The sequence below is a fragment of the Gigantopelta aegis genome, chromosome 8 (assembly GCF_016097555.1).
Source record: "Gigantopelta aegis isolate Gae_Host chromosome 8, Gae_host_genome, whole genome shotgun sequence".
Taxonomy (NCBI): domain Eukaryota; kingdom Metazoa; phylum Mollusca; class Gastropoda; order Neomphalida; family Peltospiridae; genus Gigantopelta; species Gigantopelta aegis.
The window spans coordinates 78,862,148-78,934,236 of record NC_054706.1 but is presented as its reverse complement, the minus strand read 5'-3'; the positions used below and the strand labels follow the sequence as shown (position 1 = coordinate 78,934,236).

General features: G+C 36.9%; 4 protein-coding genes across 7 annotated transcripts in view; 3 read left to right on the top strand and 1 right to left on the bottom strand.

Moving 5' to 3' along the window:
• The window catches only part of LOC121378653 (annexin A7-like), a 9,781-nt gene extending 8,261 nt beyond the window's left edge, over nt 1-1,520 (top strand). For both annotated transcript variants that reach the window (XM_041506927.1, XM_041506925.1), the window contains exon 6: nt 1,310-1,520. In XM_041506927.1, coding sequence (XP_041362861.1) covers nt 1,310-1,344 — 35 coding nt within the window. In that variant the 3' untranslated portion in view covers nt 1,345-1,520. The remainder of the gene's footprint in view (nt 1-1,309) is intronic.
• Nucleotides 1,521-13,460: 11,940 nt separating this feature from the next.
• LOC121380043 (folliculin-interacting protein 1-like) lies at nt 13,461-51,294 on the top strand. Of its 2 annotated transcripts, none has more exons than XM_041508773.1 (20): nt 13,461-13,895; nt 25,686-25,809; nt 27,538-27,651; nt 28,317-28,417; nt 30,147-30,209; nt 31,846-31,949; nt 32,380-32,460; nt 32,698-32,852; nt 33,760-33,845; nt 35,209-35,329; nt 36,660-36,832; nt 37,567-37,684; nt 38,065-38,117; nt 39,031-40,038; nt 40,387-40,497; nt 42,143-42,317; nt 43,590-43,651; nt 44,425-44,560; nt 45,379-45,494; nt 46,393-51,294. In XM_041508773.1, exons 1-20 carry the CDS (start codon nt 13,810-13,812, stop codon nt 46,460-46,462), a joined length of 3,057 nt encoding a protein of 1,018 aa, XP_041364707.1. In that variant the 5' UTR covers nt 13,461-13,809; the 3' UTR covers nt 46,463-51,294. The 2 variants fall into 2 exon arrangements, with proteins under 2 accessions (XP_041364707.1, XP_041364705.1); XM_041508771.1 differs by lacking the exon at nt 13,461-13,895 and adding an exon at nt 14,023-14,597.
• Nucleotides 51,295-53,126: 1,832 nt separating this feature from the next.
• Nucleotides 53,127-64,502, bottom strand: LOC121380044 (evolutionarily conserved signaling intermediate in Toll pathway, mitochondrial-like). Of its 2 annotated transcripts, XM_041508774.1 has the most exons (5): nt 64,351-64,502; nt 58,876-59,438; nt 56,207-56,430; nt 54,595-54,811; nt 53,127-53,645 (listed from the first exon to the last, which is right to left on the bottom strand). In XM_041508774.1, exons 2-5 carry the CDS (start codon nt 59,426-59,428, stop codon nt 53,380-53,382), a joined length of 1,260 nt encoding a protein of 419 aa, XP_041364708.1. In that variant the 5' UTR covers nt 59,429-59,438; nt 64,351-64,502; the 3' UTR covers nt 53,127-53,379. The 2 variants fall into 2 exon arrangements, with proteins under 2 accessions (XP_041364708.1, XP_041364709.1); XM_041508775.1 differs by lacking the exons at nt 58,876-59,438; nt 64,351-64,502 and adding an exon at nt 58,824-58,847.
• Nucleotides 64,503-68,269: 3,767 nt separating this feature from the next.
• The window catches only part of LOC121379853, a 96,603-nt gene continuing 92,783 nt past the window's right edge, over nt 68,270-72,089 (top strand). Inside the window, exon 1 of the mRNA XM_041508505.1 lies at nt 68,270-68,347. The gene's annotated coding sequence lies outside the window, so the exon portion shown is untranslated. The remainder of the gene's footprint in view (nt 68,348-72,089) is intronic.

Below are 72,089 nucleotides of genomic sequence, written 5' to 3'. Positions count from 1 at the left end.
TAATAGATTAATACTCTGCATGGAATAGTTATTAAATGAAATGAGAAGACAAACTTGTGAGAGAATGAATTCTAAATGGTTAAATTAGTGCTATTCAGTTACATTTAATTATTTCTAAAGAAGGTGACATGTGGAACGGTGATTTAATTTTTAAAAAACAACAACTATAGAGCACATATCCATCAATTAGCAGTACAGATGGTAAAAAAAAATATAAAAAAATAATAATAAATAAATAAAAATTAAAATAAAATAAAATAAAATACAGATTGTAAAAGTTGCACCTGTATTAAGATAACTTATTTTTGCCTATTTTATTTTTTGGATTAAAAATTCAAGTCTCCCTGCTGTTAAAAACTTCACCCTCTCTAAAGCTTCAAAGAGAAGTGACTTCGATCTATGATTTTGACCTCACGTGAGCCCTGAAGGCAAATAACCATTTTGGGCCATGCATGGGCCAAATGTAGCCAAAAAGTGGCTACATTGATGAGAGCTCTAGACAACAAAATATAACTATAAAATATTCAGAGGCTTATTAGACATGTGGTAACGTCAGACCAATCATATAATATATATATATATATATATATATATTTGGCCAAAAAATTGTCAAAATGGCAATTGTATCTTAAGTAGGGTGAATAAGACTGCTATTTTTGGAATCCGCACCACTTTTTACATAAAGTAGGCTTATCAAAACTTCCTTACTGATTACTGATTAAAGCCATTTACCTCTTGGAGTCAATGTATTTGGTGTGTGAGGACCAGTCACTCAATCTGTTATGACCAGGGCCCCGTTCCACGAAGCGATCTTAACGTTAATATTACCTTAAGTACATAAAATAGCTATGCAGTCAACGTGATCTTAGTGCTAATATTACTTCATGGAATGGGGCTCATGGAATTCTTTCAAGATGGTTTATGAGTTGGTTGGGTTATAACAAACAGTGTGTTGATCATTCACTTGTTCGTTAGTTTTTGTTACGTATTTCCGTGCTTATATCCAATTAAGGTTCAAGCATGCTGTCCTGGGCACATTCTTCAGCTTTCTAGGGCTGTCTGTTCAGGACAGTGGGTTAGTTGTTAGTGGTTAGTGTGAGAGAAGTCGGTGCCGTACCCAATGAGTCATTAAACTTGCTCTGGGTGGGAGCCGGTACCAGGCTGCGAACCCAGTACCTACCAGCCTTATGTCTGATGGCTTAACTACGACACCACCGAGGCCGGTAGTGTGTTGCTGGTGATGAGTTGTTTAAAAAGTTGGCTTGCTCTTTACTCTGGTAACTAATTTCTGATGCTGTTTGTGTTTCAGATTACCCTGGCGCCCCTCCGCCCCATCCCTACTGAAGAGGAATTATACGTGTAGTTCAGTTACTGGAATTCATCGGCAAGCTGTGATTCCTAGCAATCTTCCTATCTGTATTATATATCACATAATTATTAACATGATGCAATTACACATAATTTTTATGATTTTGATGATATTACTTTTCAGTGCCTGTTTTTAGGGTACCGGGTATACTTCTTGTTGGTTACTTTTGCTATTTTGTTTCTTTCATTTGTCTCGTGATGTAATGCCTCAGAGTTCATTGACACGGTCGTAATCAAAATTATACCCAACTGTGTGTTGACCATTGCTTGTTGTCTATATATTGTAATAGGTCATCATACTGTTATTACACTTTTCAGGCTTTTATTCCAGGAATTGTGCTTGAATTGAATGTACCGATAATGAGCAAAATGAGTGGTTGAGTACAGTGTTGATTAGGAGCTTAGTGTTAAATGAATTTACATAGGCAACAGCTTAAAATTTCAATTTTCAAATTTCAATGTATGCTAAGAGAAGTCCTAAAGTTTGCAATCAGGGGCCTATTTCAGAAAACATTGTAAGTTTATGTCTGAGACTAGTGGTTATACCGGTCATACATTTATATGTGTTTGCCATCTATTTCACAAAACATTGTTAGTTTACGTCTGCGACTAGTGGTTATACCGGTCATACATTTATATGTGTTTGCCATCTATTTCACACAGAAAATTACATCATTACAGAAGATGGAGCATTTTAAGGACAAAAGAAAATGAAATACTTGTATTTTAAACTATACTTGTTCTATAATAGTAATAAAAATTGTGCATTAGTCATAAATTTACATTTACATGCAAAACTAGGCTTACAATGTTTTGTGAAATTGGGCCCTGATGTTTATTGATACAGACCACTGTCTATACACAGTTGTCTGGTCTTTATTGTAATCTTGACAGTAATTCGCATAATGAATGGTTATGTTGCCATGCCTTAAATATTTGTGGGTGCTATCACGGTAAAACCAGCTTAGCTTACTTTTAACTTAAGTGGATGTACGTGGCATGACAATACTAGAATTCATTTTATAAAAATGTTTTGTTATTGGTGAAACAGTTAATATATACATGTATGGACTTATTTAAAAAGTGTTACTAGTATAAATAAACCTAAAAATATTTTATTTCAAAATTTTATATTCTGCATCATATTGCTGGGTTTTGGGTTTTTTTTTTATGAATCAGTCAAACTTCATTACCTCAATGTTGAAGGGATCGAACAAAATAGCTCAAGATGTAATAGGTTCAAGATAAACATAGTATGGTAGGTGTTAGTGAAATTTGTTCCTGAAATAACGACTGTTGACTGTAATTGCCTATAATTATTTTGCTATTATATTTTATATATTGCACACAAAGATAGATAGATATATTTCTATATATATTTCTATATTCTTATTTATATGCACATATTTATCATTTTCTTTTGGTATTGTACATAAAAATTATCTTTGCGCAGTATTTCTTTTGTTTATACAATATTGTTTGTGATTATTCGGTTACTGAGTTAATTATATAATACATTAAAATCTAATTCTGCTCATGCAAATGACAATTTGTGGTATTGTATTTATGCCAGTAATAAAGGTCTGTAATAAATGTCGGCAACAATCAACATTTGTGGCACAAATCACTCTATATTTGTCTAATTCCTAATTTCAAACAATGTGCCATGAACAAAGCAAAGGTTTCTGCTTTGATATCGCTAGCATTATCTCTGTGAAAGTTAAGACCGTACAATTCTTCAGGGTTCACCCTGTCCATTGCTAAATTAGCCAATTGCTAATTTTTATACAAAGTGCCATTTAGTGAAATAAACAACAGCTGGTGGGACACTATAATGGAAGAAGTAGTTTTTCATTTGATTATTTAACGATACCACTAGAGCAGATTGATTTATTAATCATGAGCTATTGGATATCAAACATTTGGTAATTCTGACATGTAGTTTAAGAGGAAACCTGCTTCATTTTTATGTTGGCTGCAAAGGATCTTTTATATTCACTTTCCTATATAAACAGAACAGCACATACCATGGCCTTTGATATATTCAGTCATGATGAGACAACATGTACTGCATTAAACAAATTTTAAACATGGTTGTGAAGTTGTCTTGTACATCTTATTGCCAAATTCATTGCCTTTGTTCAGTAATAATAATAATATATATACATGTATATGAATCTTCTACAGCAGTAAATTGTGTTTTTACCTATTTTGTGTTCAAAATGTACCAAGTGGATAGGACGTTGGACTTTCAAATGTCACACGAATCTGTGCATTAGGTTTGAAACCTGCCAATTGACACTTGGTGTTTTGAAATATTAGGCTAAAAATCAACACTATTTCACAAATACATTCTGCTTGCTATAAATTATAACTTCCCAGCTTTGAAAAACCACAGCCAGGGGACTGTTCTTTGTTGGATCCTTTTGGATATATTGTTCAATTGAAAATTTATTATAGTCAATAAATTTGTGAGATAATTTTTGTCTATCAGTTTGTTGATTTGTTCGATTGTGTTCTCTTATACACTTGTATTTTATACATATTAAAGGGACATACCCTAGTTTTTAAACACTCAGACATATTTTGCACTATTAGAGCTGTTTATGATCACTGAAATCAAACATTACTTGTATTTTATTGTTTAGATTATCCATTTGCATACAACCGATGTGTTTCTGGTTATCCTGGTGTTCCTAATACCACAAAATACATTTAAAACCCCCCAAAACAAACGCACGTGCCTCTGAGAAGTAACTGTTATGAGAGTCCATTTTAGTCTATTTTTAAGGGTATTTCAACATCACAGACTCTTTGTTTCACTCTGTTGTATCCAAATTTGTTACATGTTTGTAAATTAACCAAACTTAGTGTCCATTTTTACGAGTCTAGGTGAAAATTATGCCTTAGTGTTTAAAAACTTGTTTATGTCCCTTTAATTTGTGCAATGATTTTTAAAATTTTAAATTGTTCCTGCTTTATTGGGCTTTCAATGCTATTATATCAGTTGTGTAAAGATAAAAAAAATCTTGCGTATTCTCCCCCACCCCCTCCACTGGAGATTGTGCCTCCCTCCAGATATCATTCCTGTGGGCCTGATCACGGGATACGTAACGGTGTGTTAGGGAAATGGAGGCAGGTCTTTATCAAGAGTTATCAGGCGCCTGTACAGGAATTTATCGTGTCATTCTCTCCCGGAAAATATATTAAGATTTATTTTCACTTGAGCATGGAGGGTTTTCGATCCCCAAAACTCTTCTCCCTACACACGCGCCTGGTTATGTATCGTTGTCAAAACATTTGTATTATTTTTATGTATAAAGTAAAATGTAGCCAGTCATGATTATTGCTGGGGAGGGGGGGGTTGTTGTTTTTAAAAATTTAATCTTTGACGGAAGATATGCTATCTACATGTATACTGGTGGAAAAAAATAAGGGATGACAGAAAGACTGACAGCAGAGTGTGACCTGCCATGTGTTCCCCTGATCACAGAAAGACTGACAGCAGAGCGTGACTTGGTCTACAGTAGGCCTATCAGGTGTTCTGATCACAGAAAGACTGACAGCAGAGCGTGACTTGGTCTACAGTAGGCCTGCCAGGTGTTCCCCTGATCACAGAAAGACTTGACAGCAAAGCGTAACTTGGTCTACAGTAGACCTGTCAGGTGTTCCCCTGATCACAGAAAGACTGACAGCAGAGCGTGACTTGGTCTACAGTAGGCCTATCAGGTGTTCTGATCACAGAAAGACTGACAGCAGAGCGTGACTTGGTCTACAGTAGGCCTATCAGGTGTTCTGATCACAGAAAGACTGACAGCAGAGCGTGACTTGGTCTACAGTAGGCCTGCCAGGTGTTCCCCTGATCACAGAAAGACTTGACAGCAAAGCGTAACTTGGTCTACAGTAGACCTGTCAGGTGTTCCCCTGATCACAGAAAGACTGACAGCAGAGCGTGACTTGGTCTACAGTAGGCCTGCCAGGTGTTCCCCTGATCACAGAAAGACTTGACAGCAAAGCGTAACTTGGTCTACAGTAGACCTGTCAGGTGTTCCCCTGATCACAGAAAGACTGACAGCAGAGCGTGACTTGGTCTACAGTAGGCCTGCCAGGTGTTCTCCTGATCACAGAAAGACTGTCAGGTGTTCTCCTGATCACAGAAAGACTGACAGCAGAGCGTGACTTGGTCTACAGTAGACCTGTCAGTTTCCCTCGGTTATCAAACCAAACTGAAACAAATGTAAATACAAATGAAAAAAAGAATCAACATCACACATTTGGTCAAATAATGTGATAACGATGACGATAATGACAGCGGGTGGTGGGTTTTTGTATGTATATTTGCAACCCTACATAGTTGTTTCGCAGTAAATATACAGTAAATACAATATGAATAAATGTCGGGCATTTTCGTTTAAATCGGGCAAAAATCAGCCTCTCCTCCCCCCCCCCTCCCTTACAATATTGGGAGTATGTACGTCTATGAACGGACGATAATGGGGGAAGGACCAAATGACCGGTTTGTTTTGAAGCAGATCATTGAATTCGGGCACAAACGATAAAATCACATATATTAGTCACTAATACACTCACTACAGGAAGAAACCCGACAGCACCCACTTTCAATAATGTTCCGGTTAAATACGTATACATATATACTGACGGATTTCTTCCTATAGTGTTAATTTGTATCAGTAATTAATATGATTTTATTTTTTTATCAGGGAGCTCGAAAATGATCGATGTAAAGGTATTTAACGTCAAACATTTTTTTTGGGGGGGGGGGGGGGAGGGGGTAGGGGTGGTGTCATTTTCAAAACACTTTTACATTTCTTTTTATGGCAAATTAAACTGAAATTATTTACAAAAAACCCCCAAACAAAACAAACAATGTTCATGGAGAATGGTTAGGACTATAAATAGTTATTATTTAGGTAAAATCAGTCATTTATAGAGCCTAGATCCCAGTGAACACGACAATAGTTGCATCGTCCTTATAATTCAAATCCTTCTATGTTCACATAATTCTAACCGAATGAGTAATCGAAAGTTGATGGGTTGGTGCCAGCCGATTATAATAGATGATCGATGATGAAATTCCAACCGATTCGCAACACTAATTATAAAATTACTTAAGATAGACACAGGAAGTTATTTAAAATAGTTCTCTTAATGCGACTTTGTTTTCTTACACACCCATTGGTAAGAACATAATTATTTATGATAATACACACTAATAAAACATATGTGCGTGTGACGGTACATGTTCTTAATTTCTTTTCGCCTGTGGCGATATTAATTGTTTTAGAGGCCGTGTGCAGTTCCAAATGCACTTAGCCCTGGTGGGCAACTTTGTTATGTAATACCTTCGCGCGACCGTGCATTCCAATATGCACTTAGTCCAGCTGTGGAGGCCATGTGGCCAGTAGTTACGTAATAACTCCGATAGTGCTGTTTATGACCAGGGGATTGCTCGCGGAATGGCGACAGCCAGTCTGACGATCAGAGAAAAATATGCCAGCGTGGTGGCTGTGGAGAATCCACATTATACGTGAGGTACGCCTTGTACCCCCAGGCGATATTCGCTGTCTCTGAGAGTTTTGAATAAATAGCTAGGGTTTTAGACATCGGGGAGAAACATAGGAAGGCTTCCAGGGAACGTTCGTCCGTTTGGACTTGGTAAATATCATTTCTGCTCTGTTGTATAACCTTGATGTGATTGATGTGACTTTAAATATTTTAATACTGTATTATACCAATATATATAAAGCTTAACCAGTCATCCTAGAGGACCTAGGTAAACTGTAGGTTATTATCTTTATTGTGATAGGTACCAGTATTAATTCTGTATTACAAGGTTATTGAATTAGTAGTTAGGGTTAATTAAAAATTAACCAGTTAGGAATAGAGTTGTAATTCCTTTATTAATTAAGTTCTCCTGGAAGCGTTTCTGAATTATCACACGTTGTGTCACGGTGAAGTGATTAGCATATTGTGTAAACTAGACACCTAGAGATTAACTAATTAAGTGATCAGTTCTGGGTTGTATTATTTGTTGTTGTTAATTAACTACTGCGGCAGTACATTTGTCAGCGTAGGTTAATACAGATTCCAAAATGTATTGTGTTTTTGTTGTGTTTTCTAGTGAACTAAACGTGCTATAATAATATATACTTTATATAAGATCTTATCTCTGATCATACCTAGACGAGCCACAAGCGGGTATAACCGCCCGTTACAGAGAGATCTAATAAATATACAGTTAGGAGAGATATTTGGACAATCGTGTTTCATTCAGTTACGGGTATTATAGAATCCCCGTGACAGGAGTAGAAAATTGGGGCGCTCGTCCCGGATCTGAAACGGGACATGCATATTTAAAAAAGTATTGTTTGTAAATGGGGGCTTTATAAATTAATTTTACAAATACTAGAAGTAGCAACGTTGTTCACTAGAAAATTAATTAATAATAAGTGCGTCATATCTAAACATGGATAAGAATTTGCTGGATAGGCCTACGCTCAGTGTAGTGGAGATTAAGCGAGCGCGTAAGGCCGAGTTAGTTGAAATCGCGGGTGAGCGAGAAATTGATTTAACATCAGCTAAAACCTTAGGTGATATAAGGACAATTATTATCCAGGAAGTTTTTGGTGATAGTCCTGTTGTGGAAGACAGTGAGATTGTTCCAGAGATAGAGATAAATGAGTTAAGTGTGGAACAACAATTAGCTTTTAAAAAGCTTGAGTACGAAAGAGAAGAACGTGCATTAGATAGAGAGAGAGAGAAAAAAAAGAAGAAGAAAGGGATAGAGAAGATAGAGCTAGAGATAGAGAAAATAGAGATAGGGAAGAGAGAGAGAGAGAGAAGAGAGGGATAGAGAGAGAGAAAGAGAAGATAGGGATAGAGAGAAAGAAGAGAGGGATAGAGAATTCCAGTTAGCAAAATTAAAAGTGGAACATGAGTTAAAGTTGAATACTGAAGAAGTTAGACGGGAAGCCAGAAATGGTTTTAACATGTCGGAGGCTTATAGATCAGTGCCTGTATTTGATGACCAGGAGGTAGATATGTTCTTCCAACTATTTGAACGGGCCGCTAAGCAGCTAAATTGGCCGCAGTCTAAGTGGACATTGTTAGCCGTGTCTAAGTTTAAGGGGAAGGCTAGTGTAGCTTATAATTCAATGAGTGATGAGCGAGCAAGTCAGTACGACCTAGTGAAGGCTGCAGTGTTGAGGGCTTATGAATTACGACCTGAGGATTATCGTTTACGGTATAGCGAGTTGAGAAAAACGCAGGGTCAGTCTTATAGTGAGTTTGTGGCTAAGAAGGCAGGGATGTTTGATAAATGGGTGGTGTCTCATCAGGTAGAGTCATATACCGAGTTACGGGAGTTGTTGATCTTACAGGACATTAAAAATGGATTACCAGTTAGCTTACGTATTCATTTAGAGGATCGTGATGTCAAAAAGATAGAGGAGGCAGGCATAGTGGCAGATGACTACGTGTTAATACACAAGGCTCAGGCAGTACAGGGTAGCTCTATACAACAGGGTGATAAGAAGAAATTTGAGCCAGGTTTTTCCCGGGAAAGTAACTATCGGGGAGAGTCATCAGTTGGTCAGCTAGTCAGGCAAGGAATGCACCTGGTGGGCAAAGTAAGGATAAGCCTGCATTATCAGCCAATGCAAGAACTTTTCGTCCACATTGCAGTTACTGTAAAAAGGATAACCATCTTGTCGTGGACTGTTTTAAAAGGAAACGCGATAATGCGCAAGTGGTCGGTTTAGTGAGGTCAGCTCGGTTAGCGAGAGAGTTAATGGTTAGTCCCATGGCAGAGAAAGTAAACCCGTATGTGTCCACTGGTATGGTTTGTGATGTGAAACAAGAATTGAGTCCGAAGGCAATATCAATCTATCGAGATACCGGGTGTAGTCAGTCGCTGATCACGTCGGAGTGTTTAGCTGGTATTGAAAATTCAGATACAGGACGTAGTTTGGCCTTAACCTCGGTTACTGGAGAAAAAATGGTTGTCCGGTTACATAACGTTTTCTTGTGTTCGAAGTTTGTGATGGGACCAGTCATTATGGGTGTTGTAAAGGACTTGCCTGTTGAAAACATAGGAGTTTTGTTGGGTAATGATTTGACTAGTCAGTGTTGTCAGCCGAAATGCGACCAGTTGTTAATTAAAGACAGCCCTTTACCAATACAAGAGAGTGAGGTTGATGAGATTAGATATCCTGCGTGTGTAAAGACTAGGGCTATGGCCAGTAGGGTAACACGATACCCAGAGGATATTTGTGATTTGTCTGATACGTGTGTGAGCCATGAAATTGGAGTGGAAGAGGTTATCAGTAAAATGGTAGATAAGTCAACTGAGGAATTAAATGTGGTGGAACCTGTTGATCTCCCGCAAAGGGTAAATGAACCAGTTGTGTTTGATAGAGGGGACTTACCTTGTAATAGACAAGAGTTAATTCTAGAGCAGGGGGCTGATCCAAAATTGTTGGCAGCTCGCACTACGTTGTTAACTGAGGGTGAGATGGAGGATCAGAAGTCAGGTTATTGTATGGACAAGGGAGTATTGATGAATAAGAGAGTTAGAGATAGGAGATGGCAGGCGACCGACCTAGATAGGAAGCAACCGAGCCATGCCCAGAGCAAAATAAAATCAGTGTTTGATAGGAAGGCTAAGAGTCGGGAATTTAAACCAGGGGATAAAGTGCTGCTGTACCTTCCCATTAAACGGGGTTCATTACAGAACAGGTATTTCGGTCCCTATGTTGTGCACAAACGGGTTAATGAGACAGGGTATGTGATAAACACTCCTGATAGGGTTAGGAAAAGTAGGTATTGTCACATCAATTTGCTAAAAGGTTATTTTGACAGACTGCCGATAGTTCCAGTACTACCGTTCCAAATTGAGAGTCACTCAATTTCCTGTGATGACGTCAAGACTGCAGAGATCAAATTAACCAACAGCCAGATTCTAGCAGACTTGAACCCCCAGCGAGAAAAGTTGACTACGCTGATACAAGACAATGCTTCCATTTGTCAGGACCTTTCAACGGTTACCAATACCTTAAGCCAGGATGTGCGCTTGGAACCCAACGCTACACCGATTCGACAGTATGCCTATCGGAGAAAACCTGGAAAACGTACGACACTGAAAAAGAAAGAAACGAAGTGCCAGTGGTCAGATGAATGCGAGAAGTCATTCAACCGTCTCAAGCAGATGCGCTACTCGTCTCCCGTGATGGCAGCACCAGCCTACCGAATGCCGTTCAAGCTAGCTGTGGATGCCAGTTACGTGGGAGCTGGAGCTGTGCTGTTCCAGGAAGACAAAAATGGACTAGACCATCCTGTAAGTTTCTTCTCCAAAACGTTTGACAAACACCAGGTGAACTATTCCACTATAGAGAAGGAAGCTTTGGCCATGGTACAAGCTCTGAAGCATTTTCAGATCTACGTGAAATCGGCAGTGCATCAAGTGGTGGTCTTTACTGATCATAATCCGCTTACCTTCGTTCACAGAATGAAAGCCACCAACCAGAGAGTTTTGAGATGGAGTCTTCTTCTGCAGGAATACCCAATTACCATTGAACATATCAAGGGCACATCTAATGTAATCGCTGATGCCCTGTCCCGAAGTTGAACGTTATGATAATGTGTTGACATTCTTGATTTATGTTTTGTTTTTATATATATTATATTTGTATACCAGGGACTCAGAGACTCAGTGTGATTACTGGTAGTCACCTTATTATTACATGTGTTATAAATGCCCGTATGCGTCGGTTAACGCACCTTTTTGTTTTAATGTAGTATATTTCCCTATTCCTAGAGTAGAGGAAATATCCTTTTTGAGGTGGGGGTGTGTGACGGTACATGCTCTTAATTTCTTTTCGCCTGTGGCGATATTAATTGTTTTAGAGGCCGTGTGCAGTTCCAAATGCACTTAGCCCAGGTGGGCAACTTTGTTACGTAATACCTTCGCGCGACCGTGCATTCCAATATGCACTTAGTCCGGTTGTGGAGGCCATGTGGCCAGTAGTTACTTAATAACTCCGCTAGTGCTGTTTATGACCAGGGGATTGCTCGCGGAATGGCGACAGCCAGTCTGACGATCAGAGAAAAATATGCCGGCGTGGTGGCTGTGGAGAATCCACATGATACGTGAGGTACCGCCTTGTACCTCCAGGCGATATTCGCTGTCTCTGAGAGTTTTGAATAAATAGCTAGGGTTTTAGAGATATCGGGGAGAAACATAGGAAGGCTTCCAGGGAACGTTCGTCCGTTTGGGCTTGGTAAATATCATTTCTGCTCTGTTGTATAACCTTGATGTGATTGATGTGACTTTAAATATTTTAATACTATATTATACCAATATATATAAAGCTTAGCCAGTCATCCTAGAGGACCTAGGTAAACTGTAGGTTATTATTTTTATTGTGATAGGTACCAGTATTAATTCTGTATTACAAGGTTATTGAATGAGTAGTTAGGGTTAATTAAAAATTAACCAGTTAGGAATAGAGTTGTAATTCCTTTATTAATTAAGTTCTCCTGGAAGCGTTTCTCAATTATCACACGTGTGAGTGTTGTGTCACGGTGAAGTGATTAGCATATTGTGTAAACTAGACACCTAGAGATTAACTAATTAAGTGATCAGTTCTGGGTTGTATTATTTGTTGTTAATTAACTACTGCGGCAGTACATTTGTCAGCGTAGGTTAATACAGATTCCAAAATGTATTGTGTTTTTGTTGTGTTTTCTAGTGAACTAAACGTGCTATAATAATATATACTTTATATAAGATCTTATCTCTGATCATACCTAGACGAGCCACAAGCGGGTATAACCGCCCGTTACAGAGAGATCTAATATATATACAGTTAGGGGAGATATTTGGACAATCGTGTTTCATTCAGTTACGGGTATTATAGAATCCCTGTGACAGTGCGATAGCGATTTAAATTTAGACATACAATTGGGTGTTCCTAGGTGATGACCCGGTCACCACACCATATACCATCCAATGAAAAACGCACTCATGGTCAAAACTGATTACTCTTTGACGTAAATACTAGTAGCCTAATAACCTGAAATTACCTGATTACCCAAGGACGCACGAGTTAATTGGAAACGCAAAGGCCGTAAATAGTTTTTGTAACTGGCCTCGGTGGTGTCGTGGTTAAGCCATCGGACATAAGGCTGGTAGGTACAGGGTTCGCAGCCCGGTACCGGCTCCCAACCAGAGCGAGTTTTAACAACTCAATGGGTAGGTGTCAGACCACTACACTCTCTTCTTTCTCACTAACCACTAACCCACTGTCCTGGACAGATAGCTCAGGTGTGTGCCCAGGACAGCGTGCTTGCATCTTAATTGGATATAAACACGAAAATCAAATAAGAAAGAAAGAAAGAAAAAAAATCAGTTTTTTGAGGATGTGAAAAAAAGAAAGAATATGTGGTACTACACAAGGAGTGTTACAGTCGTGTCCGTTATATATACATACCATTTTATCTTGCAGTTCGTTGTTTAAAAACGTATCCAACTCGCTTTCGCTCATTAAATACATTTTGAAACAACTCGTTGAAAGATAAATGGTATTAAATTTATATAACGATTTGCGTATTTTCATTGGTTGAATAAACAATTAGCCACAATATAAAAACTATCTAGGTAACATGACAACTAGAGTATATTGATTTATTATAATTTCCCATGCTCTTTTCAAACACAGGACAGCACATACCACGGCCTTTGAGATCAGTCGTGGTGAAATTTAGTTGGTTAAGTGGAAAACCTCAATCAGAGATGAAGTCTACTGTGGTGGTTCAATCGTACAATGCATTACACATCTAAGGCAAGCGCTGAGCTATTTTTTTGTTGTTTAACGACACCACTAGAGCACATTGATTTATTAAACCCGCTAAAGAAAATAAACCCGCTACATTTTTCTATTTGTAGCAACTAAGCAAGGAATCTTTTATATGCACCATCTCATAGACGGGATAGCACATAACACGGCCTTTGATATACCAGCCGAGGCGCACTGACTGGAGCGAGAAATAGCCCAATAGGCCCACCGACGGGGATCGACCGCGCATCAAAGCGAGCGCTTTACCACTGGACTACATCCCGCCCCCGACTGAGCTAGATCCCGCGCCACTACGTTACGTCACGGAGATCAATGTGTCCCCAGACACCACCCTTTTTCCGTGGCCTAATGACAACACAGTCGATGAGTCGTTCAAGTTTAAAATAGTTGTCTTATTTTAAAAGTGTGTGGTACTAGGCCTAGTATTTCCTCATACCTGATATCGTAATACTACGTTTATAGCTGCCGAATTTGGAAAATCCGGTTTCAACAACCAATGAAATAACAGTTTGTAAAAATGTTTCATTCGACAGGCGCGTGACTATGATTCCTGCATGGAGTCGATATGGCTTTATTTCAGCGGATTTTTCAACAGAGAAAGCAGTATAAAAACACAGCTTCAAAATGGCCATCACCAGATTCAAATAGTCAGTAAGTATATAATTTTTCGACAAATATTGTTTGTAAAAGATAGTTTTATTTATTTAACCTCCCAGAAACGAAGAACGATATGTAGGTCACGAGTGTAACGCCGATTTCCAGAGAATGTTTGTAAACAAAAACAAGACTTCCGGTCAATGTTTCGTCTTGGTTTTTATTCCACTTCAGTATATTTATGAAGAACAATTTCGACAATATCCCAAATAACGTTATTAAGTATTCTATAAATGGGAATAACATAAAATAAGGTAAAAATCCATTTCATTCTTCTGCGGAAGAGCCCTTATCATAATAATAGGCTTATCTTTTTGTTCAATGGCGTCACGTGGTTATGCTAAGGATCAACTGCACGGTGACGGCGTAGTACATGTATTGACAGTGTATTCACGGCGTAATAAGTCTTCCGTGTGTGACACTAACGCCTCCACTGGCGATGGCTTCAGTTACAGCTCACGTGCCTCACTAGGCACATGACCCTACACACGGATAATGACTCACGTATTACGATACCAGTGGCGGTATCAGTGTGCAGTTTACTACATGGAAGTTCCCTCATCTTCAACATGACAGCATAACAACATTTAAGATGAAGTTAAATTTTTTTGATTATATTCAGCACCATCCGCTGTTACTTTTTAATGACTACAAAGTTGAAAATGACATTGGTTCTTTGACCATTAATACTCATCGCAGGTGAGAATTTATCATTACAATCTTTTTTTCTTCAGTGTCAGTTGATAATTGCAAAGATTATCGTTAATCATCTCATTCCTGTTTTGAAACCATTTTCCATTTGCTGACATTATTTTAAAAACACTAATTTAAAAACTGAAATCAATAATTGGTGATTAATTTTAACTATCATAATCCCAAGTTATTACTGTTGGGTAGTTTGTACAGTACAGATGCGGATTCAGGGTGGTTTTGGGGCTGAACACTCTGGCCAATTTTTGTATGGAAACCTGAGGCTTGGTTGCAATGCATTCTTGAGCACTCCAGCAGCAATGAAAAAGTTTGTTTTATTTAACGATGCTACTAGACCACATTGATTTTTTATCTTATCAGCTATTCGACGTCAAACATATGGTCATTTTGACACTGTTTTTTTTTAGAGGAAACCCACTGTCGCCACATAGATTACTCTTGTACGACAGGCAGATAGGGATCTTTTATTTGCGCTTCCCACAGGCAGGATAGCACAAACCATGGCCTTTGTTGAACCAGTTATAGATCATAGGTCGGTGCAAGTGGTGTACACCTACCCATTAAGCATTGCGGAGCACTCACTCAGTATCTGGATTAAAAATCCCATGCCTCGACTGGGATCTGAACCCAGTACCTACCAGCCTGTAGACAGATGGCCTAACCACGACGCCACTGAGGCCGGTCCAGCAGCAATGAAGCCTCTGGGTCAGCTTTTGATTGTGCACCGACCCATTGGGCTATTTCTCGCTTCAGCCAGTGCAACACGACTGTTACATCAAAGGCTGTGATATATGCTATCCTGTCTGTGGGATGGTGCATATAAAAGATCCCTTGCTGTTAATCGAAAAGAGTAGCCCATGAAGTTGCGACAGCCGTTTCCTCCCTCAATATCTGTGTGTTCCAATAACCATATGTCCGACACCATATTACCTTAAATAAAATTTGTTGAGTGTGTTGTTATTTAAACCATTTCCTTCTTCTTTCTGATTGTGTATCCAAAAATCTGTGAATAATCCACTGTTATAAAATATGTAATATTAAATGTCAAGGCTTTAAATTACACCAAAATTGAGGCAATAAATGTTGTGCCCTAAATAAAAAAGCCTAAATTTATAATAAACAACCTGACCTCAAAACATTTCACCTCAAAACCACTGAAATGTTAATCTGTAATTAGATTAAATTATTCCATAATTTTCTGATAACGTGTGGATGTTTATTACATGTAAGTTTCCTCATCTTTATACCTGTCAAGTACATCATTCTGTAACATCTATGTGACATTAAAGAATAAGAATAAAATGCAGTGAATTTTATAATAATTATACTAAAATTATAAGACTGAATTAGAAAATATTTCTGGTATTCGTCCTTTCGTAGATGTTTTTTCTGACACTTTTTAAGAAAAACCATCTACAAAAGGACTCATGCCAGAAACTATTATTCAGGCGATATTGTTAACTTGTGCAGGGTTGAAAATTAGCAGTCGTCTGGTCGCCCATGGCGACCTTTATTAGCTACGGGTGACTAAGAATTTTAGAAAGGTAGTCCGTTGGGCGACCATCGATTTTATTGTCTGGCGAGTATGATACTAGTTAAAAAAGAAACACTGATACTGAATCGAATGTGACAAAAGACACCGCGTCTAAGTTGGCGCAAACTACAGATCAGAAGACATAGAACATGTTCTATATTTTGACAGCGCCAACATAATGAATACAGATAAAATTCATATAAAAGCATATTAATTTATTAAGTTTTATAAACCCATACCATCTCAAATAACATTTTATTGGGGGTAAAAGTGCAGTGTAAATTAAAACAAATTCTTCACAAATTACAATCAAACTGCATAGGTTACCTCTTTTTTGTGATAAGAGTTTCAAGGCAATTGATGGAACATCCAAGGTAATCTGAATGACACAACTGTAATATATGATCAGGGCCGTATCTCTGCGAAATTATAGTCGAATGGTAATTTGGCAAAATAGTGGATGATCTCATGGATCTCTGTCTAGGAGAACAGCCACTCCTGAGAAAATCATTTGCTGGGAATTTCACCCCTCTTGCATCAGCACAAGATTTATTCTATCCCTCTTGCATCGCCACAAAGATGACGGCCACTCCCAGACTAGTTTACTAAAGCACGCACAGTTCTACCTTTAGTCTGTTTGTACTGCATTATCTTTTACGCTATATTAAAAATGAAATTTAATATGTTTAATTTAATGGTACTTTGTAAAGAAACATGTTTGTTTATACTGGATTTCTTTTTCATTTTTTTCATTTTTATTTGAGTTGGTATGGGCTTAATACTTAATGATATGTTTTTATATAAAGTTTTACTTTATTCATTATGAAGTTAAATGTCAATTCATCGATTTTCTTTAACGCAAACATTTATTATTCAACAAAAAACACACTAGTTTTAATTTTAGCTGTGCAGTTAAATTCCAATGTGATAATTGGAGGGCTAGTTGAATCTGAGAAGGGCCAGTAAGATTTTTCTTCAACTGGCCCTGCTGGCGACCTTGGTTTTCATGTTAATTTTGAACCCTGCTTGTGTGCATTATATATATATATATATACTTAATAGCCTAGAAAACTGCATATATATGTATTTGAACTAGCACAGACTTACACTATGTTGATATCATATATAGTGTTACACGCACCACTCAGTCATACCACACATCTGGTCATGTGATATATCAGGTATATTATGTGTGCACTACACGAGTACATCACATGTATAATACAGGTGTGTAGGTCATGTACAGTTCACAAGACTTTAAACCTCTTCATGTGATAAACAGACAGAATCTGAATAATCCATTGCTCTGCTGGCCAGGAACAAACTGACCATTCAGTGATTACGCCATGAAAAGAAATAGTTTAAATTATTGTCTTATTGCATGCATTAATTTATAATTCCCCCCACACCATACCAATAATTTTTATGATGTCAAGTCAGAATCAGTTCTATTCATTATTTAAATTTTATATATAACTCACTTTCTGAAGTTGTATACTGTCAGGTACATATGTTTGATACATGTCAGTGTTCTCGCTGGGTGAAAATTAAAGGAAGGCAGCTGCTCAGCATCACACCCTTAAAAAAACAAACAATAAATGAAAAGCAAAAAAAAAAAAAGGGGGGGGGGGGGGGAGCTTGGTTACCATATTGTTGCGTGTTGGTAGACTTTGTGAAAAGACATACTTTGCCTACAAAAAGGTTTATAAATACGAAATACAAGTAGACTCGTCTTTTAATTGAACCGAAGATGACATTAATGGGCAGTTCCAGTTTTGCTGAACCAATCAGTTTTAATATTATTTTTAATAAAGATTTCAAGATATACGAAAAACAATAAAGATGTTTGTAAAGTGATCCCCTAATGTCGGATACATTTTTTGCCCCATCTTCATCGAATGAATCGATTGCTGTGATAAAATATCGCCAATTGATAAAAAGTAGTTTCGTTTTTAAAAGCAGTGTATATATTATTTGGCACTTCCGTTGTTTTTATAAGCGTTCACATCCCCCAAAATGAAAAGTTTACAATATTTTATAAAGAACTGCTGAATAAACAGAAAGTAAAAATCATCAGTTACAACCAATTATATCTGCAACTGAGGACAAAATATGAGACAAAAGACAGAATGACTGTTCTGATCACATGCTAAATTTGACGCAAAATAAGTTGAGTTTTTTTCAATCGGAGATTGCCGAATGGGTAAAAAAATAAAAATGTTCTCATTGCTCAAATTAAACATACAAATGGATCAAAATAGAGGCTGTTAAAAATACTGTTAAATTACATTACGGTAACTGTCATAAATGTTTGTCAGTTGCTTTTTCGTACACAATGTGGCTTGTTTCCTTTGATGTCCAGTGTGCAGACTGATCGTTGTTGTTGTTTTTATGTGGAAAAAAGTGTGCATTTGGAAATAGCGGAGATATGTGCTGGAAAATATAGTATGGTACTGGAAAATAAAGAGGGGCGCAGAAAAATAAAGGAGGGCGGAGAACGTGAAAGGAGATCGGCAAAATGGAATATCGGGGCGGGCCGCCCTGCTTAAATGGAGCAGCGAGAACACTGCATATACCTTAAGCTGGATTGATTCACAAATTACATGTATCTGTAGTAGCATTGCAATGAACTTTAAAATATGACACATTGCTAATCCGATTGTGAAAATTTTATACTGGTCGGGCAGTAACAAGATTATGGTAAGAGTGGCCAAGAGAATATTTAGATGTGCTGGGGTAGGGCATGAGGTAAAATTACATATTTCACTGGTACAACAAAAGATATCTGCACTAGGGGTATAATGAATACACATGGTGACAAATATACATATCACAGGCCATCAGATTTCATGAAAACAATTGTTTCCTGTACTGTGTTGTTAAAATCATGGAACCATAATTTAATTTCCCATGATTATTATATTGAGTACGACTATTCAACGGAACCTAAAAACAGTTTCCGATGGGTTTCCATGATCACAAGGCACGGAACCCAAAATAGTGTTTATCATGAAATTTGAAATCCTATTACCTGATAACATGAATATAAGGTGACGAATATGAATATATATTCAGGTCCATGAATACAAAAGTGAAAAGGTTTCTGCAGAAAGGAATAACAGTATTTATTTATTTATTTATTTAAAGTAAAACTGATTAATCATGGGTGTCTATTGTCTAGTCAGTTTTCACGTTATTTTTTAGTAACACTATAACATGTCCACATATTCACAGGAAAGAGCAACTGTTTAAGGTCGTTTTTTGTTTTGTTTTTTTTGATATGTGTTAATCAATTTAAAACCATATATTGCCATATTTGTATTTTTCATTAAGAATTGTACAAATTCATTTTGCTTTATTCAGCTGTTTAGACGCTTGCATATTGAAGTTACATGGCATACACTAACAATGTACGCTAACTGTGACTCACGCTAGGAACGTAACTCGTAAGGTTTGTTGAATGAGACTATATCACGGCTTCTAGATTATGGTAGCCCCACTCCCATGGCTAGTGATATTCAATGGTGGGCTAGTGAATAACTACTATTGTAATGCCAGACAGGGCTTCTAGATTATGGTAGCCCCACTCCCATGGCTAGTGATATTCAATGGTGGGCTAGTGAATAACTACTATTGTAATGCCAGACAGGGCTTCTAGATTATGGTAGCCCCACTCCCATGGCTAGTGATATTCAATGGTGGGCTAGTGAATAACTACTATTGTAATGCCAGACAGGGCTTCTAGATTATGGTAGCCCCACTCCCATGGCTAGTGATATTCAATGGTGGGCTAGTGAATAACTACTATTGTAATGCCAGACAGGGCTTCTAGATTATGGTAGCCCCACTCCCATGGCTAGTGATATTCAATGGTGGGCTAGTGAATAACTACTATTGCCATGCCAGACACGGCTTCTAGATTATGGTAGCCCCACTCCCATGGCTAGTGATATTCAATGGTGGGCTAGTGAATAACTACTATTGCCATGCCAGACACGGCTTCTAGATTATGGTAGCCCCACTCCCATGGCTAGTGATATTCAATGGTGGGCTAGTGAATAACTACTATTGTAATACCAGACAGGGCTTCTAGATTATGGTAGCCCCACTCCCATGGCTAGTGATATTCAATGGTGGGCTAGTGAATAACTACTATTGTAATGCCAGACAGGGCTTCTAGATTATGGTAGCCCCACTCCCATGGCTAGTGATATTCAATGGTGGGCTAGTGAATAACTACTATTGTAATGCCAGACAGGGCTTCTAGATTATGGTAGCCCCACTCCCATGGCTAGTGATATTCAATGGTGGGCTAGTGAATAACTACTATTGCCATACCAGACAGGGCTTCTAGATTATGGTAGCCCCACTCCCATGGCTAGTGATATTCAATGGTGGGCTAGTGAATAACTACTATTGCCATGCCAGACAGGGCTTCTAGATTATGGTAGCCCCACTCCCATGGCTAGTGATATTCAATGGTGGGCTAGTGAATAACTACTATTGCAATGCCAGACACGGCTTCTAGATTATGGTAGCCCCACTCCCATGGCTAGTGATATTCAATGGTGGGCTAGTGAATAACTACTATTGCAATGCCAGACACGGCTTCTAGATTATGGTAGCCCTAGATTATGGTAGCCCCACTCCCATGGCTAGTGATATTCAATGGTGGGCTAGTGAATAACTACTATTGCAATGCCAGACACGGCTTCTAGATTATGGTAGCCCCACTCCCATGGCTAGTGATATTCAATGGTGGGCTAGTGAATAACTACTATTGTAATGTCAGACAGGGCTTCTAGATTATGGTAGCCCCACTCCCATGGCTAGTGATATTCAATGGTGGGCTAGTGAATAACTACTATTGTAATGCCAGACAGGGCTTCTAGATTATGGTAGCCCCACTCCCATGGCTAGTGATATTCAATGGTGGGCTAGTGAATAACTACTATTGTAATGCCAGACAGGGCTTCTAGATTATGGTAGCCCCACTCCCATGGCTAGTGATATTCAATGGTGGGCTACCGAATAACTAATATTGCCATGCCCGATGGCTCGTGAATGTTTTGTGTTAAATTCTGCAGTTAAGTCTGTTTTGTAAATATGAATATCCTGTCCCTACCACCACCCAATGTTAGTGTTTTTAAGGTCTATCTCCCTCTTTATATATCTGATTATTACTATTAATTAGTAAAATTGCATTAACTTAAAGTAAAGTAGGGCTAGTGAATTTTTAATCATGGCTAGAAAATTTGTAAAATCATTGATACCATGGTTAGTGGATTTTATAAAAATTCTAGAAGCCCTGCTATATGCAACGTCATACAGTATTTTGGCAGAAGTAAAATCAAGATTCATGTATTAGGACGCCAGTACAATGCGTTGAACAAAAATGGATCGGACTATGTATTTGATCTGATACAAAACAGGTCTGGATGTTATCAAAACAATCAAAACAGTATTGCGTTTTGGTTAATGTGAATTAGAAACATAAATTGTACAGTTAGCATTACATATATATATATATATGTGTATTTGGTTTGGCTAGTGACGAATACAAATGCAACTATGATACTCCGAATATTTGAGTATATCGTTAACCCCTAATCTGCAAATCAACAAAATATTATTTTTGGTAAGTTGTCACTGTATATATTAAGCAGATGTTGTCATGCTGACAGAGATTATTTTCTGACCACATTGTGTGTCCAACCACTCCACAACAGGTATGTGAAAAGTTGTGATAATGTACTATCCCATCTCTGGGGTGCACAAATGTGAAATTGTGATTGTTGCCCAGTACCAGTAGCTGAAGTTTGGTTGCCCAACATCATCTCTAGGTTGCCCACATATTTCATAACAGTTTTATGAATATAATTTTGAACTGTCATTAAAATGGAATTTAAAATGTTTTATTATCATCATTACTTACCAGTTTAGTTTTATTCCTTTTTTAACATTATTTATATGCAGCTCATCTTCGCTTGGGCTGTCAAAGTCATAATACGTTGATGAACTGGATGGTTGTTGGTGTAGTTTGTGGCCTTTCACATGTCTTGTGCCATTTATGTAATACCCGTTTCAATGGCTGCATCATCCATTCCCAGATTGTGACATACTTTAGCCAACATTATTCAGCACAAATTTTTAACGACTGCTTAACCTCTGTGTAGGAGATCGAACAAATTAAACATGAGTAATATTACAAGATATTGTTTTTAAAAGGATACATAATTCTTAACAAACAACCCCACCATTCAATAACGCACACAATTCCAATGATGCAAAATGCTGCAGGAATGGCTTAATTGTTGAAGTAGAGTTAGAGTAAGAAAGCGCAGGAATACTCTGTAAAACAGTATATACGTGATGATCACGAGTAGCAGGCCTGATCCGCATTTTTAGTGATAACAAACATTTTATCTCGTGTCATATCAACCCTACTTAGTACTACTAGTTTGATTATTTTGCCACCAAATACATATTTTATTATGACAATATTACTAAACCATTTAACAAAAATACAATTTAATTCATGAAAATACGAAGAACTTAAAACACGAAAAATATGTTTTACAAAATGCAGAACTTGTTTTGAAGTAAAGTTAATAATGACAACATTTAAGAAATACTTCATTATTAATTAAACTAAAGCTTGCCAAGATTGTGTCTAAAAAATTCACACTCGGTAAGCACAAGTCGTCAGTATTGGGATGCATCGACAAGGTTTTTAGGGTGAATAAGAAATATTTTGTAGCGAGAATTGGTAGGAACTGCCCCCCCCCCCCCCTGCATCTTGTTACTGTTAACGATTGATATTATGGAAAGCTGTGCCTTGGATGTTTCCCATTCCAACCAGTGTTTCTGTCTGTTTGGTAAAGTTTCCAGAGTACAACTCGAAAACTGTTAAAGCTATCTTGTTGAAACTTTGTACACATTATTCTAGTCGTCTAGGAAGGCTTTTTGGAGTTTTCCTTTTCTACAGTTTTTCAGGAGCGGGACGTAGCTCAGTGATAAAGCACTCACTTGATGCACAGTCCGTTTAGGATCGATCCCCATTGGTGGGCCAAAATTGGGCTATTTCTTGTTCCAGCCAGTGCACCACAATTGGTATATCACAGGCCATGGTATGTGTTATCCTGTCTGTGGGATGATGCATATAAAAAGACCCCTTGGTACTAATGGAAAAATGTAGTGGTTTTCCTTTCTAAGACTATTTGTCGAAATTACGATATGTTTGACATCCACTAGACGGTGATTAATAACTCAGTGTGCTCTAGTGGTGTCGTTAAACAAAACAAACTTTAACTATATTTTTTGTTTCTACAAATAGCCAACAATTAGTCTGAACCTTTTAAAATAACTTCATGAAACGTTTTACACACATTTATCTAGTGGCCTTTTGCTGTGATAATTTTGAGGACAAATTCAATTTGAGCAGGGCCAGTAAGATTTTTATTCAACTGGCCCTACTGGTGACCATAGTTTTCATGTTAATTTTCAACCCTGATCTAGTAATTTTAAAATACCTTTGCTATGAGGGAGTTTTCATTTAAAATATATCTTTTGTTACCAGCCAAATGAGTGGATATTGATGACTATGTCCAAGTCACTGTCTTCTTGTTATTAAACCATATAGGCCGTGCCCCCCCCCCCCCCCCCACAATGAAATTGAACTCTGGTATAGTATGTGTTGTTCTGTGTGGTAGAAATATGTTTACTCTCATAGGACCCATTAACCTAAGTGTTTGTAGGTCACTGTTTTAACTGGTGCAGTAAACCACTTGGTGTCAGATGGATTTCTTTTGTAACATACTCGGCCACGTGTCACAGATGTTTGATACCTTCTAATGGCTGATTTTGAAAGTGTTTCATTTGTAACGTAAAATGAAAGTTTTTGTTTTTCTTCAGTTTGTTGTTAAAATGAACATTTGTAATCCAGTGTTGTTTTTTTCAAGAGGTCTTTTGAGAATTGAAAGTAAATATGCAAGTGACCTGTTGTAAGCATGTAATTGATAGTCAAAATTGATTGTGTGAATAAAATATGGATTACGCAAAGAAAGAGGGACAAGCTCCTGCTTAATAGTATATCGCGTTTTTTTCATTTTTAGTGGTCTGTTTCCATTATCAATTACAGAAATTCCATTTCTAGCACAATGACATCGTAGAAAGGGGTGGTAGAAAAACCGTCTACCACATGTGTGTAGACGCTAATCCGCCCTTTTCATTGGTTAATATTAGGATGTACACGGCAGTTGCTACCGGTTGATTACGTCATTTTTTAAACAAAGTAGTATATGACGTCACATAATATGAGTAGGTCTTCTCGACACCACTGTATGCTTTCACACTCGTGACGTAACATGGGTGTCAGCTTAGAGGTGACGTCACGTTACAAAAATAAAATGAAGAGACTTACAGTATAGTTAGACTAAATTAATAATAAAATTTATAAGACAGGTTGTGCTAGAAAATATTTCTGGCACTCGTCCTTTTGTATATGGTTTTTCTGACACTCGTCTCAAGAAAATCAATCCATGGAGCTCGCTCCAAAGATTGATTTTCTTGAGACGAGTGTCAGAAAAACCATCTACAAAAGGACTCATGCCAAAAACTATTATTATAAAATTCACTGCATTCAGGACTTGACGTAAGATGGCCGTTCAGGTTACATATCTGTTACGGTGATAGAACGGAAGTATGTTTATTACCATAGTCCTAATTCTGTTAAATTATTCATTTCCACCATGGTATCCTTGTACCAGCTCCAACCGCTGCAAATAAGAAAATGTCCACAGCAAAAAAGACATGCCATTTAAAAAACCCATGATTATAGTCCTAGGCAAAAAAGTTCAGTGGAGAATTAAAAACTCCACGGCATTGCTGATTGCCGTGAGCAATTGCAGAGGTTGCAGCTCATCGGCAAAAAAACATGTTGTTGAAAAAAAAACCCATGATTATAGTCCTAGGCAAAAAAGTTCTGCGGAGAATTAAAAACTCCACGGCATTGCCGATTGTTGTGGGTAATTGCAGGAGTTGCAGCTTTTACCCAGATGACTTATAATGACTCAGTGGGAAGGTATGCACCGACCTCTCTCACTACATGTAACAATTCACCATAACCCACTGGACAGGTAGTCCAAAGAGCTGGTGTGTACCCAGGGCAGCATGCTTGAACCTTAAATCTTGGATATAAGCACAAAAATAAAGTTAAATTAAACGAATACCATGAAAATGCAATACATATTGTATTAACTATGTGGAATAGGATACCTGGGGTGAATAAAGCTAGGAACCCAATGAGTCCTGTGCACTGTTACTGGGCACCACAAGGGATTCCAGTAAATGCAGACCATAGGGATTATATACAGACACTTTTCATAGCATTAGTTCTGTACAAATACTGTTAAGTTTGGATTTAGATGGTGCTCGCAGACTGTTTCTGTGAGAATCCACATGGATTTTTGTGGAAAACTTACTCTTTTTCTTTTATATTTGCTTTCTTTTTAAAATAATTTTTCCTTTTTGTTTATTTTCAGATCACGTCCCAAACTTGATCGTAATAAAATCCGTTTGGTGATATACGCTGACCATGACAAAGGACGCACCCCCATGTTTGACTCGGATGCCATTAGGAAGGTGGATGAGGACTCTTTTGAACGGGTAAGTGATGTAGTTAAAAAGACAGATATGGTTATCAATCTGCCCTGGATCAGGCCACCGGTCACACCGGACCCAGGGTGGACATGCCTGGATCAGGCCACCGGTCACACCGGACCCAGGGTGGACATGCCTGGATCAGGCCACCGGTCACACCGGACCCAGGGTGGACATGCCTGGATCAGGCCACCGGTCACACCGGACCCATGGTGGACATGCCTGGATCAGGCCACCGGTCACACCGGACCCAGGGTGGACATGCCTGAATCAGGCCACCGGACCCAGGGTGGACATGCCTGGATTAGGCCACCGGTCACACCGGACCCAGGGTGGACATGCCTGGATCAGGCCACCGGTCACACCGGACCCAGGGTGAACATGCCTGGATCAGGCCACCGGTCACACCGGACCCAGGGTGAACATGCCTGGATCAGGCCACCGGTCACCCTGGATCAGGCCACCGGTCACACCGGACCCATGGTGGACATGCCTGGATCAGGCCACCGGTCACACCGGACCCAGGGTGGACATGCCTGGATTAGGCCACCGGTCACACCGGACCCAGGGTGGACATGCCTGGATCAGGCCACAGGTCACACCGGACCCAGGGTGAACATGCCTGGATCAGGCCACCGGTCACCCTGGATCAGGCCACCGGTCACACCAGACCCATGGTGGACATGCCTGGATCAGGCCACCGGTCACACCGGACCCAGGGTGGACATGCCTGGATTAGGCCACCGGTCACACCGGACCCAGGGTGGACATGCCTGGATCAGGCCACCGGTCACACCGGACCCAGGGTGAACATGCCTGGATCAGGCCACCGGTCACCCTGGATCAGGCCACCGGTCACACCGGACCCATGGTGGACATGCCTGGATCAGGCCACCGGTCACACCGGACCCATGGTGGACATGCCTGGATCAGGCCACCGGTCACACCAGACCCATGGTGGACATGCCTGAATCAGGCCACCGGTCACACCGGACCCAGAGTGGACATGCCTGAATCAGGCCACCGGTCACACCGGACCCAGGGTGGACATGCCTGAATCAGGCCACCGGACCCAGGGTGGACATGCCTGAATCAGGCCACCGGTCACACCGGACCCAGGGTGGACATGCCTGAATCAGGCCACCGGTCACACCGGACCCAGGGTGGACATGCCTGGATCAGGCCACCGGTCACATTGGGCCCAGGGTGGACATGCCTGAATCAGGCCACCGGTCACACCGGACCCAGGGTGGACATGCCTGGATCAGGCCACCGGTCACACCGGACCCATGGTGGACATGCCTGAACCTACTGGATGTGGGCATGGAAAAACATTTGGATTTGAATTTGGTTATCAATCACAGATTTTAATCGTAGACAAATGTAGTGTTTTACCATTGTGTTTTTAATTTTCATTTATTATTATTAATTTTTTTTATATAGTTTGTGCTTCCTTTTAGGACATTTGTGTTTGTGAGCAATAATATCTGGTATGAAATGCATTTTGTAATCATATGATAGTTAAATTGTATCATCATGTACCACAGCCTTTGGTGCACTGGCTTGAATAATAAATAGCCCAATGGGCCCACTGAGCTACATCTCACCCCAACGTTGATTGTCTTTATCTACAATTATTAATGTTTTCTCTTTTCACAAATTATAGTGCTTTAAGCATATATTTGAAAATTGAATGAAGAGTAATTACAATGAGTCTATTTGTTGTGTGTGTAGAGTCCCCAAAAGCCTGGTGGAGCAAAAAGTGCGACCAACTTGCGGCCACCGCTTGGTAAATCCAATCTGGACGGAAGCAGCTCATCATCACAGAAGACATGTCCCAAATACCAGGTTTAATATTCATTTACTTTTACATACATATTTTTATTTAGCCTGGTTCTTCATCCTCATAGAAGACATGTCCCAAATACCAGGTTTAATATTCATTTACTTTTACATACATATTTTTATTTAGCCTGGTTCTTCATCCTCATAGAAGACATGTCCCAAATACCAGGTTTAATATTCATTTACAAGTACTTAGCTCTTCTTTTGATTAGATGAAATCAGTTTTTAACCAAGCTACTGGTAAATAATTTATCATATAATTTTTACAGTGTATATATGTGTTATTCAATTTAATAATTGTGTATGTGCGTTGTACAAGGTACCGTTATATCAGAAAAGTGGATGCACTCTGTAAGTATAATAATACTGAGATTACGACAGGGCTCAAACTTATCGGCGACACCGATGTCAGTTGCCATAGCTCTGATATCAATTCCCGTAGATTAAGGGTGTTAGTGATGGCAGCTTTTTGCCATTGGATAAAAGGTATTGCTGTCATTTGAAGGGGGGGGGGGGGGGGGGGTAATTTTTTGTTTTAATTTTATGTTTGTTTGTTGTAAAACATACTGTTTAAAATTGCTGTAGGTAGTCTTAAGATTGGCGTATGTGAGCTCTGTTACTAATTCTGAGAAATAGACATTTTTAAGTCGTAATGTTTGTCTTTGTAGTTTAAGAAACTGAGCAGTGATAACCAGATGCTAGAAGAAATGATGCTTGGCTCTGTCGGCATGGCATACAAAGGGTTAACTCTTAAAGTTCACTTCATCAGGTAAACTGATTACCAAAATCTGGGTAAACACTCTGGTCATTGTTTGTTATTGTTCTATAACTAGGCTTATTTATATACTGTAGATCCTGAAAGTAACACGTCCCTTAATTAATGCGAGTGATGGTGGGCAGACTGCGACATGAAATTAATGCGAGTGGCCTCTCTTTGAAATATTAATTTTCCTAACACCACACGTTTGTGTACTTTTTGGTTAAATCCAAGTTGCAGCTGTTTTCAGTAAGATCAACTTACTAACATGTCTGTGTACAACACATCAGTTAACCTGTTCAGTCCCTAGTATTTTTGGTGAAATCAGCTCAAAGCATATTTTTGCAGCAATCATTTACGTAACATGTATAGTTACATAAATCTGGCTAAACATTAGCATACATGTACCATTACAACTATGCCAACACAGTTGCAGGGAACTTGAACAGTAAAGACAAAGAAAAGATTGACCGCAATATTGGCATGCTAAAACCCATTCACGCATGATGGAATGTGTCGGCTTTTGACAGAGTGGCCATGCCACAGACCCTTCAATCGTCACATGTGGCTGGCAGTTTGCTGGACTATTGGACAGTTAGTCTGTCTAATCTATGATGAATTGTGCTCCAGTTCTGTTTTATAAATATATTAATTTTGGGGGGGTTGGGTTTTAATAACATGGGACACATAGACAAAACATAGAAATAAATGCATAATATTATTAATGCAAATAACACTAAGTCGCGTTTTTCGCATTAATATTATGATCACATTAATTTCAGGATCTACAGTATTTTGCAGTTACAAATGGATGAGGGTTTTTGTAATGAAAAACAAGTTGCTATCTGAATTTTTTATTTCTTACAATAACTTAAAAAGAGATAAATTTAATCTTGGTGTATTCTGCAAGTAATAACTTTTCAAGTGTTGGTATGTTTGTGTATTTCTACGAAGCTATTTATGAATCAGAAATTTATTGTAGTACATTATTTTTATGGACATTTGTATTCCAACATTTTATTAGAATTACATTAAATGAAACTAACTTAATTAGCTATTTGTCTCACGTTAAGATGATGATATCTGTACATGAATTTTAAAAATAATTTTATTAGAATTACATTAAATGAAACTAACTTAATTAGCTATTTGTGTCACGTTAAGATGATGATATCTGTACATGAATTTTAAAAATAATTTTATTAGAATTACATTAAATGAAACTAACTTAATTAGCTATTTGTGTCACGTTAAGATATCTGTACATGAATTTTAAAAATAACTTTATTAGAATTACATTAAATGAAACTAACTTAATTAGCTATTTGTGTCACGTTAAGATGATGATATCTGTACATGAATTTTAAAAATAATTTTATTAGAATTACATTAAATGAAACTAACTTAATTAGCTATTTGTGTCACGTTAAGATGATGATATCTGTACATGAATTTTAAAAATAATTTTATTAGAATTACATTAAATGAAACTAACTTAATTAGCTATTTGTCTCATGTTAAGATATCTGTACATGAATTTTAAAAATAATTATATTAGAATTACATTAAATGAAACTAACTTAATTAGCTATTTGTGTCACGTTAAGATATCTGTACATGAATTTAAAAATAATTTTATTAGAATTACATTAAATGAAACTAACTTAATTATTTGTGTCACGTTAAGATGATGATATCTGTACATGAATTTTAAAAATAACTTTCATGTATTTAATTTCAGATCGCCACCACAGATTATGCTGAGTAAGATTTTCTACCCAGAAAAGCCCAAACGAGAACCTTTGTGAGTTTTGATATTGGTAGTTTTTGTTTTTTCTTGTAGTAGCCAAAACAAGAACTTGTGTGAGTTTTGATATTAGTAGTTATCAGTTTATTTTGTAGTAGCTTAAACAAGAACGTGTGTGAGTTTTGATATCAGTAGTTATCAGTTTATTTTATAATAGCCAAAACGAGAACTTGTGTGAGTTTTGATATTAGTAGTTATCCGTTTATTTTGTAGTAGCCAAAACGAAAATGTGTGTGAGTTTTGGTATCAGTAGTTATCAGTTTATTTTGTAGTAGTGTAAACGAGAACGTGTGTGAGTTTTGATATGAGTAGTTGTCAGTTTATTTTGTTATAGCCAAAACGAGAACGTGTGTGAGTTTTGATATGAGTAGTTATCAGTTTATCTTGTAATAGCCAAAACGAAAACGTGTGAGTTTTGATATGAGTAGTTATCAGTTTATCTTGTAATAGCCAAAACGAAAACGTGTGAGTTTTGATATGAGTAGTTATCAGTTTATCTTGTAATAGCCAAAACGAAAACGTGTGAGTTTTGATATGAGTAGTTATCAGTTTATCTTGTAATAGCCAAAACGAAAACGTGTGTAAGTTTTGATGTCAGTAGTTATCAGTTTATCTTGTAATAGCCAAAATGAAAACGTGTGTAAGTTTTGATGTTAGTAGTTATCAGTTTATCTTGTAATAGCCAAAATGAAAACATGTGTAAGTTTTGATGTCAGTAGTTATCAGTTTATCTTGTAATAGCCAAAATGAAAACGTGTGTAAGTTTTGATGTTAGTAGTTATCAGTTTATCTTGTAATAGCCAAAATGAAAACATGTGTAAGTTTTGATGTCAGTAGTTATCAGTTTATCTTGTAATAGCCAAAACGAAAACGTGTGTAAGTTTTGATGTTAGTAGTTATAGCCAAAACGAAAACGTGTGAGTTTTGATATCAGTAGTTATCAGTTTATCTTGTAATAGCCAAAACGAAAACGTGTGAAAGTTTTGATATCAGTAGTTATCAGTTTATTTTGTAATAGCCAAAACGAGAACGTGTGTAAGTTTTGATATCAGTAGTTATCAGTTTATTTTGTAATAGCTAAAACGAGAACGTGTGTAAGTTTTGATATCAGTAGTTATCAGTTTATCTTGTAATAGCCAAAACGAGAACATGTATAAGTTTTGATGTTAGTAGTTATCCGTTTATCTTGTTATAGCCAGAATGAAAACATGTAGGTTTAAAACTCAGTAATTTTGACATCTGGTGCAAAAGGCAACACTTGCAATTAAGAAAATGTCTTACGTCAAAAATCATGCCATGAAAAAAAAGTCCCATAGACAATTAAAAACACCACAGCAATCTCCACAGCATTGCCGATTGCCAAAGGCAATTGCAGGGGTTGATATGTTAGAGAATTAACCTGTTAAGAAATAGGTGTTTCTTATGATTTAGCAGCACTTTCTTATAGATAGGTCTATGCTTACAGCTGTGTTTAATGCACTAATTATACAAGTGATTGGACTGGGAATTGGCAGTACGTGAAATTAATGGACCAGTAAACAGGTTAAATATTCATTTATCCTGAATTTTAGCCTTTTATTAGTTTTAGTGTGAACATGGATTGTTAATTTGAAACTTTAACGTTGTGTTTCAGAGATTTGGACTCCGATTCGTCCAGTGTTTCCAGTCAGCCGCTGGATTTCTCCATTCCTAAACACCTATCTGTGGAAACTCAGGAGAACTGGGACACCGGATATGGTCAGTTCAATATGAGCCATTTTGTACCCAATTACAGGGACATATAATCATTGATACAATTACTGGACCTAATTTATGATATAATTATATTTGTTAAAGTTTTGATATTTTTGCAATAGTTGTCATTAAGCATTTATTTAATATATTCATGTTAAAACAGCTAAATCTAAAAAAAAATTCTAAAAAAATCTTGTGGTGGTCGAACAAAACTTATCTAAGTTTTCAAAAATAAAACATTTAGTGGGCCAAAAGTTTAGTTTGGGTTATACTTTCCGGTGTAAATTATAAGTTCAGGTTAAATAAGTTTGTCTTGTTGGGTGTTTTAGCATAGAAGTTCTAAATTCAGTTGTTTGACCTGGCTATCAGATATAAATGTTTACTGTTTATTATTTGCTAACTGCATAGTAATAAAAGTAATTTGTGTTTCCAGGAAAGAGCATACCAGTTGCTGTCCCAACCCCATCTAGCAGCTACAGTGAATCCACGGATGATGAAAGTGGTCTCAATTCATGTAAGGGTTTTTATCTACAACTTGGCTTATTAACATTAGAGATCACTAGTATTGAATATACCAAAATCCCCAACCACCCAAACAGCAAAAACCAAACAACAACAAAAACAACAACAATAACAACAACAATAACAACAGCAAACCCTGAAACCCCCTAGAATTGTAGCTCATGGCTCCATTTATCATCTTATCGCAGACTTGGACATGTTTTCAAGAAAATGTTTTCTGTTTCCATAGTTACGTCTAGTGGCAGTTTCCAGACCCACTTCCCGTCTCCAAGTGGCAACAGTGTGAGCAGCTACAACAGCCTGCACCGGCGGTGGATGAGGACGCAGACGACATCGCTACAGAGTCGCAAGTGGAGCTCTCAGGAGCAGCTTCTTAGTCAAGAGGTTGGTCACATGACATGGTTTCATGGTCTTTATACTGTACACAACATATAAAAGTGAATTTAAATTAAAAGACCCCTTGCTGCTAATGGAAAAATGTAGCAGGTTTCCTCTGATGACTACGAGTCAGAATTACCAAATGTTTGAGATCCAATTAATCAATGTGCTCTAGTGGTATCATTAAACAGGACAGGACGTAGCCCATTGGTAAAGTGCTTGTCTGATGCGCGGTCAGTCTGAGATTGATTCCCTTTGGTGGGCATTGGGCCATTTCTCTTTCCAGCATATGTACCATGTCTGGTATATCAAAGACCGTGGTATGTGTATTGGCATATAAAAGATCCCTTGCTACTAATGAAAAAATGTAGTGGGTTTCCTCTCTAAGACTATGTGTCAGAATGATCGAATGTTTGACATCCAATAGCCAATTAATAAATCAATGTACTCTAGTGGTGTCGTTAAACAACACAAAGTTTAACTGTACAGTTTGGTGCATCAACTATATTATATTTATTTTTAAATTATTTTCAATGAAATCCCTTTAAATCAGACACCCACTGGACCAAATAAAAGTCCAGTATTAAGAGGTATCCAGTTTAGAGAGGTTATGTTCTGTATAGTTAATTAAAAAGGAACCGTAAAAAATATCTGGTTTTGAGGGACTCGCTCGCTCTCTCTCTCGCTCTCTCTCTCTCTCGCTCTCTCTCTCTCTCTCTCTCTCTCTCTCTCTCTCTCTCTCTCTCTCTCTCTCTCTCTCTCTATGTGTCTCTGTCTCGTCATTCATGCATTAAATTTAGGACACCATTTACATAGTTATGATAGGTCAGGCAAAAACAAAACTTAACCCATAAATAGTTTATGAAAATTTTCAAGGCTTTTTAACATATTTTTTTCTGTTTGAACTTTCCAGAGTTCCTATGCCCAGAAGCGTCGTAGCAAACTAGCTCTTGGAATCCTGTTTGGTTATGGTGATGACTCGCACGATCAGACCAATGAGTGAGTCTTTACTTAGAATGTCGACATTTAATGTTATACTACCAACTGCCAGCAGAATGTTGATCAACTTTCTCCTGTCACGACTTCTACGATTGTCCAGTTGCTAATCTGAGTGCTCTTACTACTCGATTTTCATTGTATAACCCATTAGTTGTTAATCTGAGTGCATCCATCGTAAGTCTGTAACCGGTGAGTTGGTCAGCTTGACAGCGTGACAGTTGACAGTTGGAACCTAGCATTACTAATGGTGTTTTAGAATTTGAAGTTTGTCGTAGGAACTCCAGATGTCCACTCTCATACTGATGTAACAAGCATTATTATCCACATGGTTCAACATAACCATGTTAATAAAAACCATATGAAGCACATGTGTAATAACAAGTGTAATGACACAATTTTGGGAAATGACATCATAACATGACGTTGCTAGCCCAGACTGAATGTGAAATTTTACATCATTTTGTCATCTACTAGTTCTGGTTGAAGCACTTTTAAGATTGTCCTTATTATTCATTAAAAAATAACAATAATAATATGGATAATAAAGAAATTATTACACTTGCGTGTGAGTCGTACTGATTTTAAGAAACTCATGTCAGGATCCATGAATTACCCTCACTCTCGCTTGGGCAATACAAGAATCCTGACACTTGTATAATAATCTCTATGTATCCCTTTACTTAGTACATTTATTACATAGTAAACACTAGGGATGTGAACAATTAATCGATAACTCAACATGTCATGGTACTGTAACCCAGAAATGTTTTGTGGCAGCTTTAAAAATGTTTTTTACATTTAAATGCCTTCACAATTTGCGGATCAGATCTGACTGTAAAACTCTCACACTTCATATGATACTAATCTACCAAACTCCCCCATGCATAAAGTGTAATATATTTGGCCTTATAACTAGATGCTGGTATTAATGCATACAGTTCATGAGAGTCTTAGATGAGTTGAAATTGGAGACCCTTTTCTATTTATCTCATTTGTCATTGTAGCTTGTCAGAGTTACACAGTAGCAATTTACTTTCTTTTAGTTACAGGTTTTGTCAGGTTGGTTTAGTTGTTGATATCGTTGTGTTTTAGGTTTTTCCAGAACTTCTTTCTGAAAGCTAATTATTCAGAGGTTTAGTCGTTTCTTTTATTTGATTTTAATTGTTGATATCATTGTGTTTTAGATGTTGCAGAACTTCTTTCTGAAAGCTAAACATTCAGTTTTAATTGAGGCTGTTGTTTGATGTTAATTGTTGATATCCTTACGTTTTAGGTTGTTCCAGAACTCATTTCTGAAAGCTAAACATTCAGTTTTAATTGTGGCTGTTATTTGATGTTAATTGTTGACATTCTTGTGTTTTAGGTTTTTCCAGAACTTCTTTTTCTCTCACATCCCGCTACTGGAGGGTCACGTGGAGAAGCTACGAGCAGTTGTAGAGCGAGGGTTCTTCAACCGGCCTCGCTTTATTCCTATGGTCATGGAGGTACGTAACCCGTAGCTGTTTTACATCAAACAGATACATATGGATTAGCTTTCATTAGTACTATGCTGCCAGTATTTATTCCTATAGTAATGGAGGTACGTAACCCTTAGCTGTTTTACATCAAACAGATACAGATGGATTAGCTTTCATTAGTACTATGCTGCCAGTATTTATTCCTATGGTCATGGAGGTACGTAACCCTTAGATGTTTTACATCAGACAGATACAGATGGATTAGCTTTCATTAGTACTATGCTGCCAGTATTTATTCCTATGGTCATGGAGGTACGTAACCCTTGGCTGTTTTACATCAGACAGATACAGATGGATTAGCTTTCATTAGTACTATGCTGCCAGTATTTATTCCTATGGTCATGGAGGTACGTAACCCTTGCTGTTTTACATCAGACAGATACAGATGGATTAGCTTTCATTAGTACTATGCTGCCAGTATTTATTCCTATAGTCATGGAGGTACGTAACCCTTGGCTGTTTTACATCAGACAGATACAGATGGATTAGCTTTCATTAGTACTATGCTGCCAGTATTTATTCCTATGGTCATGGAGGTACGTAACCCTAGCTGTTTTACATCAGACAGATACAGATGGATTAGCTTTCAATAGTACTATGCTGCCAGTATTTATTCCTATGGTCATGGAGGTACGTAACCCGTGTAACTGTTTTACATCAGACAGATACAGATGGATTAGCTTTCATTAGTACTGTGCTGCCTCAAACTGAGTTGCCAATAGCTCAGACATTTTCAAGCAATTATTGGGTTTCTAGAAAGGTCTCAGAAACTGACAGGTAGATTTTCTTTGTAAGTCGATCCCCCACCCTCCAACCCCCTTTTTAGTCCCCTACTAGTCCAAAGGGAGGGGACTAAAGGTTTGACCTCCATCCTGTCTGTCTGTCTGTCTGTCCGTCAATCTGTCCCACATGGTATTCCAGATGTTTTTTTCACAATGCCTTGAGATGTTGAGCTGACATTCTGTGTATAGCTTTATCATGTACTGTTACGTACATATCAAGTTTAACTTCCATGACGATTTACCCATTTTGACAGAGTTATGGCCCTTGAATTTAGGAGTTAGAATATTTGTTGGGCCGGTCAGGGAACATTTAAATTGCTTTAGCAGTATTCTTAGAATGCTTGTTTTATTATCAGTCGTTCAAAATACTTTACCTACTTTCCTTTCGTAACCCACTTTCATCTCTGGTGACTGATTTTCAAACACATAAATAAGATATGCGTGTTCAGGAATGATACTTATATATATTTGTTTTCCCATATATATTTAATTAAGTTTATTTATTGTTATCATAGGCATTGGAATTGTTCCGAAACGATGTCTATGATCTGTACACGGCTCCGCGACTCGCTGAGCCGGTCTGGCTCAACATGATGTCATACAGCAATCACCGGTACATCTTCTGTGAAAAGTTTATCAACGAATTCAGGGTGCTCGCTGACAAGTTTGACAACAAAAGCACTAAATTGTGAGTAAACGATATGGCAGGCGTCTTCCATGTTGTTTTTTTTTTTTTATTGTGATGTTTTACTTTATGTGGCTGCATATCTGATATAAATTGGGATAATCACAGGCAGGTAGGAAATAATTATAAAAGCTAAAAGGTGGACTAATTTTTCAAAATATTAAGACAAATTTCCTTACTCTTAAAAGTAGCAAACGGGGACTTGAATATATTGATACATTAATGAATATTGATTGACTGCATAAACGTTTTGATTCAATGTTCTTGCAGGTAAATATGTTTTTTTTTAAATATTGAAACAAATTTGCTTATTCTTTACAAGAAAACAGGGATTTGAATATATTAATTTTATATTTTGAAGATTATTGATTTATAAATGTTTTGATTCAATGTTTTGGATAAGGATTGGAGCAGATTGTTACAGTCCTCTGAAAATTGCGAGAACGATTGTTTGATTCATGCATCACTCATGCAAGTCTCATTTTTCGTTCTTGTATTAAAATTAAGACAAAATTTATATGGTCATGATGGATTATGTGAAAATTATATATATATGTTATCTGAATCTGTTTTTGAATAACTCAGAAATGGGTTTAGGTCTCTGAAAATTGTGAGAACGAATATTTTGTTCACACTTTGCTCTCGCGTATCTAATTTTGAATAAATGGGTTATGCAGATTGTCATTTGTGAGAGACATGTTTTAAGTAGATTTTCACTAATGTTTCTTCTCTTTCAGTTTTTTAAGCACTCTCATCTCAGCTGTCTTAACGCATCATCTAGCCTGGGTTGCCACGGTAACACCAGCTGGAGGAATTACGTCTAGAACGTATTTAGATAAACATTCTGCTAAGTGGGTGAGTAATGTGTGATCCCCATACATGATGGGTATTTGAGGTTTTGTTAGTGACTCAAGGCTACTAATATATTTTTTTTAAACGGTAACATAAATTCCTAAATGAAAACAGGATATCCATGTGTACAACATAGTAGCATTTAGATTTAATTTGACTAAATTTATGCATTTTATTTTTCAACTGAAAAGAGTAAATGGACTGAGAATGGAATGTCACGCCAAATGCATTTATTGTATTTATTCTTGCATTGTCATATAAAATATATAAATGTTGACATCTGGCATAAATAATGAAAATTGCTAGTAACAACTGGTCATTTAGAAACATTAAATTCTTATTTTTCTCCAAGGCTTTTATTTTCTCTCCTTTTGTTTTCTCAGCTGGATGCCCTTGCGAGAACCCATCCATATAACCCTTTGTGGGCCCAGTTGGGGTGAGTTGTTCGGCTTCTTTCCATCATTCACATTGGTTTTATTTTGATTTATGTTACAGATATGATGGGTTCTTGGGGGGGGGGGGGGGCAGGACATACCTCAGTGGTAAAATGCTCACCTGATGCATCGTTGGTGGTCTAGGATCGATCCCTGTTAGTGGGCCCATTGGGCTATTTCTCATTCCAGCCAGTACACCATCCATCGTATATCAAAGGCTGTGGTATGTGCCATCCTGTCTGTGGGATGATGCATATAAAAAATCTCTTGCTACTTATGGAAAAGTGTAACAGGTTTCCTTTCTAAGACTATTAAGTAAAAATTACCAAGTGCTTGACATCCAATAGCCGATGATTAATGTGCTCTAGAGGTGTCGTTAAACCAAACAAAATTTTAACTTTGACAGGTTCTTAAGCAGGGTGAAAATTTGCAGTCAGCTAATAGCCCAAGATGAGCAGTATTGGCTAAGAGATGCTATAAATTTTACGAAGGTAGTCCGTCATGGGTCTATAAAGTTTTTAAATGTGCAGGGCTCACACTGGAGCAAATTTTGTTTTAGTCAGTTTTCAGATATGTAGAGTATTTCCTTGAAAATTATTCAGATGTGGTTAATTTAAAGAATATTTTATTGGCCAGAGATTAAATGTTGTAGCCATTTTGTGTACAAATGAGCAATTGGCTAAAATGGGAGTGGACAGGTGAGCCCTGAATGTGTGTTCTCAAGAGTCAAAAGATCAACACAACCAGTTATATCCAACCAGTGTTAATAGTTTTTATTAATGACAGATGTACAGTATGTACATGTATTAAATTGATGTCCCTGAAGTGATTGCTTGAAAATTAATACTAATAAAGAACAAACTTGTCAGTTACTGAGAGTATGTTTGTGATATTTTCTTTAATTTTGTATTTCAGAGATTTATACGGTGCTATTGGAAACCCTCTCAAAATTGCTCGGACTATTGTGGTTGGCAAAAAGCAAGACATTGTGAAACGCTTTCTCTACATTCTCAGTTACTTCATTAGGTGTAGTGACGTGCATGAAATACGAGACTCTGGATCTCTGGAAACATTCATGAATGATCTGACGTTCAACGACGCGCCGTTACAAAGTGAAAAGTCTTCAGCAGTCACCACTCCCATTGAACCTGGGGCTAATTCAGGGGACAGGTTTTTCCCTTCAACGACTTCGCCAGTGTGTGGTGACAGGGACGTATGTGATGTTGGTGAGAGAAGTCGGTTGTACCAGACGGAACTGGGTGATCGGTGTGGTAACCAAGTGGGAGAGAGGGTTGAGAGGACTGTGAACAGGTTGGGAGGATGTATAGAGATGGTGAGTATGAAAGACGAAGAGTGTAACTTAGAAGGTGCGTCGTCTTCTCAGTCGGATAGATCTGAATTCAAATGTCGGCTGTCTGCTCAAAGGATTGTTGAGTGCGCAAAAGTTGAAAATGTACAACATGTTCGGAAGTCGGCAGATTTAATTACGAACAAATCATTGAGTGAAAATGTGCAACTAAGTAGTCCAGATAAATCATCTTCCGATTCTGGTCAAAATTCTTCGTTAAAGGGAACGTCAATGTTGTCTAGGCAGTTGGAGACGGTGGATGATTCTGATGTAAAGATGAAAGTTAGTGATGTGCGTAAAATGTTTCTCTCAGAAGGCAGCAGCAGTATGTTTGAGGAATATTTTGAGGATGGGATTGAAGCGAAAACAATTGACGATGTTGCGGAACACGAGAGAGTAATAAGTCACCCGCTGGCGAGTCCTCATGCTCTGAAGCCATCCGACGAGAGTGGTGATGGGGCACGCGATGTCGGTTCAGCTAAAATGGCAGCTACCTCACTGCAAAACAGTCCGTTGAAAATATCCATTTCGAGGCAGAATTCCAGACCATCGTCTTTGGCTCCAGGAAGATGCAGGTATGTGGTAATATATTATTTAGACCATACCATTGTCCTTTAAAAAAGAAAAACATAAACTGATGTCTAAATATAAAACATATCAACATACCGGGGCTTTATCCAGGCATTCTGGGCTTTATCCAGGCATTCTGATCTGAACATAGGCCGCTTCCCAAAAGAATGTGGCACTCAATTTCTATGTTAAAAACAATATGTATATATTTAATTATGTGTGTTCTAATTAATTAAACAGTATGATTTACTCACTCTAATTTTCCCAAATCCATAAAAAATGGTGGATAAGTCCCTGCATATGATGTTTTACATGGATGAAAATGTTTTGTTAATTTGGTGTTTTTCTTGTAGACCTGTGACACCGACAGAACTAGGAAAACGGCGACATCTGTCGTCGGCGAGCAGTATCGACATGGACATGCTTGATCCTGTACTACACTGTCAGGAGATCATCATGCCAGAGTGAGTGCTTCATTTTTTTCATAGCAGTGTAGTAGCAAATACCTGTAGCATCTCGCTGGGTAAAAGATGAAAGTGCACCTAACTTTAAATATTGCATCAAATACCCATAGTAGTGTTTCATTGGTCCAGTAAATTGTAGTAATTTTATATCAAGGTACTATGACTGTATCAGTTTGCACTGGGTGCCGCTAAATGTGTGCTGACCATTCCTATATGGAACTAGGGTAATTAAGTATGCTAGTTGAAACTATCAATACACACACACCTCCAATTTCAAACATTTACTTTTAGATCGAGAGGTTGTAGTATTATTATCTGTGGTGTATATGTTGATTGAAAGTGTTGCATGTCAACAGTTTAACCATTGCCTCACAACTGGTATATCAAAGGCCATGGGTTGTACTGGTCTCTCTGTAGAAAAGTGTATATGAAAGATCCGTTCCAGGGGTCGAATTTTATACTATTCCGCAAATAGTAAATTTCGAAACGGAATAGTAAAACAATTTTTCCAATATTCCGTCATGAAGGTGAAAATAAAGCACGGAATACTGCAAATCGCCTGCGACTATTCCACTTACACTTTTTCTTCAGTTACATCTTTTTGCAGAACAAATCCTCGCGCTACTAAGACCTTTCTCATGCACTTACCGGTACAAAATAAACGTCTGTTGATCGAGACTGATGTTTGGAGTGAGTTAGTTTGTAATTCCAGCTAGTACGCAGTAATGCATAAACTGGTATATAAACAATTGTTCATTACACAATGTTGTACATGGCGAGGTAGCACAGTCGGGAAAACTTGTGGTACATTAATAATTGAAGGTATAGTACATTTTTAGACGGAATAGTGTATTTTGAAATTCACTATTCCTTTGAGATAGTGGTAAAAAAATTTTTAATTTCAACCCCTGCATTCTTGCCAATGGTAAAATGTAGCAGGTATCCTTGGAAGACTACGTGTCAAAAATTACCAAATGTGTGACATCCAATAGCTGATGATTAATTAATCAAAGTTTTCTAGTGGTGGTGTTAAACTAAAGAAAATAAACAAGTTTTAGCCACAGTCATCTGTTTGATTTGATTCAGGGTAATATCTTTTACTGTTAATAATCTTGCATTCTGAATAGAATAGATTTCATTTCACAGATATGTAAAATTAACACTATAGGTTTTATAAATAATATAAAAAATTATAAATGAGGCAGACAAAAAATCTTGTGTAATGATGGTTTGTAACTCACCTGTATGTTCTTATTATTTCACTGGGGCAGGATTTAGCTCAATCAGTTGAATGCTCGCTTGAAGTGCTTGCGTTGCAGGATTGAACCTTCTTGGTGGATTCATTCAACTGATTGGGATTTTTCTCGTTCCAACCAGTGCACCACAACTGGACAAAGGCTGTTGTATGTGCTTTCCTGTCTGTGGGAAAGTGTATATAAAAGATCCCTTGCTGCATTAGAAAAAATGTAGCGGGTTTCCTCTGATGACTACATGTCAGAATTACCAAATGTTTGACATCCAATAGATGATGATTAATTAATCAATGTGCTTTAGTGGTTTTGTTAAACAAAAACAAACTTTAACTTGAACATTTGACTATTTTCACAAGACGTGGCTGTTTACTGAATTGGTGTTTGTTTAACAGGATGACCAGTGATGGTGCTGAATGGAATTCTAGTGTGAGGTCGTACGACCGGAACTTCGGGCGGTCTCTACTAGCGGAGTTTTCAGACCACTACATGTCCAATTTTGTCCTTCATGGGACGTCCGATGTCAACTTGTGGCCAAAACTGCTCAGTGATCTTCAAATGTCATCTCAGGTAAATGAAGAGAAGATAAATACGAATATCAAATATCATCTTAGGTAAACGAAGAGAAGAGTGTTTTCAGAAACTTTGCATTTATTATCCATGGAGTATTCTAACTGAATGACACTGGTTTATAATTGATTGTTACCCTATTTAACCGAATCTACACTTAAATTATTGTCAGTTTCTTGTTAAAAGCAGAATACAATCCATTTTAATCAGACCTAGATTTGGAGTGGTATAATCAGAGCTGCCAACTGCTACGCTTTGGGCGTAGTTTGCTATGCTTAGTCGACATTTGCTACGCTCATGCCCAAATTGCTATGCTCAGTTTAAAAAAAAATCCAGTATGATACGTTAATGAAAACCAGTAATAATTTTTGCAACAGATAAATATAACTGGATGATTAGTGTATTTGGCCAAAGTTTCTACTAACGAATTATGTTTTATTTGGCAAGCGTATACGTTTCATGTTTATCACAAATTATAGGTCTATAAAGTACAGTTGAAAAGTGGGCGATTTCTGGCATTTATACTAAAAATTGGACGTAATCTTCGAATACAGTAACTAAAAACTGAATTCCTCGTTTCTGTGGCTTTTTCTTTTTTTGTTATTCCAACATATCAAAGTATAATTTGCGGATTAAGCACCATTGTAAAAGAGTTACAGTAAGATGTATTCTATAACAGACGTGTAGTTTTACTGTAGGCCGGCCCCAGTGTCGCATACTATAAAACCTTCAAAGAACTGTTCTTTAGTCGTGTTACTCTTGCATGCCGTGTATATAGAAAATTGCATGTGAACGCATGCCAGTTAGAAATAGAGTAATTTTAATTTTAACTTGAAATAAGAATATAAGCATTCAAATTTAGTACTGATCACATCATCGCACAGCAGTTAATTTTGGGTTTATTGCATTTCGATGCTGTTTTAAAAACAAAATTCTAGTCATTCATAATCCTGTTCAAATCGCCTGACTTATTTGACAACATTCATTACATTTCGGGTATGTCCGTATATCTTAACCGAAGACGAGCGTTATCTGTCCTAAAAATAGCACAACCAAGTCTTTTGCAGTTACTATGACGTAGTTATTTGGTGTTTTCTTTTGCTGCTGTTTATGACATTCGACCATGCTACGCTCTAATATCATTTGCTACGCTTGTCATGAATGCTACTCTCACTTGTGGCTAGGGGTTGGCAGCTCTGCATAATGAATGTAGTGATGTTTTTTACATGATTAACAATAAAACTGATGCCTTCTACCCATCTGTTATTTCAGTATTCCGTTCTTGATGAACCAATTGCTGAAGCAGTTTGTGTGGTAGCAGACACCGATACATGGTATGATTTTCAATTTTGTTAAATCCCTCAGTGTTCTTCTAACGAATACTTTTTGTAGTTCCATTAACAAGTTTTTAATTTGTCATCCATTTTGCACTTGGGAGTGTTCACCATATTAGATAGGTTAACTTCCCTCCATTACTTAAATGTGGGAAATTTGGTAATGTGAATTTCTTTATGACCATATATTTTTCTGGACTCCTCTTGTAAATGATGACCAGATAACGATTAATTGTATTTGTAATATAAGTTGCTTGGTTGAGGTGAATCCGTTGGTTGTCTCAACCAGCGCCTCACATCCAGTATTTCAAAGGCTCTGGTATGTGTTGTCCTGTCTTTGGGAAAGTGCTTATATAAAAGATTCTTGTTGCTGTTTGACAGCAGCATTATGTAGACCAAATTTCAAAAATACAATTAAAATGTCCTGAGGTGTGGTTCAATATTTGTATCCCTGGTATTTCCATATAGCCCAGTAGTAAAGCACTCGCTTGATGTACGGTCGGTCTAGGATTCCCATCGGTGGGCTTATTAGGCTATTTCTTGTTCCAGCCAGTGCAACACGACTGGTATATCAAAGGCTGTGGTATGTGCTATCCTGTGTGGGATGGTGCTTATAAAAGATCCCTTGCTACTAATGAAAAAATGTAGTGGGTTTCCTCTCTGAGACTGTCAGAATTACCAAATGTTTAACATCCACTAGCCGATGATTAATAAATCAGTACTCACGTTGTGTCATTAAACTAAACAAACTTTAACTTCTGTTTCTACTACAGGTCAGTTGATGTGGCCAACAGCAATCTGCTGGAGCGGTCGCCATCAGGACGGATGTCGTGGACAACATCACAACTCGTCTGTAACCTGGTTGAATCCGTGCTCGATCTCTGCAAACTGAAGATGAGTCCGGAGTTTGTGAGTTGAACATTAAACGTATTTCCAAAAACATTTGTGCATGTCCAGTTTGATATTTTACCTGTCAAGACGTCCTTCATGTCATGCCACCACCAAATTAATACTAGTCACTGATTAAATGCCATGCTCTTGATTATAATTATACTCTCAATATTACTGGCTTTAATATGCATTTATAACTATTACATAATATGAAATATCATTTTTCTAACCATTATTTACATAACATCTGTTTATGACCACTGCCTGTGTAATATATTTGTTTCTAACCATTATTTACATAACATCTGTTTATGACCACTGCCTGTGTAATATATTTGTTTCTAACCATTATTTACATAACATCTGTTTATGACCACTGCCTGTGTAATATATTTGTTTCTAACCATTATTTACATAACATCTGTTTATGACCACTGCCTGTGTAATATATTTGTTCCTAACCATTATTTACATAACATCTGTTTATAACCACTGCCTGTGTAATATATTTGTTTCTAACCATTATTTATCATCATCTTACTATTATAGTGTCCTGTAATATGAAATATTATTTTTCTAACCATTATTTATAATATCATTTGTCCAAACTACCCATGTAATATATTATTTGTTTACCACCATTAACAATTTTAGAAATACATTTAAATTTCTTGATTATTTATTTGTTATATTTTTCTCTCCTTACTCCTTAAATTTGATTACATTAACAGTATAATTACTATTAATAACCATTACATATATAATGTTTACGATGATTACTGCATATAACTTTTACATATATATAATATATTATTTGTGACATTATTTATCTGTAGTGCTTGATGCATCTTGAAGATCGACTGCAGGAAATCTACTTCAAAAGCAAGATGGTGGCAGAATATCTGAAGACTTCCAAGGTGAAGAATATGAAAGACTTGACGTCAATGCTGGGGTAGGTCATCACCAATGTAGGGATATTTTTTGTGGCTCCTTGAAGAAAAAAATGGTAAAAAAAACTCAGTAATGTCTTCCCACTTAAAAAAAGGTTTTGTTGTTTAAGGTCTTTTGTTTGACTTTTTTTTTCCTTCTTTTTAATTTTAATTTTGTTGTTGTTTTGTTATTGTAATACTTTTGTTACACACCCGTTGGTGAGAACATCATGTGTTATTTTTGATAACACATTGTTGTTTACACATGTATGTGTGTTAACAATTTCAAGACATAAGACTGGCTGCTCCTAGGTGATGACCAGGTCACCGATGCCAAATGTCCAATAAAAAATCCAACGCGATGGAAATCAATTACATTGTGACATATAGTTAACCTGACAATCATGTGTCTGTGACATGTAAGTTAGCTACAAGTGCAATGGCTGTAAATAACTTTTAGTAAAAAAAGATAAATACAATAATACATTCGTGTCCGTTAGATATCATTTATCTCACAACTCATTGTTTAAAAACGTATCAAACTCGCTTTTGCTTGTTAGATACATTTTAAAACAACTCGTCGTGAGATAAATGGTATCTAATGGCCACTCATGTATTATTCTTTATTTACAACACTCTAAAAACCACACATACATCAAATGCAAATTATGAGGTAAGTATTGGTTCACATGATTTACGGTTTTACATTTATATATTGGCACATATATTCCATTGCAGTAAAACATAATTAATTGTAGTCAGCTTGAAAACAGTTCCAAACATATTCAATGTTTAACCAAATTATCAAATTTAAGTTTTTCTCTGGAGAAACTGCATATCAAGACTGAAAAACGTTGTGGAATACAAAGAGTTGTATAATATATATTTGTAAGTTAATAATTTGTTTTTAATCCATTACAGATTTGAAGCCAGTGATTTACCACTGCTGTTAGCAGTTGCAGGAACTCATTCCCCAAGTCTAGATCTGTAAATTGAGATGGGGAAAACCCTGGCTTCACAGTTAGCTAGAAGAGGTCAACCATGTTGTGATGAATTTAAATCTTATAGTACATTCTTCACTTGAACCTCTCGTCAGTGTGATAAACCTACGGAATGCGGTATCCATGCTGACTGCTCAGGAATGCGGTATCCATGCTGACTGCTCAGGAATGCGGTATCCATGCTGACTGCTCAGGAATGCCGAATTCATGCTGACTACTCAGGAATGCCGAATTCATGCCGACTACTCATTAACACAGACAACAAACCAGGAGCTGTATCACATCTCTGAGCCTGGACCACTGGTTCTCGATAATCAGTCCGGTTGTAGTCCATCTATTTAACGTGGGTGGTTCTCGATAATCAGTCCGGCTGTAGTCCATCTATTTAACGTGGGTGGTTCTCGATAATCTGTCCGGCTGTAGTCCATCTATTTAACATGGGTGGTTCTCGATAATCAGTCCGGCTGTAGTCCATCTATTTAACGTGGGTGGTTCTCAATAATCAGTCCAGCTGTAGTCCATCTATTTAACGTGGGTGGTTCTCAATAATCAGTCCACCTGTAGTCCATAATCAGTCCACCTGTAATCCATCTATTTAACGTGGGTGGTTCTCGATAATCAGTCCACCTGTAGTCCATCTATTTAACGTGGGTGGTTCTCGATAATCAGTCCACCTGTAGTCCATCTATTTAACGTGGGTGGTTCTCGATAATCAGTCCGGCTGTAGTCCATCTATTTAATGTGGGTGGTTCTCGATAATCAGTCCGGCTGTAGTCCATCTATTTAACGTGGGTGGTTCTCGATAATCAGTCCACCTGTAGTCCATCTATTTAACGTGGGTGGTTCTCGATAATCAGTCCACCTGTAGTCCATCTATTTAACGTGGGTGGTTCTCGATAATCAGTCCACCTGTAGTCCATCTATTTAATGTGGGTGGTTCTCGATAATCAGTCTGGCTGTAGCCCATCTATATAACGTGGGTGGTTCTCGATAATCAGTCCACCTGTAGCCCATCTATATAACGTGGGTGGTTCTCGATAATCAGTCCACCTGTAGTCCATCTATATAACGTGGGTGGTTCTCGATAATCAGTCCGGCTGTAGTCCATCTATTTAACGTGGGTGGTTCTCAATAATCAGTCCACCTGTAGTCCATAATCAGTCCACCTGTAGTCCATCTATTTAACGTGGGTGGTTCTCGATAATCAGTCCACCTGTAGTCCATCTATTTAACGTGGGTGGTTCTCGATAATCAGTCCACCTGTAGTCCATCTATTTAATGTGGGTGGTTCTCGATAATCAGTCTGGCTGTAGCCCATCTATATAACGTGGGTGGTTCTCGATAATCAGTCCACCTGTAGCCCATCTATATAACGTGGGTGGTTCTCGATAATCAGTCCACCTGTAGTCCATCTATATAACGTGGGTGGTTCTCGATAATCAGTCCGGCTGTAGTCCATCTATTTAACGTGGGTGGTTCTCGATAATCAGTCCACCTGTAGCCCATCTATATAACGTGGGTGGTTCTCGATAATCAGTCCACCTGTAGCCCATCTATATAACGTGGGTGGTTCTCGATAATCAGTCCACCTGTAGCCCATCTATATAACGTGGGTGGTTCTCGATAATCAGTCCACCTGTAGTCCATCTATTTAACGTGGGTGGTTCTCGATAATCAGTCCACCTGTAGTCCATCTATTTAACGTGGGTGGTTCTCGATAATCAGTCCGGCTGTAGTCCATATAATTAACATGAAAAACTAGCAGAAAATGACACAGGACAATTGCCTGTTGCTGCTATACAACATGACCCTAATCTGCTGTATTGTACAATATGTGCAGAGTAGCCAAATAGGATCATTATTAATTTAAGGTTCTTTATTCAGACAATGGGAGTTTTTTTTTTTCATTATCCTCAAGAATAGTTTAAAAGTTTTTAACATTAAAATGGCTATTTAAGTTAATGTATTTATGACACCTCTGCTTGCACAATTACTGTGTGCATTGTCAATGGCAATGTGTGTTAATTTCAGTGGATAGTTAGGAATTGACATCATACCATGGTGCAATATCTTTAAATCTGTCGCCATATGTAAGATATTGTCATATTGTATTATGAAGGTCACACACTGACCTCTCAAATGGATGTGTGAGAATGTTTTATCACCTTTAGCCATAGCAACTAGTGTTGTAGGTTCCGTTTCAATATTTTACCCCTCTGCAAAATGTTAGCCTATACTTGGTGAGAATGTTCTACCCATAATTCAGTTATAGTATTGTCCTTTAATGACATAACATCAGTGTCACTACATCAGTTTTTGATGAAACTTAAACATTCTACAGCAAGATCTGAAATGATGTGTTAAAAACACAGAAAATACAAGGTTAAAACAGATTAACCAATATTAGCCAACAGCAGCTATGAGACGTTACATGGATCACAGTGCCAACACTCGAGAAGAGGATGGTATTGTTCATTGCTACAGCTGGCATTTGTTGGTTGTAACATCCCACTTCTGACACCATATCGTGTTATGTTCATTTGGGATTAGGTTCCAAGTCCTTGCAGCAATTATAAACACAATACAATAGGAAGAATCTGTTGGTAGTAACTTTCATAAGTGCATCCACCATTACAGGCCTGGAGCGAGGCACCCTGGATGTTCTCGACAAAAGCAAATAATGTTAGATACTCTCTAACCTTAGACTCGAGGTGTCCTTACAGTCTCGAGGTGTAGTCCGTCAGCAAACACAAAGAAGATGGAGCTTGGAACTAGTAGACATTACCCCGAGGGGAGTGTGGTCTCATTAATGGTGTAATAGGAATACACGGCTTTGAGCTTTTGTTGGTTGGAATTAACCATGTATAAATTGTTGATCTGTAGGTTTACTGATAATACCTATGTATATTCATCTTGGAAAGGTGGTGCTAAACTTTTAATATGGATGTATTTTATTACAGTTGATCATTTTAACACAGAAACTGAATGAACATCATTTAAGTATTGTGCAATCTTTGTGAAATATGCAATATGCCAGTAACATTACTTTGTGAAAAGTTGCAAGACTAGTGTTTATTTATTGATGGTCACCAAAACATTCACTGTGCTTATTTGTTTGCTATTCAACTCAGGAATTAATAGATGAATAAATTATCTAATTTCTTCACATTACCAAAACAGTCATTGTTAAAACACTTAATATGGAAATACCAGTGAATGTTATCTACGCAATAGGGCTTTATTTAAATGAAATTTAGAATAAACTCACTAAACTGCAGATGGAGATGGATCATTTTGCACAAAACTATAGCATTTGCAGTTCAGACGTTGCCATAATACATACATCACAGGGCTTTAAAGATCTCTTTATATTAATTGAAAAATGTAGCGGGTTTCCTCTCCAAGACTACATGTATTTGTCAAGATTACCAAATGTTTGACATCCAATAGTCAATGATTAATAAATCAATGTGATTTAGTGGTGTCGTTAAACAAAACAAACTAAACTTAAGAAGCAGTTTGTTAGATGTATATTTCAAGTTCATTTCATTTGTCATTGTATAAATCCTAAACTATATATTTTGTTTATGTTGAACTGTTCACCATTGTCATACTGTAAAAAAACTACCAAGTGACAAGACTGTACACTTTGTGCGTTTGTGACAAGACTGTACACTTTGTTTGTCTCTTTTTGTGCTGCTTTAATATTGATTAATAATAATATTATTCAGCAGCTGAGTGTCCTAACTTGCCAAGTCTTTCATATGTTAAATACATTCGTATTCATACAGGGTTGGGTATAGCACTTGGTGTACAGCTTTTCTTATGATGTCTTTCACGTCGGATCCCACAGAATCTTTTATATATGTGTATCTATATATAATGCCTTGTAATTGCATGTCTTGTGATAAATAATACATTTGATGTCATCCTCTAATGTATTGTTAAACAGAGTAATGTTTTTTGTTAAAATCACAAAACTAACCAACAACAGAACAATAACACCAAGACAATCATGGGGAAATGTGTTGAAAAATTTAGAAATGTCTTTTTGTTAATCACAGACTAGCAACAGAACATTAACACCAACACGATCAAGGGAAGCAGTGGTTGTCAACCATTTACTCTGTATCACAGCTATCACTTGTATCGGAGAATAAATATTTGTAGAAATCATTGCTTGATGGAATTAACATTGCTCTAGAATTTGTTTTCTGGTAAATTTTCAATGCTTGAATAGACTTTTTGCTTGAATCAGTTTTTAGAAATTCATTGTAGTTCTTTTTAAAATAGTCTTAATGGGCCGTTCACAAACATCCACATTTTTACGAGTGTACAAACCATACGCTAAGCAACATATTTTGGGCCAAAAGTCTGACGAAGATGATCAGTATATATTAAAAAAGAAGAAGAGAAATGTGCCCTCTGACAGGGTGAGACCTACTCAGGAAGAACTGGCATATTACCACCTAACACCCATATCTATTTTGTGAAGGACTTTTACAACTCTCCATTTTAAATTGCAGAAATACTATGCAATTCTATTGCCAAACTAAAATTTGTGCATTTCATTTCTCATCAAAAGTTTTAGTTGGCAATAAATGTTTTTATAAATTTACAAATGTGTACTATTCAGTTGCAAAACTATTTCAGATTAAAATATTGATGATACTACAATTAGCTGCAATGTATTCTTTATAGAATGTAGCAACAGGGTTACAAAGATTTGTTGAAATGTTTAATTTTGTGATTGTAAATCGGTTTTAATATAACTGTGACATTACCTTGTAATAATGTTAACATAAATGTATTTATTAATGAGTGTTACTTGTTTGTTCTTTATTGTAAAAATTGCATGATCAAGAATTTTGTAATTTAATGATGATGATCGTATTTTAAATACTGAGCATTAGTCTGCGAGCTGTATGTTAATTAATTTATGGTGTATACTGCTGGAAATCTGACCTGGTACCAAGAGATTCAGTTGGTTCAAAATCATATTATTATTAAATGTAGATCATAAGACCCGATTTCAACCAACATGAGTTTGGGCATGTTTCTGTGTGTAAGTATAAACTATTCCACACAAGTCATTCGGGGGGAAAGTGGATTGATGAAAGATTTTTCAAATTTGACATCGTAACATGAATTATTTACTGTTGGCTTAAAAGTACACTTTGACGAAGTCAAACGTTTATAATTTATGTAAAAACGCAAGATGTGGGAAAAGCACAAAATTGAAAGAAAGTCTAAAAATTAGCCTACAGAGTCAACCTGGGTTCCAGTGTGCTACACCATGGAATATTCACAACAGGGATTTTACAGTAAATGATTTGGCTGGTTCTTGCTTTATATTAGTATATTAGTATTATATTACATTCAAAGATGTTGAGATAGTATACTAAGAAAAGCCAAAATGATTAGTAGCACCAACTTAATTCACTTGAAGCATTGTGAAGTTTGTATAAAATACAAAGACAGTGTGACGTATAATGTCAGAAATGTGTGGTTGACTGTCGGCAGCACGTTAACTTCTTGACACTGGACGAGGGTTTTGGTTGCAGTCACTCATTCCTGTTGGTGTCAGTGAGGTCCCTGTTTTTTCCCCAACAATATATTTTGACCTTTGCAACGCTTGGTTTAGATGTGGAAATCTGTTTCCACCACATAGATTACTCCTGCTGAATCTTTCCAAGGATGAACATGACATACCACTTCCTAATTATTGTTATATACCAGTTCTGGGTAGTTCTTTTAAAAATAGTCTTAAAGGGTCAATCACAATTGTCCACATTTTTCATGAGTGTACAAACCATTCGCAAAGCAACATGTTTAACCAAAAGACAGTTTTAGATAATTTATGTAAATATTAACTTGAGACATTTAATACATTCAATGAGTCCAAGAAATGGTGGGACTGCTTTTCTTCAGTAGACCTGTTGCGTATGTATTTTATCAAAGGTAGTCCTGTCAAGTAGGTGGTGTCAACACGATACGCCTAGTAACACATTTGATACCAATTGCTTCTTTCTTGTGACTGCCCAATTCAAATTAGCAAATGTATGTCGAATTACATTGTCGCGTATTCAGAAGGGAGCCCTCCTGAGCAATTAGACTGGTACTACTTCTATCATGTAACATTATCTAACATCAGTTGCGAAAACCAGTCTAAATCTTGCCCTAAATGGGCCACAGATCTTGCTGCTATGATGATGATGATTCATATCCTACATCCTAGGAAGAGGAGCAACTTTAAAATGGCACCAACAGAATTACAGTATAAATATAACTTTCAATGTTAACATCTCCACTTCGTAGTTCTGAGAGGGTTGCACCCACCTTGAATCTGCACCTGTGCATCCATACTGACTGCGAATAAAAACGTTAATAGATCTGAAATCAGAAAAGCTTAAATAAGTTTTAGCTTTTTACACACTATATTAAAATCATACTTTCAGCTTTTTACACACTATATTAAAATCATACTTTCAGCTTTTTACACACTATATTAAAATCATACTTTCAGCTTTTTACACACTATATTAAAATCTACGACTAAGAGTCAGAATTACCAAAAGTTTGACATCCAATAGCCGATGATTAATTAATCGATGTGCTCCAGTGGTGTTGTTAAACAAAACTTGTAAACTTTAATTGATATTTACATACATTTTTGTTTTATTATACACCACAGAAATACAACATCCTGCCACACAATATAATAATATATTTCTACAAGTCTTGAACTGATCACCCGATGGTGACTCCTTTCGGCTTCTCTTTCTCCAGAAGTACATTGTAGTATTTGTGATTCTGGGGACCTGAGAGAGAAGACGATGGGCATGTCTTCAAGGGTGGGTTTCCTGCCACACAATATAATAATATATTTCTACAAGTCTTGAACTGATCACCCGATGGTGACTCCTTTCGGCTTCTCTTTCTCCAGAAGTAGTACTTGTGATTCTGGGGACCTGAGAGAGAAGACAATGGGCGTGTGTTCGAGGGTGGGGTTCTCGGTCTGGAGGTACCGCACCCAGGTGACGAGCGAATCCTTGGAGGCGGTGCCGGTAATGCACATCGCTAACACCGTGCCATCGTCCTGCTCGTGGACACTCGGTCGTGGGACGATGTCCGTCGACTCCTCGCTCTCAAACAGAGTCCAGTTAAACAGATCTGAAAACAAGAAAAACACCTGCTAAACAACAAAAACACTGGTAAAACAACAAAAACACCAACAAAATGGCAAAACAATAAAAAATACTGGTAAAACCAGGGACCTACATTTAACTTTGGCTGTAAAAACTATAGTCCAATCCTACAAAATGTGTTTTGTAAATAATTTCTGTTTGCTTTGACGTAAGAAGAAAAGAAAGTGTTTTGGAAGTAACAAAAAAATATTATTTTATGTTTGCACTTTAAAAAACAATCTGCTCAGAAATAAATAACTTGTAGTAGATTCAATAGAATGAAAAAATGCATTCCCCGTGGGACAGACTAAAGTCTGGCAACCATTTGACCTAACCAGGTCTCAGCCTTTATACTTATAAAACCTTTTTCAAAGTCTGGATATAGGCTTCATCAACAACATTGTGAGACCTCTATGTTAAAGGGAGATAACAAGTTTAAGAAATGCAAACAGTGACAAAGCAGAGTTACAAATAAATTTACAACCAGTAATAGGCTGCTATAGTCCTTCCCACACCTTTTTTTTATACTATGGAATTTACTACAAGTTAGATATTTCTGAGCCAAATGTTTTCTAAATTGCACACAAATATAGTATTTTTTGTTATTTCCAAAACACTTTTATTTTTCTTCCTACGTCAAACCAAAACATTTTTGTAGAAGGCTGGGATGAACTATCAGTTAGCATTGATTAGCTTTTAGATCTTAATATCTGTAACATGAGTTACAGAGGAGAAATAATTCCGGTATTTTAGGGGTAAAATAAAATAAGTCTGGGGGGAATGATCCTGCAGCCCACCGCACCTCCGCAGAGTACTCTGCCACCGAGCTACATCCTGCACCGGACTCTACAGACAAAAACAAAGGAAGGAAGGAAATGTTTTATTTAACGACCCACTCAACACATTTTATAGGCAAAAACTCTTCATTTACTTACCTTCATCATCGTCTTTGACGGGAACGTGTTTGGAAGGCATGGGGTCAGCGCGCAGTACGAAGTACGTCAAGTATTTATCTCTCAGCCACACGTTGTAACCTCCCTCCACAAACAGGGGGGTTTTCACGGGGTGCTGTTTCAGCAGGGACTTCTGGGTGGGGCTCTGTGCTGATGCTATGAACGTGACTTCCACTGGATCCGTCTCCACTTCCATGGTCTAGTCAAAGAGGAAAAGAAAAGGAATGTTTAGTTGTCGACAACTTGGCACACATTAAATTAGTTATTTGCTGGCTAACACAGTTGGAACACATTAAATTAGTTATTTGCTGGCTAACACAGTTGGAACACATTAAATTAGTTATTTGCTGGCTAACACAGTTGGCACACATTAAATTAGTTATTTGCTGGCTAACACAGTTGGCACACATTAAAAATTTAATGTGTTTTGTTTTCAATGACACCGCTAGAGCACATTGATTTATTAATCATCGGCTATTGGACATCAAAATGTTTTCCATTCGCAGCAAGGGATCGTTTATATGCACTTTCACACAGACATAACAGCACATAACATGATGTTGACATACCAGTTGTAGAGCACTCGTTGGAACAGGAAACAAATCAAATCAGAGAATGGGTCCACGCGGGTTTTGGTCCTATGAATGAAACACCTCAAGCGAGAGCTCTACCAACTAAGCTACACATTAAGCTCACGGTTCAGTGTCTACCACATCATTATTTCAAAACTTGCTTCAAAGAGTAACCAATATTTATAGTAGAGATGCACAGTATAACTGGTAGGGTTAACTACTGCGGTCAGTTTTACTATTACAATAGTATTGCGATAATTAAAATACTATTGTAATAGTATTGCAATAGTTAGTGTACCATTGCAATAGAATTGTGAATTCTTAAATCACTTGATAACAGTGATATGAACAAATATTTTGCAAAACTAGTTACCTCAGTATTCTAAAATGTGTGTGTGTGACGTATGTGGTGTGTGTGTGTGAGTGTGTGTGTGTTTGTACTCAAGTTATTTATAATAATGTCACTCGGTAGTGAAATCATGCATTGGTCAGACCATATTTCACTATGCATACTATCGAAACAACTATCGATGAATTGCTATCGAGGCACTGAATATCGTAACATCAATAGTTCGATGTATTGATACACCACTAATAACTGGTATACCGCAATATACATTTTGAACAATGTGTATTACAATATTTTTCTAGCGTACTAGTGTATTGCACTTATATATTTTGTACATGGGTTAGTGCACATATAATATTATTGTATTTATTTTATTTTCAAACAAAAACTACCAGTTTAAGAAAAAAACCAATTGTTGAAGTCATGTCTGATTACAATTATCAATAATGACTATAATAGTGAAAAATATGCCGTAATGTTTAAAAAGTAGGGTCTGTTATTTAAAATGATGACCTACTTTCACAATTTCAGGGCTGTACTTGTCTTAAAATAACTAAACAAGACTCGGGGCACAGTAATACAGTGTCTGCCAGCAAATGCCACATCCCCCACCAAGTACTGTACAGCCCTGGCAGGTTTTGATCAGCACTTGCTCATAAAGGATTTCACCTACTTTCCAGACCTTTATCTGGTTCTCACGGTCAACTGCCATCCGTTTTAAAGCTAGCATGGCTAACATTATTGAATCGTCTGGTAATTCCCAAGGAACAGGGTACGGGTTGGCATTCTTGAACTTTGGCATCCAGTACATCATCCGCCGGTACTTTCGGAAAGCATGGGCATCAGGTCCAAAGATGATTCTCAGAATTGTACCAAAATCATGGTCCGGAATCACACCTACATGAACAGATTATTACAGAAATCATAATTACATATTCTGAGTGTAATCTAAAACATTGCCACGATTCGTGTTCTCCCGATGCTAGAATATCATGTTTGAGGCTTTTTAAAGTGAAAAAAAGCAGTTGGCTGGTTACAGATGTATGTACATATATATCTGCATATGCTGAATAGTACTATGACATTTAAAGTATATATACAGTGGATTCCGTCTAAACTGAATTCAAGTGGGGACTGACGAAATACAGGATGGATTGTATACAGATTACAGAGATGCCAGTTTGGACAGAGTGTGACACTGTACATCGAGATATAATTACCATTGTCTTCCATCTGTTCCAGGAGATCTACTGTACATCTAGAGATAATTACCATTGTCTTCCATCTGTTCCAGGAGATCTACTGTACATCTAGAGATAATTACCATTGTCTTCCATCTGTTCCAGGAGATCTACTGTACATCTAGAGATAATTACCATAGTCTTCCATCTGTTCCATGAGATCTACTGTACATCTAGAGATAATTACCACTGTCTTACATTTGTTCCATGAGATCTACTGTACATCGAGATATAATTACCATAGTCTTCCAGCTGTTCCATGAGATCTACTGTACATCTAGAGATAATTACCATTGTCTTCCATCTGTTCCATGAGATCTATTGTACATTTAGATATAATTACCATTGTCTTCCATCTGTTCCATGAGATCTACTGTACATCTAGAGATAATTACCATTGTCTTCCATCTGTTCCCCCTGCGTGTGTGCTGTAACCTCACCGTGGTGCAGGGGTGTAACATTCTCTTTGAGAATGGCCAATACAGCACAAAATTGAAGTTTTGAGTAAAATTCAGTATCCGTAAAATTCTGTGATATTTGTGTTTTTGCACAGTTCTTTACACTGTTTTTGTTTAAGTCTTGAATTTTTATATTGACGTTGATTTATTTTATTTATTTGCATTACCATAGTTTGACACCCAATAGCCGATGTATTTTTCGTGCTGGGGTGTCGTTAAACATTCATTCATTCATTCCATCTGTTCCAGGAGATTTACTGTACATCTAGAGATATTTTCCATTGTCTCCCATCTGTTCCATGAGATCTATTGTACATCTAGAGATAATTACCATTGTCTTCCATCTGTTCCAGGAGATCTACTGTACATCTAGAGATATTTTCCATTGTCTCCCATCTGTTCCATGAGATCTATTGTACATCTAGAGATAATTACCATTGTCTTCCATCTGTTCCAGGAGATCTACTGTACATCTAGAGATAATTACCAGTCTTCCATCTGTTCCATGAGATCTATTGTACATCTAGAGATAATTACCATTGTCTTCCATCTGTTCCAGGAGATCTACTGTACGTCTAGAGATAATTACCATTGTCTTCCATCTGTTCCAGGAGATCTATTGTACATCTAGAGATAATTACCATTGTCTTCCATCTGTTCCAGGAGATCTACCGTACGTCTAGAGATAATTACCACTGTCTTCCATCTGTTCCAGGAGATCTACTGTACATCGAGATATAATTACCATTGTCTTCCATCTGTTCCAGGAGATCTACTGTACATCTAGAGATAATTACCATTGTCTTCCATCTGTTCCAGGAGATCTACTGTACATCTAGAGATAATTACCATAGTCTTCCATCTGTTCCATGAGATCTACTGTACATCTAGAGATAATTACCACTGTCTTACATTTGTTCCATGAGATCTACTGTACATCGAGATATAATTACCATTGTCTTCCAGCTGTTCCATGAGATCTACTGTACATCTAGAGATAATTACCATTGTCTTCCATCTGTTCCATGAGATCTATTGTACATTTAGATATAATTACCATTGTCTTCCATCTGTTCCATGAGATCTACTGTACATCTAGAGATAATTACCATTGTCTTCCATCTGTTCCCCCTGCGTGTGCTGTAACCTCACCGTGGTGCAACATTCTCTTTGAGAATGGCCAATACAGCACAAAATTGAAGTTTTGAGTAAAATTCAGTATCCGTAAAATTCTGTGATATTTGTGTTTTTAAACAGTTCTTTACACTGTTTTTGTTTAAGTCTTGAATTTTTATATTGATGTTGATTTATTTTATTTATTTGCATTACCATAGTTTGACACCCAATAGCCGATGTATTTTTTGTGCTGGGGTGTCGTTAAACATTCATTCATTCCATCTGTTCCAGGAGATTTACTGTACATCTAGAGATAATTACCATTGTCTCCCATCTGTTCCATGAGATCTATTGTACATCTAGAGATAATTACCATTGTCTTCCATCTATTCCAGGAGATCTACTGTACATCTAGAGATAATTACCAGTCTTCCATCTGTTCCATGAGATCTATTGTACATCTAGAGATAATTACCATTATCTTCCATCTGTTCCATGAGATCTACTGTACATCTAGAGATAATTACCATTATCTTCCATCTGTTCCATGAGATCTATTGCACACTGTTGTTGTCGGGGGAAATGCATCATCTCCACCTGCCAGGGACCTTTCGGTATCATCCTCTTTTCTGGAAACACCTCCAGGATTTTTTTGTACATTTCCACATTTCGATGACAACCAAACTCTTTCATGCGCGACAAGGCAGCGTATATGAACTCCACATGACCTCTCCTGTACAAACTTTCTTTAGATATGTACATCTTGATAGCCTTCTGAAACGCAATCATATCTGCTGCTCTCATCTTGACAATTTCATCAAACAGCTCAGATGACCGTATTGTCAGAGTATTCTGAGTATCGAGGGTTTTTAAATCATGTTTACTCTTTGACACAGAAATATGAAACTGCCGTACTGTCAGTGTCTCAGTGTTGTGAGGGCACAGATATTTTTGATCACATATAATATTCTGTGAACTGGATATATGAAACTGTTTTACTGTTTGTTTCATTTCAGAAGCTTTTCGACAAAGACCAATAAGCTTTAGACTGCTTCTTGCAGGCAACCTTAATGTTGACATGATTACAGATCTGAAAGTAAACAGTAAGACATAATCAAAGTTGTACCAGTATTTTTAAACAACAAAAATAATTTGCATTAGTGTCAAATGATACCGGTACATGTATTAAAATATTAGGTGTTTTTTCAATGTGCTACCAAATTATCTTGAGGAGAAACCCCACTTTCGCTACACAGTATAGGTTTTACCTTCCAACTGACACTAGTACAAGATTGGATCCAACAGGACATAACAAAATTAGCCAGTGTACTCCAACCATAAGAGAGTAAGGCGGACAGCAAGACGGACATGTGGACAGTTATGATGCTCTCATTACAGCCAGAGAAAACTGTATATCAAAACTGTGCAATCTGAGCCGACCAAATAGTAGTCAAAGATTCTCGCTCTAATACAACAACAATCCTATGTTTCACATTAAATACCTTTACATTATCATTTTCTAATTGATATTAATCACTAATACACACACTACAGGAAGAAACCCATCAGCACCTACGTATTTAACCAGCACATTATTGAAAGGGGGTGCTGTCAGGGGACTTCCTGTAGTGTGTGTATTAGTAATTAATATGTAAAAAATGTGTTATCAGCAAACTCAAAAATGAAGTAAAGATATTTAAGGTCAAACATAGGGTTGTTGTTGTATCTTTGACTATTGTTTGGTTTGCCCAGATTGTGTAATTTTGATATATATTATCCTCTGACGGTAATGAGAGCATTATAACTGTCCAAAGGTCCGTCTTGCGCTCTTACAGTCAGAATACATGGGCTAGGGGCGATCAACAAAACATAACAAAATGATTGCTGATCAAGTCGCCCCCTACTAACTTGCCCCAGCGGTTGGTTAACTCACCGAAAACTGTTTAGTCAACTCACCCCCAAAAAGTTACCCCCAACTCGCCTCAGGGTGTGGTCAACTTGTCCCAGTGTTTTACATACATCAAACACCTAAGTCTTGCATGGGTTGGTTGACTTATATTTAATAGCTCCAACTTATCTGTGGCAGTCTGGTTACAGCAAACAGCAGTAGTTTAATCATTGTTCACTTCTCACTACTGTAACAATTTACACCTCTAACTCCCATTTAGAGTATGTTCTGGCATGAAATATATTGCAGTTCCGTCAAATCTAATATATTATATTTTGAACAAAATAAAGGGCATGTGGGGCAAGTTGACCATTCACTGGGTTGAGTTGACCAATCGCTAGGGCAAGTTTGTGACTTTTTGAGGTGAGTTGAATAAACAATGCGGAGCGAGTTGACCAACCGCTGGGGTAAGTTGGTTTTGGGACAAGTTGACCTGCTCCCAACTAAATATGTCAACTCAGATGGATAAATCCTATGGTCTACCGTATCTCAGGACAAAGCTTGATGACTGTCACTGAGGTATCATCCACAACATTATTCTGACTATTGACTATAGGAGAAGCCACAGTGACGTCACATGTTTTGATCACGTGGTACCGCGCGAGCGCTGGTAGGCAAGAAACCAGTTGACAATACTGGCATTAGTAGTAATGAACAATCGAATGTTTTTCCGTCAATTAAATCAGTGTAGACTAGTTTTGATGAATGGTATTTTGTCATGGTAATTTCATACGTTGTTGTTAGATGCACAAGTCACTGTAGTAAGGATTATGAAATTAGTTTCATCAAATACAGTGGAAGCGAAACGTTGAACAGTTAAATCTGACAACAATCAACTTTGCCCATCCCACAACGGAGATCGTCATTTTATACAAGGTTTGTTGTATGTTATTCATTCGTAATACTAATACACGTCAGTATTTATTGAAATGAAAATTGAAAAGATAATAAAAAAAAATAAAATAAAAATAAAAGCCCCCACCAAACTGACATGGAAACAAAGATGCCCTGTGAACAGTAGGCCTACCCAGTCAATCGACAAACAACGTTTTATGTAACTTTTTGTTTGTATTGACAGATCCATTATAGTGGGTAAAACAAAAACTGAATATATTTTATATTGTATTATGCCATAAAATATGTAGGTGGCTGGAGTATTTATATTTTTAATTAAATAACAGGGAGTGTGTGTGTGTGTGTGTGTACAATCAAGCATATATATATTGTTTCATATGAAAATGGTTCTGAAATATTTCCATTTATTAATTATATTATATGTTAATTATAATGTTTTACTTTTTGTATTGAAGAAGTGATCCACAGGTGTATTTGTAATGTGTAAGTTGATTTTTTAATAATAAAATAAAAGGTATAAACATTTCAGGGTGGGATATCAAATGTATTAAATCATTTGTTTGGGATTAAAAATAAGTAAATACTAATAATAAAACTGGATATTGATCCACAAGTTGGTGATAGCCACCATATTTTATTAAAAACATAAATTATGTTACATGCATTTATTATATAAGTTATCTGAATTTGTTTGCAGCAAATAAAGAAAGAAAAGGGGAGCTGATTGTATTTACAAGTATTATTGTCATCAGTGACAGATGTCAATATGTCTTCACAAATACATTTATGTGTATTCAAATATTTCAATAATATTCAATATACACAATATAAAACTTTCATACTTATATATCATAGAAATTTACCAACTTTCTTATTTTTTTCTAGGTATCAGTGATCCCTGTTTGTGGACAAAAAGAGAACCGGCAACTCTTGGATGAAAAATGGGCCTTTCACGATGAATTAAGGGCGTTTAAGTTTTAGGGTGAATTAAGGGATGCTAAGGAGAACACTGGTATTGGATTCAGCGATTCTTTTCTACAGTATCTCATGTTTCTGTGCATAAGAAGGATACCAGAACCTTTTTCACTGACTTTCCAAACTACCATGTGCAATATTATTGGGGCTATCCAGTATGTGATGATGACATTGATAACACTTGGATTTAATCTTTTTTTACCAGGATCTCTATTTTCTAATAAAAACAGACTTTACAAAATCAATAAAATTATATCGAGAAACAATAGACAACACATATTTATTATTTTCTTTTTCTATTATCATTATAAACCAATGATCAAATGATATTTGCATTGTGTTAATGTGTGTCTTACATTTAAACATTGTATTGTTACCATTTACAGTAATTTGTTGTTTTAACTGGTTTATTAATCAGGTTGAAAGTGATAGCCTTTGAAACTGTGCCTCTTGTCAAAGGTAACTGACACTGTTTTAGATTTGAAAGGAAGGAATCTTTTTATTTAACAATGCAATCAAGTCATTTTAATTACGGATATATAGAGTCCGACATGTTTAGGGATCACACAGATAATATTAGGGAGGAAACCTGCTGCTGTCACACAATGGATTACTCTTTCCGATTAACAATAAGGGATCTTTTATATGCATCAGCCCACAGACAGGATAATAAATAGTGTAGCCTTTGTTACACCAGTTGTAGAGCACTGGCTGGAATGAGAAATAGCCCTATAGGACCACCAACAGGAATCAATCCTAGATCGACTGCGTATTAAACTATGTCCTGGCCTGCATGGGATTAGGCGATTAAAATATTAATGGCAATTTTTATGTATATATATATATAAAAAATAATGCTACAAAATGTTCTGAAGATGTAAAGCACAAAGGTGAGGGACCAAGTAAATTAAATTTGAGATGTATCCGGTTTAAAAGGCTAAGTTCTGTACTAATATTTAAAAAGGGACGCTGTAGCTAGAGGGAGAAATGTATGTGTGGTCATGGAACATGTATGGAAACTAAATTTAGGTTCCTCCATTTTAATACAATGTGTTAATATGTATCCGATATCAACAAGTTTAAGGAATAAAAAAGGACTTGATAAAATTAATAGTTTTAAAAGTTTTTGTAAAGTTTTCTAATAAGATACTTGCTTAAATTTATTGTTCATGAAAAGCCTTACAAATGAACCAGTAGACAAGTCTGATGTGTTATATATATATATAACTACTGTCTATATACTGTCTACTGGTTGTTCATTTGTAACAAATGTTCATATATATATATATATATATATATATATATATGTATGTGTATCTATATGTACATATATATGTATCTATATGTACATATATATGTATATATATATATATACATATATATATATATATATATATATATATATATATATATGGGTTATTTAAAATTGTTTAAAGAAATAATTTCCTTTAACAAAGTGTAGGCCAATTATTTCTTTTAAACAGTTTTAAATAAAAAATATAGGCTACTCGTTTTATTTTATTAGTTTTATTTGTGTGTGCGCGCGCTCGTTTGTAATGCTTTACTTGAAATATGGACCAGACGCTTTAAAAATACATGGACTAAAAATATTTATTCAGGTGAAAAGAAAAAGAAAAAAAAAGGAAGTTTGCTATAGTTTTGAACTCGGTCAATCGTCATATTTTATGGGTGGAAAGAGTACATGTATCTCCTCCATACAGGAGCTATGTAGAATAGCGTTCCCGTGCTACAAGCGGTAATTTAAGCACGTGTTGGCCATTCTTTGCTATTCACGCTACGCTAGTTCGCTTTGTTACTAATGGACATTATGATAGACTTCTGCCTACCAGATGCGCGCGCATGCTGATACGTGACGTCACTTCCCTAAACACATGGCTTCTCCTATTAGGAAAAATATCCGCCCGGTCCCCCCTTCCCCTAACCTTAACTCCAACCCTAACCCCAACCCTAGCTCTAACCCCAGCCCTAACCCCAACCCTCAACCGTAACTAAAAATAATAATGGAGGGGACCAGGCGGATATTATACCAATCAATGTGCTCTAGTGGTGTCGTTAAACAAAAAAACTTTTAACTTTTTGAACTAAAGTTCAAAGCTGTTATCATGTTATGACAGTTCTTTTGGAACATTCAACATCATCTTGTCAACATTTTAGTGTTTTTGCACAAAATATAGGTATGTATAAATAAAATGTTTGATCTTACTATTGAATAGTTCTTTTCTTTCCTTCACAAATTAATGTTTAATTTAACTTTTAAGGAACTCATGTCAACAGCGATATACCGTGGACTTCCTACGTTCCGCATTTTACTATGAAGGGAACTGGATAAGTGCAAACAAACAGCCCAACGTCAGTTAATAACTTTCATTTGAAGGGAGGTAATTTGTATAGGCGATTAGTTTCTTAATGAGGCCCTTTTAAGGTAACTATTTACTGATGCGTTTAATGTTAAAAGCTGTACTTTGTTTAATTTCCAACGACAAAAGGGTTGTCGTCTAAAATAAATATGATTTTAGAGTTAACACATGGCATTAATCATATGTTTCTGATCCGTACAAATGCTGCAAGAATAGTCATGAAATGTTTTAATTAACGTCACTAAACACATTTTTATCTACGATTAATAAATGTTGTCAGACATGGTTCAAGATCACACAGATAATGAGACCAAAAAACAACAACCAAAAAAAAAAAAAACCCACAACAAAAATACCTGCCACCACTCTACGCATGGGCTACTCTGACTGTCACAAGTCAAGGGTAAGCATATATATATATTGGTGTATATATTGGTTGTGTATATTTTATTAATGAGCTACAGAGTCACTGGGTTTTATTTGTGTGTTTTGGGTAAGGGCAAGCCAGAACATTGCATTTAGTTAGCTTATCAGTTCATTGTTAGTGTACTTTAAGCAATGTAGGAGTAGAGTGTTTAATTAAAGTGGAGAGATTGGGGTATAGCTTGGTGTGCGGTGAAAGCAGTGTAGCTTGGGTGAGTGAGTGTTTTTGTGGAATAAAAGGAGTGCATTTGATATTATGAATGACTTGAACATTTTGAGAGAGAGAGAACTATGGTGTTTGAAAAGCTGGTAGAAGAGCTTTTTATCACTTGATATTACCAATGAAAGTGGATCGTGATATGGTTGTGGTGGATTTCTTGGTGGAATGAGAACATGGTGGATTTCTCGGTGGAATGAGAACATGGTGGATGTCTTGGTGGAATGAGAACATGGTGGATTCTCAGTGGAATGAGAACATGGTGGATTCTCAGTGGAATGAAAACATGGTGGATTTCTCGGTGGAATGAGAACATGGTGGATTTCTCGGTGGAATGAGAACATGGTGGATGTCTTGGTGGAATGAGAACATGGTGGATTCTCAGTGGAATGATAACATGGTGTATTTCTTAGTGGAATGAGAACATGGTGAAACTGATGTTGAAACATAGTGATTTAAATGATATCGTGATTTAAGACATATTGTTGTTTATTCAGACTAAGTAATGGTGGTAAAATGACTTATGATTTCATTTAACTTGGTAAATGAGACATTATTATTTTATTTTTTAACTTTATTGGTTAACTTATAAACAATATTATGTGACGACATAATATTGTTTTATTTGGTTTCTTTTTCATTATTTTGTGTATTATGGGTTGGGGTGAGAGAATGGTGTGTGGAGTATGTGGTTGAAAGAAAGTATGAAAGCGTGTGTGGGGATTCTATATGTATATATACATATGTTGTTTTAAAATAAATTAGTGTTTAAATTTATTCCGAGTTCTGTTGTTCCTCCTGGTTAATAGTACGTGACACTGACAGTAAGATATCTAGACGAACATTTGAACAGTTATCAACGCTCTCTAACTATTAGAGACCAATCTATATAAATTCTGCGCAATCGCTGCCTACCTAATTGTGGAAATTTTTAATTACGGGGTTTTTGGTTATTTCTTATCATTTTGTGTTTGTTGTTTAGCATTCCGACACCAAGTCGGACATCCAGTGTACATCATACAAACTCTGCAACACATGTTGCCACCATAATTATACGAAGGACATTCACACCTTGTGAGTCATTTGTGAGAAAGATTTTTTAGCATTTCTCTCAACTCAATAAATAATAATAATAATAATAATAATAATGTTAGACTACATTTGTTTAAAATTAATGTTCTCGATTAAAGGACGATATTTAGTAGTGGTGTAACAATACACCGAACTATAGATATGCTGCGATAGTCAGTTCCTCGATAGCAATGCATCGATAGTTAATTCAACTATCGATAACTATCGCAATTGTTTCCTCAACAATCGATAATTTCGATAGTATGCATAGTGAATTATGGTCTACGACCAACGCATTATTTAACTACCTAGTGACATTATTATAAATAACTATATACAAACACAGACATACATAACACAAGCATGCGTACATACGCACACACATTCACACAGACAAAACACAGAACACACAACACAACACACACACGCGCGCGCACGCGCACACACACACACACATACACATACACACATATATTTATATACACATACATACACATACATACATACACACATACATATAGTTGAGTTAAAAATTATCCTTTATTGCATCCTCAGTAGATCAGAACGTAGCGTGGTAAGTCTGCAATTTGCGGGCGATTCAATGCCATATACGGCCAGAAAGGATTTAATTATCCCCGGTGCCAGTGCGTTAATATCAATGTATGTAATCGTCAACCTCGACATACATACAATATGTAGATATTCATACATCAATGCATACATATTGGAAGACAGGTAAATAGTTCTATTTATTACTGTTATCATGCGATTTAAGAATTCACAATACTATTGCAATAGTACTATCACTATTGCAATACTATCACAATAGTATTTTAACTATCGCAATATAATTGCAATAGTAAAACTGACCGCAATATTCACCCCAAATATTTAGCAGTATGTGATCTTGTCTAATCCTCGTTCAATACTGTCAGTTGATTTTATGTGGAAAGTGCTTTTTATATGGTAAAAACGTGAACGGTTTGAAAATGATACAAAATGTAAAACTATTCAAATTTTGATTAAAATATTTGACAATATCGGGATATTTGACTGACGGTTAGACATGTCTTATACATTAAATACAAAATTATATATTTAACTAAAATAACATTTCTTACATTATATGGAAAATGCAATAATTTACACATTAAACGTACAAAACTTTGTTTAATTTTGTTTTGAAAAATCCAAAATGATCCTGCTACAAATAGCTGAAATAAAATGATTACTATCATGATATATGAGATCCATGTATTCAGTTGGTTGTGTTTAATTGATTACTATTATCTCAAACAATTGTGGGGAAAACAACATATACACTAGTTGTTGGAATGTATTCGAATACCATAAGGATTGGATTACTGTGCCCAGATTTTACCCGATATGGCAACTTATTAATACACAGCACCCTATATCTTATGAAAATCTCTCTCTCTCTCTCTCTCTCTCTCTCTCTCTCTCTCTCTCTCTCTCTCTCTCTCTCTCTCTCTCTCTCTCTCTCTCTCTCTCTCTCTCTCTCTCTCTCTCTCTCTCTCTATCTATCTAAGTAAATCATTGTCGTAATCATTATTATTTCACCCCTTTTAAAACAAATCCTAGATCTGCTCGTTGTCATTTTCTGTGTTCAAGTTGATGTAATTGTGCTGTATTGGGGATTTGTTTGTTTGTTTGCACAGCTCCCATCAGTGTGTGTCTTAATTTAACTTTTGAACTTTTATACTGATATAAATCACCAATAATACTCATCCTTTTCACACCCAAGAGCCAATGAACTTTTGTAGGCTACATCTCACACAAAAACCTGAGAAATATAATTAATTTAATAATTACATTTAATTTGATAACTGTAGAAAGTCTGTGTTTATGATCGATAGCTACATAAAATATTGCAATATGTATCAGTGTGGCATAACACTGGATAACTTTGAATGAAACGTCATCGGTGGTAAGTAAGAATTGCCAGCTGCTGTCTGTATTTGCTATTCGAGAGTAACAATACAAATCGACCGTCGTCGTGAGTTATTCTCGAGGTGTACTATTTAACTGTCTGTCAACTATGTGACACGGTACAACATCGACAGCACCACTCCGTTCGTTTGAGCGTTTCACTGTTATATCACAATATTAAGGTAGGTATATTATTTGACAAAGTTAATTTTGGTATAACATAATTGTATAGTATAATTTGGAAAGATTTCCACCTGTTACTCCCCATTATACTGATACATGTATAAAGAGGGAACCTCACCATAATCCAAAAACTAACCCTAACCCTAAAACTAATCATAACCCTAACGATAGGGTGTGTGTATGTGTGTGTGTGTGTGTGGGGGGGGGGGGGGGGGGCTGGCGGTGGTAACGGTCGGATATTTTACCACAGTTTAAAATGGTATACCTGTAATTATAGACGGAAGGTTCGAACGTTTTGATGTGGGTGGTTCTCCAGGGGGTATTTCTCTTTAATCTAGAGGATGTAGAAACTTGCGACGTTTTGTTGATCATCGTCTAGTATGCTTATGAAAGAAAGTGAAACACAGAGCGTGCTACTTATTAATACAAGTAGCACGTATAGCTTCTACCGACGTTTTACAAATATAATAAAACTTACTTTTAAAAATTAAATTTTGTTTGATTTACAGTAAATGAAGTTAAAATACAGAGAACAGAGAAAAATAACTGAGCACAAACACACATGCTCTCTCTCTCTCTCTCTCTCTCTCTCTCTCTCTCTCTCTCTCTCTCTCTCTCTCTCTCTCTCTCTCTCTCTCTCTCTCTCTCTCTCTCTCTCTCCATTCATCACTATCTGTCTTCGTCATCATCGTGGATCGTCATGACCACCAGAGTAACTCCAGAGTAAAAACAGTCCAAACTCAAACCAAGAAGATAAATTTCTTACCGAAAACTACAGGCTCATCTCTATTATTCCATTACTCTCAAAACTCAAAGAAAGACATCTTAACTCAGCGACAGACAACTGTCTCGAACAGTGTGATCCTCTTTAACCTCCCCAGTCAGACTTCAGACCTGGGTAGTGTTGTGAAACTGCGTTATTAAATGTGGTCAATACCTGGCGACCATTTATAGATAAAGGCCTCACAGTCTCTTCATCTCGAACTGATTTTACACAGGCTTTTGACCTTCTGAACCACGATACACTTTTTACAAAAACTCCACATTTATAAACGGAGTCCCAGCTGTGTAAAATGGATTAGGTTTTATATTACTGGCAGATAACAAGTAGTAGCTACTGGTAAAGAGTCGGAACATTTAGCTCAGTCGGATGAGTACTCGCCTGTCGTGCTTACGTCACAGGATCGAACCATCTCGGTGGATCCATTCAAATGATTGGTTTTTTTTTTCGATCCAAGCAGTACACAACAAATAGTCAAAGGCCGTGGTATGTGTTTTCCTGTCTGTGGGAAAGTGGATATAAAAGATCCATTGCAGCTAATGGAAAAACTAATGGGTTTCCTCTGATGACTATACCATTGGGCTATTTTTTGCTCCAGCCAGTGTACCACGACTGGTACATCAAATGCCGTGGTATGTGCTATCCTGTCTATGGGATGGTGCATATAAAAGATCCCTTGCTGCTAATCGAAAAGAGTAGCCCATGAAGTGGCGACGGCGGGTTTCCTTCCTCAAATGTCTGTGTGATCCTTAACCATATGTCTGACGCCATATAGCCGTAAATAAAATGTGTTGAGTTCGTCGTTAAATGAACCATTTCCTTCCTGATGTTACCGATGTGTTGTATGAAGGGAAAACACGAACAACTCGGCAGGGGTTTAGGATTTATTCTCGATCATCAGTCGGGTGGGATATGAAGATCCCTGGTTCCAAGCATACGTATATACAAATACACACACACAAAGAAAGACCCGACTGTGGGTCGGGTCTTTACAGACGCATAATGCTGGTTGTCACCTACATGATTGTGGCACCTTTAAAATTATCTGTGAATGTTAGTTGCTGTGTATAAAAGCTTGTCTTCTCATAAAGTGGTCTGTTATCCTTGAATGTCATAAAGCTTCTGACCAAGAGAACACAGAAACAATGACAATGGGCTTGCAAGAAATGAGTTGTCAGTGAGCACAACCCAAGCCCAGAAAACCAGAGAAAGCAGGAAAACAAAGAAAGCCTGCACAAGTTTAACCTGACAGAATAAAACTATGTGAACAGTGTAATAAAATAGTATGTGTGTAGTGAATGTAGTTTAAAACACCCGGTTACACTGATGACTATATGTCAGAATGACCAAATGTTTGACATCCAGTAGCCGATGATTAATTAATCAATGTGCTCTGGTAGTGTCGTTATACAAAACAAACTTTAACTTTGAATGTAACACACGGAGTACCACAATGATCAGTGTTAGGTCCACTGTTATTTGCCATTTCCATTAATGGTCTTCTTCTATATATAGATACAATTTATTTGCTGATGATCTAAGCTTGACTCGTTCTGGAAACGATCTTCACTTTAGAAAAACGTATTAGTCAAGATTTGATAGAGACTGACAAATGATCCTGTGGAAACTAAATGAATAAAAAAAACGAAAATAATTTACTAGGAACTCATAAGACTCTTCAAAACCGTAAAAGGCATAACAGTGTCTTAAAGGGACATTCCTGAGTTTGCAAGATGTTTCCGACTAATAAAATATTTCTACGATTAAACTTTCATATTAAATATATTTTCTTGTTTAGAATATTAGTGTCTGTATATTCAACGTGTTTCTGGTCGTCTTAATAGTTGTAAGAAGCCCAAACTGGATTTTGTCTTAAATATTTTCGTTCGTATGAAAAAACTATATTTTAGGAAATAAAATGAAATTTAACCTAGTACAAGTATTAGAACGATCAGAAACACGTTTAATATACAGCCACTAATATTTTATGCAGACAAATATATTTGATATGTAATTACAATCGTTAAAAAGTCTCTGTTAGTCGATAACATCTTAAAAATTGCAGCAAACTCAGGAATGCCCCTTTAACTGTCAAGATAAATGCTTTAATTATCAAAGAAAGCACCTCTGAAAAAAGCTTCTTGGTATATACATTGATCCAGCCTTTCTTTTTGGTGTATACACTGATCCAGCCTTTCTTCTTGGTATATACACTGATCCAGCCTTTCTTCTTGGTATATACACTGATCCAGCCTTTCTTCTTGGTGTATACACTGATCCAGCCTTTCTTCTTGGTATATACACTGATCCAGCCTTTCTTCTTGGTGTATACACTGATCCAGCCTTTCTTCTTGGTATATACACTGATCCAGCCTTTCTTCTTGGTGTATACACTGATCCAGCCTTTCTTCTTGGTATATACACTGATCCAGCCTTTCTTCTTGGTGTATACACTGATCCAGCCTTTCTTCTTGGTATATACACTGATCCAGCCTTTCTTCTTGGTGTATACACTGATCCAGCCTTTCTTCTTGGTGTATACACTGATCCAGCCTTTCTTCTTGGTGTATACACTGATCCAGCCTTTCTTCTTGGTGTATACACTGATCCAGCCTTTCTTCTTGGTGTATACACTGATCCAGCCTTTCTTCTTGGTATATACACTGATCCAGCCTTTTTATTTTTGGTATATACACTGATCCAGCCTTTCTTTTTGGTATATACACTGATCCAGCCTTTCTTCTTGGTATATACATTGATCCAGCCTTTTGCTTGAAAGACCACATCAAACATATTACAATGAAAAACAGCCCTTCTTCTTAGTATTTAAAAATCCTACCCTGATGCTAACTTGATGAACACTCACGACAATTTTATTAAAATTTATTTATCCTCCTTAATATTAATTACTGTTCAGCAGTATGGGATCAATGTCCACAAACACCTCTTGATAAATTACA

Coding starts and splice junctions, on each gene's coding strand:
- LOC121380043 (XM_041508771.1), top strand. CDS start 14,491: ATGAAGTTAAATTTTTTTGATTATATTCAGCACCATCCGCTGTTACTT. Junction 31,950..32,379: donor GAACTGGGACACCGGATATG/GTCAGTTCAATA, acceptor TTGTGTTTCCAG/GAAAGAGCATACCAGTTGCT. Junction 40,039..40,386: donor TTGGCTCCAGGAAGATGCAG/GTATGTGGTAAT, acceptor TTTTTCTTGTAG/ACCTGTGACACCGACAGAAC.
- LOC121380044 (XM_041508774.1), bottom strand. CDS start 59,428: ATGTCAACATTAAGGTTGCCTGCAAGAAGCAGTCTAAAGCTTATTGGT. Junction 56,431..58,875: donor GGAACAGATGGAAGATAATG/GTAATTATCTCT, acceptor CTGTTCATGTAG/GTGTGATTCCGGACCATGAT. Junction 54,812..56,206: donor ACCAGATAAAGGTCTGGAAA/GTAGGTGAAATC, acceptor CTCTTTGACTAG/ACCATGGAAGTGGAGACGGA.